The sequence below is a fragment of the Lolium perenne genome, chromosome 6 (assembly GCF_019359855.2).
Source record: "Lolium perenne isolate Kyuss_39 chromosome 6, Kyuss_2.0, whole genome shotgun sequence".
Classification (NCBI taxonomy): Eukaryota; Viridiplantae; Streptophyta; class Magnoliopsida; order Poales; family Poaceae; genus Lolium; species Lolium perenne.
In genome coordinates, this window is record NC_067249.2 from 41,452,640 (window position 1) to 41,524,728 (window position 72,089).

The 72,089-nt window shown below is 47.0% G+C and overlaps 3 protein-coding genes across 3 annotated transcripts; all 3 read left to right on the forward strand.

Moving 5' to 3' along the window:
• The first annotated feature begins 22,225 nt into the window (after positions 1–22,225).
• Positions 22,226–22,712, forward strand: LOC127309700 (protein indeterminate-domain 16-like). Its single transcript, XM_051340451.2, has one exon. The coding sequence runs from the start codon at positions 22,227–22,229 to the stop codon at positions 22,710–22,712; it is 486 nt and encodes a 161-aa protein (XP_051196411.1). The 5' UTR covers position 22,226.
• A 5,010-nt stretch (positions 22,713–27,722) lies between these two features.
• On the forward strand, positions 27,723–28,904 carry LOC127310559 (protein indeterminate-domain 16-like). The gene is made up of 2 exons (XM_051341221.2): positions 27,723–28,153; positions 28,248–28,904. The coding sequence occupies exons 1-2, from the start codon at positions 27,759–27,761 to the stop codon at positions 28,666–28,668; spliced, it is 816 nt and encodes a 271-aa protein (XP_051197181.1). The 5' UTR covers positions 27,723–27,758; the 3' UTR covers positions 28,669–28,904.
• Positions 28,905–68,850: 39,946 nt separating this feature from the next.
• LOC127309699 (ethylene-responsive transcription factor ERF110-like) lies at positions 68,851–69,924 on the forward strand. The gene is made up of 2 exons (XM_051340450.2): positions 68,851–69,569; positions 69,688–69,924. The coding sequence occupies exons 1-2, from the start codon at positions 69,009–69,011 to the stop codon at positions 69,796–69,798; spliced, it is 672 nt and encodes a 223-aa protein (XP_051196410.1). The 5' UTR covers positions 68,851–69,008; the 3' UTR covers positions 69,799–69,924.
• The last annotated feature ends 2,165 nt before the right edge of the window (positions 69,925–72,089 follow it).

The following is a 72,089-nucleotide window of genomic DNA, read 5'->3' on the forward strand; positions in this document are numbered from 1 at the left end:
CTTTATCTCTTATTAAGTTGCTTGTTGTGCGATAACCATGTTCACTGGGGACGCCATCAACTACTCTTTGTTGAATATCATGTGAGTTGCTATGCATGTTCGTCTTGTCTGAAGTAAGGGCGATCTACCACCTTATGGTTAGAGCGTGCATATTGTTAGAGAAGAACATTAGGCCGCTAACTAAAGCCATGATCCATGGTGGAAGTTTCAGTTTTGGACAATATCCTCAATCTCATATGAGAAAATTAATTGTTGTTACATGCTTATGCATAAAAGAGGAGTCCATTATCTGTTGTCTATGTTGTCCCGGTATGGATGTCTAAGTTGAGAATAATCAATAGCGAGAAATCCGATGCGAGCTTTCTCCTTAGACCTTTGTACAAAGTGACATAGAGGTACCCCTTTGTGACACTTGGTTAAAACATGTGCATTGCGATGATCCCGGTAGTCCAAGCTAATTAGGACAAGGTGCGGGCACTATTAGTACACTATGCATGAGGCTTGCAACTTATAAGATATAATTTACATGATACATATGCTTTATTACTACCGTTGACAAAATTGTTTCTTGTTTTCAAAATCAAAGCTCTAGCACAAATATAGCAATCGATGCTTTCCTCTTTGAAGGACCATTCTTTTACTTTTATTGTTGAGTCAGTTCACCTATTTCTCTCCACCTCAAGAAGCAAACACTTGTGTGAACTGTGCATTGATTCCTACATACTTGCATATTGCACTTATTATATTACTCTATGTTGACAATATCCATGAGATATACATGTTACGAGTTGAAAGCAACCGCTGAAACTTCATCTTCCTTTATGTTGCTTCAATACCTCTACTTTGAATTATTGCTTTATGAGTTAACTCTTATGCAAGACTTATTGATGCTTGTCTTTAAGTACTATTCATGAAAAGTCTTTGCTTTATGATTCAGTTGTTTACTCATGTCATTACCATTGTTTTGATCGCTGCATTCATTACATATGTTTACAAATAGTATGATCAAGGTTATGATGGCATGTCACTCCAGAAATTATCTTTGTTATCGTTTTACCTGCTCGGGACGAGCAGAACTAAGCTTGGGGATGCTGATACGTCTCCGACATATCGATAATTTCTTATGTTCCATGCCACATTATTGATGATATCTACATGTTATATGCACATTTTATGTCATATTTATGCATTTTCTGGAACTAACCTATTGACGAGATGCCGAAGGGCCATTTGTCATTTCTGCTGTTTTTGGTTTCAGAAATCCTAGTCACGCAATCTTCTCGGAATCGGACGAAATCAACGCCCAGCATCCTATTTTTCCACGAAGCTTCCAGAACACCCGAGAAGGATCAGAGGGGGGCCACAGGCCCACCAGACCATAGGCCTGCGCGGCCTAGGGGTGGCCCGCGTCCCCCTATAGTGTCGTCGCCCCGTTGACCTTCTGACGCCGCCTCTTCGCCTATTTAAGGGCCCTCGACCTAAAACCTCGAGACGGAAAAGCCACGGTACGAGAAACCTTCCAGAGCCGCCGCCATCGCGAAGCCAAGATCTGGGGGACAGGACTCTCTGTTCCGGCACGCCGCCGGGACGGGGAAGTGCCCCCGGAAGGCTTCTCCATCATCACCACCGCCATCTTCATCAACGCTGCTGTCTCCCATGAGGAGGGAGTAGTTCTCCATCGAGGCTCGGGGCTGTACCGGTAGCTATGTGGTTCATCTCTCTCCTATGTACTTCAATACAATAATCTCATGAGCTGCCTTACATGATTGAGATTCATATGATGATGCTTGTAATCTAGATGTCGTTATGCTAGTCAAGTGAATTTTACTTATGTGATCTCCGGAGACTCCTTGTCCCACGTGTGTAAAGGTGACAGTGTGTGCACCGTGTGGGTCTCTTAGGCTATATTTCACAGAATACTTATTCACTGTTATGAATGGCATAGTGAAGTGCTTATTTATATCTCTTTATGATTGCAATGTGTTTTGTATCACAATATATCTACATGCTACTCTAGTGATGTTATTAAACTAGTTTTATTCCTCCTGCACGGTGTAATGGTGACAGTGTGTGCATCCGTGTTAGTACTTGGCGTAGGCTATGATTATGATCTCTTGTAGATTATGAAGTTAACTATTGCTATGATGGTATTGATGTGATCTATTCCTCCTACATAGTGTGAAGGTGACAGTGTGCATGCTATTGTTATCACCAGAATTTGACCGAGTCAGAGGTGGGCCACGATTGAGAAAGACTTGAAGATATACATGGAAGGGAAAAACAAGAATTGGCCTTATACACGAAATTGGGCTGAATTGCCCATTGTATCTGTAATATAGTAGATCGTATCTTTAGATTAAAAGTTAGAGTTTTACTCGTGCACGGTTAGGTGCACGTCCGAATTAGAAAGTCCGCTGGACTATAAATATGTATCTAGGGTTTATGGAATAAACAACAACACAACGTTCACCCCAAAAACAAACCAATCTCGGCGCATCGCCAACTCCTTCGTCTCGAGGGTTTCAATCAGGTAAGCGACATGCTGCCTAGATCGCATCTTGCGATCTAGGCAGCACAAGCTCCACGTTGTTCATGCGTTGCCCGTACTGAAGCGTCTTTGATGGCGGGCAACGTAGTTATCATAGATGTGTTAGGGTTAGCATAGTTCTTCGTATAACATGCTTACGTAGTGCAACCCTTGCATGTCTAGCCGCCCTCACGCCTATCTCAGGTGTGGGGGCGGCACCCTGCTTGTTCTTCATCTAGTAGATCTGATCCGTTACGATTGCTCCTTGTTATGCAAGGATTAGTTTAATATCTGCAATAGTTAGGCCTTACAAAGGGGGGGAGGATCCAGTGGCATGTAGGGTGGCGTTCGCAAGTCCTAAACAGGATGTTCCGCGGATCAACATCATTGTTGGTTCTTTGGCCTTGTTTAGGATCGGCTTATGAGCACCGTGCGTGGCCGCGAGGCCCAACCTGGAGTAGGATGATCCGATTATGCGGTGAAAACCCTAAATCGTCGTAGATCTAATTAGCTTCATCTTGATCAAGCAGGATCACCAAGTATTCGTGCACCCCGTACGGATCATGGGTGGATCGGCTCTTTGAGCCGATTCACAGGATAACCTGAGAGCCGATCGAGGCTCGTATTTAATGTTTACGTGTATGCCATGCAGGAATTAAGCGAGGCATCCCCATCACCTTCCTGACCAGGTATAGGTCAGGTGGCACGCCTGCACTTCGCATCGCCGCGTGTGACCAGAAGAGCATTGCGGGCCGTCGCTCGGAGGGGTCTCAGCCAGCCGCAGCTCTAGGCTCTTCCCGGCTCTACCGTGTTGACAGGCCGCTGCCCGCCGGTGGGTTTTGGCGATCAACACATTCTGGTACGCCCGGTGGGACTATCATATACATCAACCACATCGCCATCTACATCTGAGATGGCGGCGGACGGCACGCCAGTCACCTACGAGGAGCTGCCTGACGAGCTCAAGAAGAGATATGACGAGATCAAGGTCACCCTCGAAGCCGACCTCATCGGCTCTTTTCAGAGAACCCGTTCCCATGGCATCAGATGGAAGGGATTCTCACCGCAAGGTGCACTCGATGGGATAGATCTCTCTGCCCCGTCGGAGGAACGCACCAGGGGCCTACGGCAGGAGATCAACTACTTGGTGGCTCACTCGCTACACCGCCACTCTGAAAACTTGGTCAACGTGTTGGAGCGTCTTGCTCTGCGCGTGATCCAGGAGATCATGAGCCACCAGTACTCGCCGTCAGGACCAGCTCTCGGGACGCATCAAGGAGAGTTGCCACTCCAGTCCCGTCCACCGCTGCCATATGCGTTGGCAGCACCAGCTGAAGTGCCGGCTACACCGGCATTCGTCGTCTACAAGATCGGTGGTGACCCTAGTGACTACCAGTTCTTGGCTGAGGCGCCTAAGGAGATCCCTCAAGGATACGCGTGCACGTATGTGCCAGATTGTGGCAACTGGGTACTCTCAAACCAGGCCACAACGTCAGGGACTCCGGCGCAGACAGGAGGGACGTCGCGACGTAGCTTGAGAAGCGACGTGGCTAACTAAGTACGCCACCCCGACGAAACTCCGAGCCCAGCTCCTGCAGCTTGGCTCGTAGCTGGAAAAGCAAACATGGCTGGCTAAGTACGCCACCCGGCGAATCTTCGTAGTGCATCTCCCGCAGCCAAGACGGCGGATCAGATCAGCACCATACTGAGAGACCAGTTCGGCATTATGCCGAAAAGGAGGGCAATCGGCTATTCCAAGCCGTACCCGACGAGTACGAGATGATCCCGCTGCCACCTAAATATCGGCTCCCTGACTTCTCCAAATTCAGTGGATCAGATGGCTCCAGCTCCATCGAGCACATCGGCCGATATTTGGCGCAACTAGGACCGGCTTCAGTGTCGGATCAGCTACGCGTGAGGCTCTTTTCACAGTCCCTCACGGGATCGGCTTTTGGATGGTATACCTCTTTGCCAAAGAACTCCATCCAGTCTTGGAAGCAATTGGAAGAACAGTTCCATATGCAATACCATTCGTAAGCTTCCGAGTCTAGCATTGCCGATCTAGCACAACTACGCCGTGCGCTGGGAAACGGTGATAGAGTACATCCAGCACTTCAGGAATCTTAGGAACCGATGTTATTCGGTTCGTATAACTGAAAAGGAAGCGATCGAGTTGGCGTAGCTGGCCTTGCAACACAGCTCAAGGACATGGCCTCCCAAGCAGATTATCCTCGCCGCGCACATGGTTCGTAAACTATCAAGCATATGAACAGCGCCACCTGCACCTGTACCAAGACAAGTTCAAGCGTGCGTAGTCATGGTCGATACAGAGGAAGGTGAAGTGCCTGCGGGAGACCAAGAAGTAGCGGTGGCTGAATGGACTCGGGGAGGAACCCCGTGTCCTGCAAATGGGTAAAGCCACTAGGGCCGCCCAGGATTTGATTTTGACGTGACCAAGACTGAACAAATCTTCGACCTCCTGCTCAAGGAGAAACAGCTTGACGATTCCTGAAGGTCTCAAGTTCCCTACGGCGCAAGAGCTAAACGGAAAGCCATACCGCAAGTTCCACAACTCGCTTTCCCATGCCACCAACGATCGCAGGGTGTGGCGTCAAGCACATCCAAGCGGCGATAGAGAAGGGGCGTTTAATTTTCAACCAAGACGCCATGAAGGTAGACACCCAGCCCTTCCCCGCCGTTAACATGGTAGAAGTCATCTACCCCGAGGGTTGCCACCAGGTCCCACGTTCGGCATCAACATGGTAGGACACAGGGAACCACTCAGCAAAGATGGAGATGAGGGCAGCTGCTCTCATAGCAAGGACACAGAGGAGGCCGCTCCACGCGATCGGCTCCATCATGATGGCAAGCGCTACGTCACGGAGGGCGAAGTGAAGAACATAAGATATCAACGACCTCTCTCTGATCACCTCCTCAACAAATATGTGAGACAGTATGACCAACGCCGACGGTCCAACTATGATGATGAAGGAGATCGTCTGGCTAGAGAAGCCAGAAGACATCGTCGGCAGGATCGCGATGAGGAGGAGCACGAGCGCCGTGCCACGGACACATCAAGGGAGCAAGATGACAACGCCGGACATCGGACTGCCCTTTCTTCGTACACCGCTGGGATTCAGGAATGAGCCGATTGCCCACAATCGGCAATTGCCCGTAATGCAACAAGAAGAAGAAGGAGGCAGCCAACGTGTCGGTGTTTGAGCGCTTAGGGCCTCTCCCACCACCAAGCAAACGTGCTGAGTCACTTCGTTGGGCAGATCTTGAGGATTCCGAAGACGAAGGACTAGAAGAAGAAGAAGACAGTGCCACCGTCCAAGGTGGTGCCCAGCGGACTCAGCCGTTCACAAAAGCGCAGGGTTCAACGTTTGCGCGGCCTGGAGGAAGCCGAAAGGTTATACCTGCATACGCTAAGGAAGGCACGGCCTGATCTGGCTGCGAAGGTTCAGCGAGCCCTGGATGAAGAGGGTCGTCCACGGAAAATGGAGTGGCGCCCCAAACAAAGGAGAGCCGATGATGAAACATCGGCTGGAACGAACATGGTGTTCATCCTCCCTTCAGAGTTCAGTGCCCCAGGGTTAGATGAGACATCCGTGGCACAACTTGACTGCGGCCCACGGCCGGTTATCTTTGAGAAGCCACGAGATAAGAGCTACAGGCATCTGAAGGCCCTATATTTGCGAGGATATATCGATGGGAGGCCTGTGAATAAGATGCTGGTGGACACCGGAGCGGCAGTTAACATCATGCCGTACTCTATGCTACGTCGGCTAGGACGCTCTAGCTCGGATCTAATCAAGACCAACGTAACATTGAGTGATTTCAACGGCCAAGCGTCTGAGGCACAAGGAGTTCTGAACGTGGATCTGACCGTAGGAAGGAAAACTATCCCTACAACGTTCTTCATCGTCGATAGCACGAGCAGTTATGCTTTGTCTTCTGGGAAGAGATTGGATCCACGCCAACTGCTGTATTCCCTCCACGATGCACCAATGCATAATACAAGGGATGGAGATGAGGTAGAGGTCGTCAAGCTGACGACTCAGCCGAAGTTTCAACGGCTGGCATGAACGCATGGGAAGCAGCAGGCCAAGAACCCCTCTCAGGCATCAACTTGGACGATTGCGAGCGTATTGATGTGACAAAGGGAAGGGTTAAGCTGGTTTTATCCACTGGCCTGACCATGTAGTCGAAGCAAAGCGACGTGCAACTTGGCGAGGCTGATCCTTGTGATCGGCCCCAAAGGTCTATGAAGGGACATTACGGAACCTTCAGTCAGCGCTCCAATTATTATGGAGGCCGATCCCAGCAATCGGCCAAAATTATCCTCACCACATGTTCTGCTTGTGTTCACCTTTGACCCTATCAAGAGCCGACGTGCGAATTACAGAGCCGATATCTGCCATTCTTTAACAGATTCGGCTCGGGGGGCACCTAAATACGGGAACAGATGCAGGGGTACATGAACAAGATGCAGGGGTACATGTGTGCAATGAATACTGGGGGCTGATAGGAGAAAATCGGCCAGTAAAAAAAAAATTTTACAGCCGATGCAAGGGCATCGACTTTAGAATTGAGACTTTAGAATTGAGAGGCAGCCGATGCGCAGCCATCGACTTTAGTGGATTTATGCAATTTTTATCGAGTCTCCACCAGATCCAGGCTAACGGTGGTACCTTCTGTTGCCTCGAGTGAGTAAAACAATGGAAACTTCTTCAGCTACTTCGAGCCGATCCGGGTTCCTGAACCTCTTTGTCAAGGATTTCCAATCTTTGGGGCTAGTTCAGCTGAAATGGAAGATTATCGGCTGTTGGAGGAAGAAAGAGGATCGGCTGTGGCGCATTCTCTCTGACATTCTCGCCCCGAGTAAGGCTCGGGGGGCAGCAGGCTCGAGTAAGACTCGGGGGGCAACAGGCCTAGTGGATACTCTGTTTAAAGAGCCGATGGGGATGCCATCGGCTGATTTTTCATTGCAGCCTCCTTCACAGATGATGAGTATTAAAAAGGACCATTGGTTTTGGTTGGAAGAATTCCAAGGTTTTCCTGAAGATTCTGCATTATCCGCCAGAATTAGAAAAAAATCATCAGTTGAAGAAGGAAGGGACGAATTTCGAAGGACCGATGCGTTGTTATCGGTTTATTACGCATTGGCAAAGGGGGCGAATCGGCAAGGTCAGTAGAAGAGGGAATCGGCTAAATTGAACTAAGAAGAAATCGGCAAAATCAAATTGGGGAAGAGATCTTCATTAATAGGCAAGATTTCTTACATGAAGAGCTGATTGCTCTCAAAAGGAAACACCAGGGGATACATTGCCCCATCTACTACTACTGGCCCTATTCTAGAGGTCCTATCTATGGGCCATCACTGCTCTCGTCGTCGCCGTCGTCGCCGCTATCGGCGCTGCTCCCGGCGGGCTCGTCGTCGCTCCAATGGCCGCCGACCGGGCCCTCGTTGTCTTCATCTTCTTCGTCAGCGTCGTCCTCGTCGCTGTCGAAGTCGCTAAGATTGCCCGGCCAAGGGCAGAACCGCTTGGCCGGCGGCTCGTCGGAGGAGCTCTCGTCGTCGTCCTCCTCCTCCTCTTCCTGCTCCTCCTCCTCCTCGGAAGAGGTGAAGTCGCAGGAGAAGCTGTCGTCATCGCTCTCCTCCTCCGTTTCCCCAACGGCGAGGAAGCGGAGGTCGCTCTCCCCGTCGGTCAGGGACTTGTCGTCCTCGGACCAGATGGAGAAGTCGTGGCTAGACTCCTCCCCGGCCGCAATGGCGCGGCGGGTGTTGGCCGCGTGGTTCTCCGCCGGGTTGTACTCCGGCGTCGGCTTGCGGGACGTGGAGGACTGGCTGGCAAGATCCGATGGGGCAGAGGAGGAGGAAGACATGGTGGCGCAGGAGGGCTCTTGGAGTGCTAATGCGAAGGGGATGCAGAGGAGAACTGTTCGTGGCGGTTAAATAAAAGGGGATATAGTGGAAATTCAATGCCACAGCAGTTTCCGAGGAAGTGGTGCCACGCGGAGAAGTTGAGAAGGCAAGGCATCATGATACTGCAACGGTTCTGCCACGACATGACCCGACGAAGGAAAACAGAGTGATTTTGGAATTACCAATTCCAAAACCAGGGGGGCATGTGTTATCACCAGAATTTGACCGAGTCAGAGGTGGGCCACGATTGAGAAAGACTTGAAGATATACATGGAAGGGAAAAACAAGAATTGGCCTTATACACGAAATTGGGCTGAATTGCCCATTGTATCTGTAATATAGTAGATCGTATCTTTAGATTAAAAGTTAGAGTTTTACTCGTGCACGGTTAGGTGCACGTCCGAATTAGAAAGTCCGCTGGACTATAAATATGTATCTAGGGTTTATGGAATAAACAACAACACAACGTTCACCCCAAAACAAACCAATCTCGGCGCATCGCCAACTCCTTCGTCTCGAGGGTTTCAATCGGGTAGCGACATGCTGCCTAGATCGCATCTTGCGATCTAGGCAGCACAAGCTCCACGTTGTTCATGCGTTGCCCGTACTGAAGCGTCTTTGATGGCGGGCAACGTAGTTATCATAGATGTGTTAGGGTTAGCATAGTTCTTCGTATAACATGCTTACGTAGTGCAACCCTTGCATGTCTAGCCGCCCTCACGCCTATCTCAGGTGTGGGGGCGGCACCCTGCTTGTTCTTCATCTAGTAGATCTGATCCGTTACGATTGCTCCTTGTTATGCAAGGATTAGTTTAATATCTGCAATAGTTAGGCCTTACAAAGGGGGGGAGGATCCAGTGGCATGTAGGGTGGCGTTCGCAAGTTCTAAACAGGATGTTCCGCGGATCAACATCATTGTTGGTTCTTTGGCCTTGTTTAGGATCGGCTTATGAGCACCGTGCGTGGCCGCGAGGCCCAACCTGGAGTAGGATGATCCGATTATGCGGTGAAAACCCTAAATCGTCGTAGATCTAATTAGCTTCATCTTGATCAAGCAGGATCACCAAGTATTCGTGCACCCCGTACGGATCATGGGTGGATCGGCTCTTTGAGCCGATTCACAGGATAACCTGAGAGCCGATCGAGGCTCGTATTTAATGTTTACGTGTATGCCATGCAGGAATTAAGCGAGGCATCCCCATCACCTTCCTGACCAGGTATAGGTCAGGTGGCACGCCCTTGCACTTCGCATCGCCGCGTGTGACCAGAAGAGCATTGCGGGCCGTCGCTCGGAGGGGTCTCAGCCAGCCGCAGCTCTAGGCTCTTCCCGGCTCTACCGTGTTGACAGGCCGCTGCCCGCCGGTGGGTTTTGGCGATCAACAGCTATGTTAGTACTTGGTTTAGTCGTGTTGATCTTTCATGCACTCTAAGATTATTTAAATATGAACATTGAATTGTGGAGCTTGTTAACTCCGGCATTGAGGGTTCGTGTAATCCTACGCAATGGTGTTCATCATCCAACAAGAGTGTAGAGTATGCATTTATCTATTCTGTTATGTGATTAATGTTGAGAGTGTCCACTAGTGAAAGTATGATCCCTAGGCCTTGTTCCTAAATACTGCTATCGCTGCTTGTTTACTGTTTTACTGCGTTACTGTTGCTGCGTTACTACTGCTTGTTTACTGTCCTGGGGCAAAGCACTTTTCTGGTGCCGTTGCTACTACTTATTCATACCACCTGTATTTCACTATCTCTTCGCCGAACTAGTGCACCTATTAGGTGTGTTGGGGACACAAGAGACTTCTTGCTTTGTGGTTGCAGGGTTGCATGAGAGGGATATCTTTGACCTCTTCCTCCCTGAGTTCGATAAACCTTGGGTGATCCACTTAAGGGAAACTTGCTGCTGTTCTACAAACCTCTGCTCTTGGAGGCCCAACACTGTCTACAGGAAAGGGAGGGGGGCGTAGACATCAAGCTATTTTCTGGCGCCGTTGCCGGGGAACAAAAAGCTACAATACAGGGATTTCCTCCCTCGTCAACCACGCGCCAGTTGTAGGCAGTCAAGCTATTTTCTGGCGCCGTTGCCGGGGAGGAAAGGTAAAAGGTACTCACACTCCGGATCTCGGCTACTAAGCTATTTTCCGGCGCATTGTAAGTACTCGAAGCTATTTCCTTTAGATCCTGCAATTGCATCTTTTTGTTTCTTGTTTACACTAGTTTGGCATAATGGACAACAATGAGCTTCTTATTCTATTTCCTGATTTAAGACATGGATGGTTTGATCCGAAAATTAAAAAACCCATGGAACATGTTAGCATGAATACTTTGAACACCATTGTTGCTAACGATATGGAAAATTCTAAGCTTGGGGAAGCTGGCTTTGATGAGCATGATCTTTTTAGTCCCCCAAGCATTGAGGATAAAATTTACTTTGATGATACTTTGCCTCCTATTTATGATGATTATAATGATAGTAGTCTTCTGGTACCACCTGTTATGGAGGATAAATTTGATTATGAATACAATATGCCTCCTATATTTGATGATAGCTACTTTGTTGAATTTGCTCCCACTATTACTAATAAAATTGATTATGCTTATGTGGAGAGTAATAATTTTATGCATGAGACTCATGATAAGAATGCTTTATGTGATAGTTATATTGTTGAGTTTGCTCATGACACTACTGAAAGTTATTATGAGAGAGGAAAATATGGTTGTAGAAATTTTCATGTTACTAAAACACCTCTCTATGTGCTGAAATTTTTGAAGCTATACTTGTTTTATCTTCCTGTGCTTGTTACTTTGCTCTTCATGAACTTGTTTATTTACAAGATTCATATGCATAGGAAGCATGTTAGGCTTAAATTTGTTTCATACTTGCTTCTTGATGCTCTCTTTTGCTTCAAATACTATTTCTTGCGAGTGCATCATTAAAACTGCTGAGCCCATCTTAATGGCTGTAAAGAAAGAACTTCTTGGGAGATAACCCATGTGTTTATTTTGCTACAGTACTTTATTTTATATTTGTGTCTTGGAAGTTGTTTACTACTGTAGCAACCTCTCCTTATCTTAGTTTTGTGTTTTGTTGTGCCAAGTGAAGCCTCTAATCGAAGGTTGATACTAGATTTGGATTTCTGCGCAGAAACAGATTTCTATCTGTCACGAATCTAGGCTTTTTTCTCTGTAGGTAACTCAGAAAAATATGCCAATTTACGTGCGTGTTCCTCAGATATGTACGCAACTTTCATTAGTTTTGAGTTTTCTAATCTGAGCAACGGAAGTATTCATTAAAAATTCGTCTTTACGGACTGTTCTGTTTTGACAGATTCTGTCTTTTATTTCGCATTGCTTCTTTCGCTGTGTTGGTGGATTTCTTTGTTCCATTACCTTTCAGTAGCTTTGAGCAATGTCCAGAAGTGTTAAGAATGATTGTGTCACCTCTGAGCATGTGAGTTTTTGATTATGTACTAACCCCTCTAATGAAGTTTATGAGAAGTTTGGTGTGAAGGAAGTTTTCAAGGGTCAAGAGAGGAGGATGATATACTATGATCAAGAAGAGTGAAAAGTCTAAGCTTGGGGATGCCCCGGTGGTTCACCCCTGCATATATCAAAAAGACTCAAGCATCTAAGCTTGGGGATGCCCAAGGCATCCCCTTCTTCATCGACAAATTATCAGGTTCCTCCCCTGAAACTATATTTTTATTCGGTCACATCTTATGTACTTTACTTGGAGCGTCTGTATGTTTCTTGTTTTTGTTTTTGTTTGAATAAATGCTTGTGTGGGAGAGAGACACGCTCCGCTGGTTTGTATGAACACATGTGTTCTTAGCTTTTAATTTTCATGGCGAAGGTTGAAACTGCTTCGTTAAATTTTTATATGGTTGGAATTGGAAAATGCTACATGTAGTAATTGGTAGAATGTCTTGAATAATTTGATACTTGGCAATTGTTGTGCTCATGTTTAAGCTTTTGCATCATATACTTTGCACCCATTAATGAAGAAATACATAGAGCATGCTAAAATTTGGTTTGCATATTTAGTCTCTCTAAGGTCTAGATAATTTCTAGTATTGAGTTTGAACAACAAGGAAGACGATGTAGAGTCTTATAATGTTTTCAATATGTCTTTTATGTAAGTTTTGCTGCACCACTTCATCCTTGTGTTTGTTTCAAATAGCCTTGCTAGCCTAAACCTTGTATTGAGAGGGAATACTTCTCATGCATCCAAAATACTTGAGCCAACCACTATGCCATTTGTGTCCACCATACCTACCTACTACATGGTATTTCTCCGTCATTCCAAAGTAAATTGCTTGAGTGCTACCTTTAAATTTCCATTCTTCACCTTTACAATATATAGCTCATGGGACAAATAGCTTAAAAACTATTGTGGTATTGAATATGTACTTATGCACTTTATCTCTTATTAAGTTGCTTGTTATGCGATAACCATGTTCACTGGGGACGCCATCAACTACTCTTTGTTGAATATCATGTGAGTTGCTATGCATGTTCGTCTTGTCTGAAGTAAGGGCGATCTACCACCTTATGGTTAGAGCGTGCATATTGTTAGAGAAGAACATTAGGCCGCTAACTAAAGCCATGATCCATGGTGGAAGTTTCAGTTTTGGACAATATCCTCAATCTCATATGAGAAAATTAATTGTTGTTACATGCTTATGCATAAAAGAGGAGTCCATTATCTGTTGTCTATGTTGTCCCGGTATGGATGTCTAAGTTGAGAATAATCAATAGCGAGAAATCCGATGCGAGCTTTCTCCTTAGACCTTTGTACAGGCGGCATAGAGGTACCCCTTTGTGACACTTGGTTAAAACATGTTCATTGCGATGATCCCGGTAGTCCAAGCTAATTAGGACAAGGTGCGGGCACTATTAGTACACTATGCATGAGGCTTGCAACTTATAAGATATAATTTACATGATACATATGCTTTATTACTACCGTTGACAAAATTGTTTCTTGTTTTCAAAATCAAAGCTCTAGCACAAATATAGCAATCGATGCTTTCCTCTTTGAAGGACCATTCTTTTACTTTTATTGTTGAGTCAGTTCACCTATTTCTCTCCACCTCAAGAAGCAAACACTTGTGTGAACTGTGCATTGATTCCTACATACTTGCATATTGCACTTATTATATTACTCTATGTTGACAATATCCATGAGATATACATGTTACGAGTTGAAAGCAACCGCTGAAACTTCATCTTCCTTTATGTTGCTTCAATACCTCTACTTTGAATTATTGCTTTATGAGTTAACTCTTATGCAAGACTTATTGATGCTTATCTTTAAGTACTATTCATGAAAAGTCTTTGCTTTATGATTCAGTTGTTTACTCATGTCATTACCATTGTTTTGATCGCTGCATTCATTACATATGTTTACAAATAGTATGATCAAGGTTATGATGGCATGTCACTCCAGAAATTATCTTTGTTATCGTTTTACCTGCTCGGGACGAGCAGAACTAAGCTTGGGGATGCTGATACGTCTCCGACATATCGATAATTTCTTATGTTCCATGCCACATTATTGATGATATCTACATGTTATATGCACATTTTATGTCATATTTATGCATTTTCTGGAACTAACCTATTGACGAGATGCCGAAGGGCCATTTGCTGTTTTCTGCTGTTTTTGGTTTCAGAAATCCTAGTAACGAAATATTCTCGGAATCGGACGAAATCAACGCCCAGCATCCTATTTTTCCACGAAGCTTCCAGAACACCCGAGAAGGATCAGAGGGGGGCCACAGGCCCACCAGACCATAGGCCTGCGCGGCCTAGGGGTGGCCCGCGCCCCCCTATAGTGTCGTCGCCCCGTTGACCTTCTGACGCCGCCTCTTCGCCTATTTAAGGGCCCTCGACCTAAAACCTCGAGACGGAAAAGCCACGGTACGAGAAACCTTCCAGAGCCGCCGCCATCGCGAAGCCAAGATCTGGGGGACAGGACTCTCTGTTCCGGCACGCCGCCGGGACGGGGAAGTGCCCCCGGAAGGCTTCTCCATCATCACCACCGCCATCTTCATCAACGCTGCTGTCTCCCATGAGGAGGGAGTAGTTCTCCATCGAGGCTCGGGGCTGTACCGGTAGCTATGTGGTTCATCTCTCTCCTATGTACTTCAATACAATAATCTCATGAGCTGCCTTACATGATTGAGATTCATATGATGATGCTTGTAATCTAGATGTCGTTATGCTAGTCAAGTGAATTTTACTTATGTGATCTCCGGAGACTCCTTGTCCCACGTGTGTAAAGGTGACAGTGTGTGCACCGTGTGGGTCTCTTAGGCTATATTTCACAGAATACTTATTCACTGTTATGAATGGCATAGTGAAGTGCTTATTTATATCTCTTTATGATTGCAATGTGTTTTGTATCACAATATATCTACATGCTACTCTAGTGATGTTATTAAAGTAGTTTTATTCCTCCTGCACGGTGTAATGGTGACAGTGTGTGCATCCGTGTTAGTACTTGGCGTAGGCTATGATTATGATCTCTTGTAGATTATGAAGTTAACTATTGCTATGATGGTATTGATGTGATCTATTCCTCCTACATAGTGTGAAGGTGACAGTGTGCATGCTATGTTAGTACTTGGTTTAGTCGTGTTGATCTTTCATGCACTCTAAGATTATTTAAATATGAACATTGAATTGTGGAGCTTGTTAACTCCGGCATTGAGGGTTCGTGTAATCCTACGCAATGGTGTTCATCATCCAACAAGAGTGTAGAGTATGCATTTATCTATTCTGTTATGTGATCAATGTTGAGAGTGTCCACTAGTGAAAGTATGATCCCTAGGCCTTGTTCCTAAATACTGCTATCGCTGCTTGTTTACTGTTTTACTGCGTTACTATTGCTGCGTTACTACTGCTTGTTTACTGTCCTGGGGCAAAGCACTTTTCTGGTGCCGTTGCTACTACTTATTCATACCACCTATATTTCACTATCTCTTCGCCGAACTAGTGCACCTATTAGGTGTGTTGGGGACACAAGAGACTTCTTGCTTTGTGGTTGCAGGGTTGCATGAGAGGGATATCTTTGACCTCTTCCTCCCTGAGTTCGATAAACCTTGGGTGATCCACTTAAGGGAAACTTGCTGCTGTTCTACAAACCTCTGCTCTTGGAGGCCCAACACTGTCTACAGGAAAAGGAGGGGGGCGTAGACATCAGCAGCCAAGGAGTCTCTCACGCGGCGGCGGCCCTTCCGCCTCCCGGGGCGGCGGCGTTCAGACGAGGATGGAGGGGCGGCGGCGGTCGGACGAGGATGGAGGGGCGGCGGCGGTCCTCCCGGGGACGATCCAGCTGCGGGTTGCGGCCTCCCCGCCTCCCATCGGCGGCATGCCGGCGGTGGTGGCTGGTGGAGGCGGGCAGCGCCTTTCCCTCCGCCTCTCGCCGGTGAGCGGCGATGATCTTGGGCTTCTCCCGCGGTACGAGGACGCCCGGGACAGCAGCCTTGGGTTCGACGGTGGAGGTGACCCTCTTCTTCGCTGGAGAGGATCGGCCTGCGGTTGGTGGTGGTGGGTCTTTTGATCTATCACCGCGTTCTGGCGGCGAGATGGAGGTGCTTGGAAGCCAGCGATGGTGTCGCCGGTGGAGGGTTGGAGTGGCCAGCCCAGGATGGTCGCCGACGTGGGGGTCCGACCTGAATAAAGGCGGCGGTCCTAGGGCCTCTCTTGCGTGAAGAGGAGGACCTACCGGAGGCCTGGACTCGTGATCTGGCCGGAGTGTTGAGTTCCGGAAGGCTCCGCCGGCGAATGTAACAGTGCTTTTGCCTCGAGTTTGCTGGATCGGAGGTATTCGATCGTGCGCACCCATGTTTTTATTCCGACCGATTGGTTCTGGAGGGAGCAGCGCAAAGCTCTTTTTCTGTGTTGACATCAAGTGACTATGGATCCATGATGAAAGTCGGAAGAAGAGAATTTCATGAAGGCCGGAGGGGAGGCCTAGCTAAGGGAGGTTCAAGTCTCTGCGCTGTTGAGGGACTTGCTTGGTGTTCCGGGCTTCACGGCAGCGGTATGAAAGTGGGGGCGACAACACACAGGTGAAGCGCAGAGTCCTACCTTTCAGGATGAAAACCCAAGGTCTGGCCTTAATTGGTTGTGCCTGGCAATGATCTTGGTGGAGGCATTGTTTTGAGAGCGGGGACCATCTTCAGGGTGAAAACCTAAGATCTTTGATCGGGCGACGACGGTGTTTGAGCACTGTTCCCTTCTTGGAGGCGTCGTTTTTGGAGAGTCTGTAATTCAGGTATTGTCTTGGCGGTGGATGTATTGCTGTTGTTAGGCCCGAAATACTGTAGCGGGACTTTTGTTTCTTAGTTTTCTTTCTTGTTTTTTGGCTGTGTGCATCCGTAGTGCCATTAGGGTAGTGCGTTGTTGCAGAGGCTGGGTGTAATTGGTATCTTCTTGATATTAATATATTCCCTTTATCGAAAAAAATATTCGAAATATATTTGAAATTCAAGTAGGGTTAATTCCAGTGCCAAGCAAACATCTCAAAAACATCTTGATGAAAATCGGGCATCTCCAACGCAGGTACTTGTGAGGGCATCTCCAGCGGCGCGACGCAAACGGACGCTGAGCGACCGTTTTCGTCCGCCGTGACCGGAAATGCGTCTGGGGCCTGTTCCAGCGGGGCGACGCAAAGTGATCGGGCCGTCCGCGGAGACGCAAACCTGGCCCAAATATGCGCCAGGTTTGCGTCTCGGCGGACGTCCGGAAACGTCCGCTCGTGTCTGGCGGACGTTTCGGCTGGCCCGCCTGGCAGCGACCCTGCGTCGATGCGTCTTCTCAAACGCGCCAGCGACTGCAAAGCTGCGTCGCTGCATCATTTCGGCTGGCCCGCCTGGCAGCGACCCTGCGTCGATGCGTCTTCTCGAACGCGCCAGCGAGTGCAAAGCTGCGTCGCTGCATCGCTTCGGGACAATGCGCCACTAATGGCGACGATGCCTCGGCTGCCGAGCGGCCGCCCACCTCCGCCAACCAGGTTAATGGCGACGCCATGCGTCCCGCGGCCACCGCATGCCTCCGGCCTATATAAAGGGGGCGCGCGTTCTTCTTCCTCATCCACTCCTCCAAAGAAACCCTAGCTAGCCGCCACAAAGCTCGACCGTAGCGCCGCCTAGGTGTTCCTGCGGCGCAGCCAAGCCCGCGAGGAAGTCCATGGCCGGTCCGGGTGGCCGGCGAGGCGGTCAAGGCCGCGGCCCTGGGCGCCCCCGTGGCCGGGGCAGGGGCCGCCGTGGTGGAGCAGCTACGGCCCCACGCTCGCCGTCGCCTGCGCCCTCCTCGTCCTCGCAGGAGGAGCGCTGCTTCGAGTTCCTCCTCCGCATCGACGATGACCCACTCGCCATCAAGCGGCTACCGGACAAGTTCGCCGAGTTCGTCGATGGCGTCGAGCCGGCGCACTTGCAGCTACGGGAGGCCAGCTGCAACTTCTGCCACTGGACCGTGGAGGTCCTGTTCGACGGGCAGGGCAAGATGTACCTGCACACGGGGTGGGACAAGTTCGCCCGTGACCTCGACCTCGAGCCCGGCTGCCAGCTCACCTTCCTCTACGAGGGGGACGACGAGATGATCGTTAAGGTGTTCGACGACACAGCCTGCCGCAGGCACTACCACACCGACGACTCCGGCTCCGATACCGATAGTTAGAACGTCGAGTGTTCTTTCTTTGCAGCGAATCTGGCTATAGGCCAGACGAAGCCAGTAGTGAAGGTCTCTGTCTGTTCTTCCTCGGTAGAACCAACAAGGGCACCGTCTCCTCCCGCTGGATTTTCCAGTTTGGGTGATTGGGTGTGCCCTCGAATGTTCTTCCTTGGCAGCGAACATACGGAAATCAACACAACTGGCTTCTATTTTTTAAAATTTTATATTTGTGTCAACCATGGTTCAAACTATGTGTTAGTTTGTGTAAACCATGTGCCTAACTATGTGTTAGTTTGTGTAAAATCATGTTTTAAAATGTTATATTTGAAACTATGTTTAAATGGAGAAGAGGGAAGAAATGAAAAAAAAATTAGATGCGTCGCCCCGCTGGAGCAGACGCAAACGGACGCGCGGACAAAAACGGTCATTTCTGCGTCCGCAGCGCGACGCAAACGGACGCTCGCGGACATCAAAATGCGTCGCGCCGCTGGAGATGCCCTGATGCCCGATTTTAATGGCGACCATCGGATCAACGACAGAGATTCTGCTGGTACAAACGGTGCTCCATGCATGCGTATGCCATGCTGGTACCGGCAGTGCAGCCGCAGGGCTTCTGCCTTCCGGTTCTGATCGATCCCCACAAACACACGATGCTTCTGGTTGGCGAGGACACAACAAAGACGACACATCATGGATTCATGGGCAGTGCAAAGTTACAGGAGATCGCTGATACCACAGACTACAAAGATACTACGGAGTACTCTACTACTTCCAAGTAAGTAGCCACTGCCGTAGCACGAAATGAGAAAGGGAAGACATGGCCAGACTCCGGAATTGACTCTGCAACGCTACCGCGAACCAGCAACGCAACAAACGCGCGCGCAGTAGCTTGCATCGTTTGACTTCCGCTAGCACGGGCCTCCATGCCAGCTGCTGCGGCGTCGGTGCCACGGGCAGTGGCTGAGGAGGAGGAGGAAGAAGACGGCGGAATGACGCGTCTGCTGACGTGCGTGACGACACAGATGAGGGTCGACGATGCAGCAGCGAGATGACGGGCGAAAACGAAGCCGTTGAAGTGGCTCACCAACGTATCCTTGCCTAACAGAAACCAGCACGCCACACGAGCACACGACGATCCGGTATCATACAACCGAACATGGATGAAAATGAAGATGAAATATTTTAAACTCTCCGCGAAAAAAGGAAACGAAATTTTGCAGTGCAAAAATGGATATTTTTTTATCGGAAATGAAAACGGAAACACGTGCACAAATAGTCAAGGTCTACACGAGCTATGACAGCGCCGGCCACGTCCAATGAGGTGTTTGAGTTCCCAGCCACATTTTGGCAAGGCAAAGTTTAACGAACATAAGCGGAAACATGTAACACGTTTGTTAATGGTGCCCTCACTGTGATCAAATCGATCCAACGCCGCAACGGAGGGTGCTTTCCAAGATGAACACACATACAACTCAGTGGCATCTCCTTCTTCCAGATCCTACGAGAGAGAGAGAGAGAGAGAGAGAGAGAGGTTAGCAGCATGACAGGGTGGTGGCTATGGTGCTGATTCTCGTGGGCAGAGCTTCGCTACGCCCCGTTCAGAAAAAAAAAGAAACTTCGCTACGCGGTGTGCAGCAGCTAGGGCTTCAGGTGCCCCCCTCCGCGCATCTCGCCCTATTTATATAGGGGATTGCCGACCAGGGGGTGCAACCTTGCCTCGTAAGTCTTCCGTGCGGTTCGGGTTGACTTGCCTTTGAAGGCATCCTTCGCTTTTTATATTTAAGGCTGGCCAAATGAGCCACAGGTGATGTGGTGCCTAGCTCATATAGGGCTAGGGCACTCCCTTTCGGGTCCATGTGGACCCTCTGGGGTGGGTAGGGCAACCATGAAACTCGTGGAACAATCTCAAATATATTTGGTATACTATGCTAGAATTTTCTATAAAACTTTCCAGAAAACCTAAAAATTGACTACTTGACATGAAACTTGATCTTGGGACCATTAGAGCAACTCTAACAAAGCCCGTAAATCCAGCCAAAACCGAACTTTTCCGGCGGATTTACGGGTTCGGGCCGAAACTGGCGCAGATCAGCGCACGAAAAAGTGGGCCGGCCCGAACTGAAAGTTCAGGGGCCCGAGAAACTCACCGCGCGGCCCCTATTAAAAGGGTTCGCGGAGGGGAGTTCGGTTAGGAAACCCTACTCCCCTCCCGCCGCTCCCCTCCCGCCGCCGTAGCCCGCCGCCGCCTCCGACGAGCAATCCCGGGCGCTCGGCCTCCGCTCCGCCGCTACGGCCACCACCCCTCCGTCCGAAATGACAAGGGCAAGACCCGTGGGTAGGGGCGGCGGCCGATCCAGCGCCGGAAGGGCAATTCGCCGTCCGCCGGGCGTACGGGCGGAGACGGAGCGCGGCAGGCGGGCGCGCTCCGATGGCGCATGGAAGCGGGCCGGCCGCAAGTGGCTGGCCGAAATGGCGGGCGCGCTCCGACGGCGCGCGGAGGCGGCTGCGGCGGTGGAGGCGGCTGGGGAAGCGGAGGAGCCCCTCGCTGACGGCGGGTGCAGCCCGCCGCTGCCGCCATTGCCCCCGAGCGGGGACGACGACGACGCAGACGGACCGCCGCTGCCGCCATTGCCCCCGAGCGGGGACGACGACGACGCAGACGGACCGCCGCTGCTCCGCGGAAGCGCCTCCGGCGCGGCCGCCATCGAGCTGGCGGCCCTCGTCGTCGCCTAGCAACCGGTGGCGTTGAAAAACCCTCCGCCGCCGCCCGGTGACAGTAAAGTCGCCGAGAATCTTAATTTTTAGTGTAAATAGGTCCGTAGTACGTAATTTAGGTGCAATGCGGTTGTATTTTGCCACTATTTAGTGTGAATTATGATCGAATCCAGCGTGATCGGCTGAAATCGACTTCAATCACGAAACTTGTTTTCCCGTGTCGTTTGATTTTCTCGAGTTCGGTTTGGGTTTACAGTTTCTGTTCTGCGCCGTGCCCAAATGCGCTCTCAAATCGTTTTTTGGGAGACTGAACTTCGTTTTTTCGGTTCGGACTAATACGGGCTCTGTTAGAGATGCTCTTAGGAACTTCTTGTGATGTACCGGAACCTATCTAAGATTCCAAACAAACTTCGAATTCACCATTTGATAATATCTCAGAGTGAGAGCTCATTTTGTTACTTCCTCCGATCCAAATTAGTTAACTTCACTTTGTCTAGATATGGACGTATCTAGATATACTTTTGCTGAGTAGATACATCTGTATCTACCATAAGGCTGGTGCCAACGCGGGCTGGAGGGCGGGCGGTACCGCCCGCGACGGGGCGAGAGGCGGGCGAGACGCTAGTGGCGGGCGGTGGTTCCACCGCCCGGCGGTAGGGGGCGGTACCGCCCGCCTATAGCCCGCGTTGGAGGCGAGAGCGGGGCGAGAGGGAGGCGATAGCGGTGCTAGTGGGGCGGTAGGGAGGCGGTAGGGAGGAGAGAGGAAGTGAGAGCTGGCACTATAGCCCGTGCACTGGCACTGTGGGGTGAGAGTGGGGTGAGAGCGAAGGTAAAAGCTGACGTGGCGAGGCTATAGTGGGATGATGCATTGGCACCAGCCTAATGTAGAGTCAATTAATTTAGAGTGGAGGGATAGACTTCACCTGCATCTCTAGTCATTTTGTGGAAGGGCATTGCCGAAACTTGGGTCATGACGCCGTACACGTACAAAGAGACAAATATGTGCATAGGTGTCGCTAGTACTGTACAGGACTTGCGAGAGACTCCCAAGTCCAGAAACAAGTCCAAGCTCTAGATGTTGCTACTCCGTACAGATTGTTAGTCCTCCCATCCACGTACTCGCATAATCTCGTTACTCCTCAGCACTTCCCATTCTGGTTGATCTCTGCTTTCCTCGGCGTCCAACGATATGGGCTCTTGAGCGCCGACCACCGTGCCGGCTGCGGACGAGGAGGCGCGGGGCTGCAGATCTCCACCCCCTCCTCCGCCTCTGCGAGGAAGACGAAGAACCGGCCAGCCGGGACACCAGGTAATCAATCGACGCCGTTACGTAACAAATACATTCGAGAAAAACCAGTGCGCATGATGACAGACATGGACGACGGTGCAGACCCGGAGGCGGAGGTGGTGTCGCTGTCGCCGCGGACTTTGCTGGACTCGTCCAGGTACGCGTGCGAGATCTGCGGCCAGATGTTCCGGCGGGAGCAGAATCTGGTGTTCCACCGTCGGGGCCACGACATGCCGTGGAAGCGGGATCCGGCGGCGGCGGCGGCGCCGCGGAAGAGGCGGGATGCGGCGGCGCCGCGGAAGAAGCGGCGAGATGAGGCGGCGGCGTCGCGGAAGAAGCGGGCGTTCGTGTGCCCGGAGCCCAGCTGCCTGCACCACCACCCCTCCCATGCCCTCGCCGACCACTGCGGCATCAAGAAGCACTTCCTCCGCAAGCATGGCGGCCACCGCCAGTGGGCCTGCGCCCGTTGCTCCAAGGCCTACGCCGTCCTCAACGACTACAAGGCCCACGTCAAGACCTGCGGCGGCCACTCCGCCTGCGGCCCCATCTTCACCCGGTACGCGCTCTCCTAGTGATGGGAGTTTCTGTATTGTTGCCCGCTGCTCCGTCACTAACTCCTGGCCGGGCGCGTCGAAACGCGGTGCAGGGTGGATAGTTTCGTGGAGCACGGGGACAGGTGCAGCGCCGCGGCGGCCGTGTCGTCGGCGCCGGTCCGCGAAGTTGCGGTGGCCGCCGCGTCCAGCCCGTCCAGGGAAAGCGTCATGGCCGGCGTAGCAGTGCGTAGCCCCGCCGCCCCCGTGTTCCACCGGTTCTTGGACCAGGGGCCGACGCCGCCGTCCGGCATCCGTGGCGGCGGGGCGCACAACCTGGAGCTGCAGCTCATGCCGCCGTCGTGCTACCCAGCCGCGACGCATTCGCCGGAGGCCCCCATCTCGCTGGCAGACGACGACGTGGCCACGGAGCTGCGGCTTTCCATAGGCTTCTGCACCGGCGACAACCGTGGAGGAGGCCACCGCTCTTCACGGAACACGTGGTCGAGGCGCGCCCAGAGACGGGGCGGTATGGGTACGGCGAGCTGCGCGACCCTCGATCGGCCTCATGCGGCAGCGCCAGCATGCTATGATGAACAATGTATAGTGAGTAGTGACTGCCGTCATGGTTAAACTCTGAGTAGCTATTTGTTTTCACCGGCACGGCAAACCGCGGCGTTTGACCGGCCGGCGGTAAGGTGAGGTGTAATTAGATGCCGCTAATGTGTTTTGAATCTTCTGGTCTATTTGCATGAAAACTAAGCACAGATAGATGGATAGTATCCTGTATGTTTGAGCAATCGGGCCTTTTCATTAAACAGACGAAAATTGATCAGTTTATAAGAAAAAACTAGCCGAAAACAATACAAACTTGACACCCGTGTCTGGCTTATAACGAGAATCAAGGAAAATCAAAATTAACATGGCACAATTTATAGAGGAAACTGGCGAAAACCGCACACGATCTAGCTCAACTAGATATGTCTGGATCGTCGGGGAATAACACTAGTGTGACAGCAACGACAACCACCATGAATGTTCGGTCACGTCCATAGAAAGGAAATCATTGCCGAAGGAGATAGCTAGGCCTTTCAAGCTTCGAGAGATGAGACATGCCGCAATAAGGAAGTCAGCGGCGCTCGTACACCGACGGAATCCGAAGACATCCACCCAACCAGCACCCAAGATATTGCCATGAGTGGCTCCAAGCATTCCGAAATATAACGCCTCTAAGGAGGTCCATAGACGCCACCGTCATCCAACAACACGACAAAGATGATTTGGTGTTTCAATCTGCAATGAGGGGCGGAGGGGTGTGAGGACTCCACAACAATGCCCCCAAAGAGGAAAAAAAAGACACCCTCCAGCACGGCCGTTGCTGACACCGGCCAAATTGGGCAAGACTTTCATCCGGAGACCCACACCGTCTCCATTAGATTGTCAAGAGAGCATCGCAAACCTCGGATGAGCACAAACTACCGACAAGAGGGGCCCATACCATGCTATTGAGACACACCCTACCACCCACGCAAATATATATATATATATTCAAATATCACAAATGTGAAATAAAAACATGTGCATCTCTATAAACCCTAAACCCTATATAAACCCATAACCCTAACTCCTAAACGCTCTACACCATAAACCTATATATATATATCACTACAAAAATGAGTCATGATTCAAAGGTCGTTTGTCATTGTTTTCTTGCAGCAATACATTGCTCCCAAAATTTTGGGAAGCGAGGCGAATATACTCAAACACATGGTGCCAATAACTGTGCAGGAGTTCTTCTAAAAGAATAGAAATACGTGTATATATGCCATGTTTATTTGGTATTGTTCATAGAGGTAGTATGTGCCACCACACTACCACAGTGTAAATGAAGATGCACATTTTTTGAACTAAAATAATAGGGCCATGGAAAACCAAATTTGTTACAGATATTGCATGAATCTTAATATTATAATTACTATGGGTACAAATAACATGGAAACTAACTCATACATAAATATAAGGTACGAAAGTTTTTGAATTGTCCTTCTCTGAAAACTTAGTATGTCGACCCGCGCGTTGCAGCAGGATCTTTTTGTAGAATTTAGGAACATATTGTAATAGATAGAATATATAATAAAATTTCATATTATCTGAGCCAATAATAAAGTACGTGGGAAAGAAAAATCTTTATAAGAATGTACATACCGGTATTTGTATCCTAGTTATTGTTGACAACATACCAACCATATGTTTTCTTGTAGTATTATCATACGATTACTGCTTTAATTGATGCAGAGATCAGGGATTTTTGCCGTTTCAAAAAATAAACCATATGATTACTGCTAACGCTTGGTAGGGATCCATTCTTCGAGTTGCTTGTGCTAGGCATGCCTTTGGTTTTGGCAAAGTTTCTTCGAAAAGAACTAATGGAATAACTATGCAACATATAGCTTCTACAGATCTGAGATAATGAGCCATGATTTTTTTACTAGAAGCTATATGCACCAACGCTAAAATTGCTACAACATAGTAAGAAATGGAAGTTGAGAGAACAAAAGTACCACCGGTGGGGGGGGGGGGGGGGACCAGGATGATGTGCTCACTGCCAAGAAGAACAAGGGAAAGTCGGATGGAAACAAGAAGGAAACAAAAAAGATTAAGAAGAAAGCCGATGCATCTAGTTGGAGGGACAAGATTGATGAGATGGTGAAATCGATGGAGCATTTGGTGAACAAGACTTTGGAGGCAAATGTGGTGATGAGATGGGGAAGAAAATCCAAATGGAGTAAGCGAGGTGAGAATTACTCTGAGAAGAAGATGCGAACACGACCAAGACTGCCTTGAAGGAGAGGTGACGAGAAGCATGCCACGGTGGAGCTCATTGTCAACGAGAACAAGACTATGATGATGGATCCATTCACCATGGATGCCTACACAAGAGAGTGGTGGGATTTGACGCAGATGGGGATCTTGCAAAGAAGGGAGGCTATGGCTCGTGCTACGGTGAGTGGTGGCGGAGGTGGTGCTACAACGAGTGTTGTCGGTGGTGGTGGTATTGATGACCCAGTGAGTACAGGTCATGCTTGATCTTGCATCGATCCGGACCATGGTGATCATTTTGGCTTGCCGAGTACTACGACGAGGTGTTCAGTGGCTGACTCCGTAGATTAACGATTATTTTGGACGTTAAAACTATCACATATTGTTGCATATTGTCGCTTTATTGTCAAAACATTGCAAAACTATGTATGTTGTTATTATCTTCTCCTTTTGCAGGGTCTGATACGTACGAAGCATTTTCAGCTGGCAAAATGTGTTTTATGTTCCCTACAACCACAACTTTGCGTGCTGCGGGATCTTCTAGAGTGGGTGTAAGCACTCGGCACCAATTGGGAAGAAAAAAAATATGGCACACCGGGTATAAATGTCATTTCCTCCACGTGGCCAAGTAATACTACCACAAGAGGGTCAACACCAGCTCGACCCGAAAACTCCTTTTTACCGTCAACGGTATGTGCCGCAGTGCCATCCACCACAAATTATTCTTTGAGATTGGGGAGGTGTCCAGTGGCTGACTCTGTAGATTAACGATTATTTTGGATGTTAAAACTATTGCATAATGTTGCATATTGTCTCTTTATTGTCAAAACATTGCAAAACTATGCACATATTGTTATTCTCTTCTCCTTTTGCAGGTATGTGTGAAGCATTTTCAGCTGAACAAACGTGTTTTCTGTTCCCTACGTCCACACCTTTGCGGGCTGCGGGATCTTCTAGAGTGGGTGTAAGCACTCGACACCAATTGGAAAGAAAAAACATCACACACTGGGTATAAATGTCATTTCATCGACATGGCCAAGTAATGCTACCACAAAAGGGCCAACACCAGCTCGATCCGAAAACTCATTTTTACCGTCAATGTTATGTGCCGGAGTGCCATCCACCACGGATTATGCTTTGAGATTGGCGAGACTGCTTATCCTCTTTATGACAAAACTGAAACATAATTGAAATAAATTTGAACTATGTTAGATTATTAGGAAATTTTCGAGTGAGTTTTATTACCGAAAACAACATAACAGATGCACTAGCATACTTAACCAGATACATCAGACTAAGCACATGCATTAGATCTGAACATGGAACAAGTAACAGTGCAAAGTAGGAGAGGAAAAACACGTACATCGTGTCCGGGAAGGTCGCACCAGTAGCAGCAGCACCACCATGGCCATCGTTGATGTCGCCCATGGTGAAGTTGGATTTGTCGAGGAAGCGGTTGAACCGGCGAAGTAGAACACGAACAACAACGAGCATTCACGCCGAGACGCTCCCCAAAAACCTTATCGCCGCCTCCCGGTGCAGGATCTCGACGAACGGGGTTTCGGAGGCCTGCTCTCCCGGACGGCTGTGCACGCAGTCGCCAGAATGGGGAAGACTAGAGAGCAGCGTACCAAAAGAAACTTTTTTTTTCGTGAGAGAGGCAGACTAGAGACTTCTTCGAGAGAGAGTCCAGATCTGTTCTGTCTCCTGGTATAGCCTGGGGGGGAGAGCCGACCCGACCGTGTTGCCACGCGTAGGAAGCCAGGGACATGCGGCGAGCGTGCACATGCACAGTCGACACATACCCAACTCAGTTGGTGCACTAAGCAAAAATATAGGCTTCCTGGAAGGTGTCTCGAACTCGAACTCGAGTCACGAAACGCTACGTGCGTGACGTGCCAGGGCGGGGCGGAGGAGGAAGAGTGCGCGAGAGCTCCTTCTCTTCTCACTCACTTCAAATGATTCGAAAGCAGCCCTTATATACCACTCCAACTCCGTTCCAACTAGCAATGTGGGACTAAACTTTGTACCCCAAGGTTATCCCCAAGCTGTTAACTATGATGGGTCTTGAGATTTCAGAAATTATATGTACATGAGCCTTACTGGATTGGCAGCTCATCTACATCCAACACAGTATAAAATGTTTGTTTCAAGTCTTCACAGTTATCCTCTTTACTAGTTCCGTCTACTCTCATAATCTCGTTACTCACTACTAGTACTCCCCATTCTGGCTGATATCATCACCCTGCTTTCCTTCGGCATCCAGCTATGGGCTCTTGCGCCCCGATCGCCTTGCCCGAGACGGAGGTCGTGTCGCTGTCGCCGCGGACGCTGCTGGAGCTGGAGCCGGTCCGGCGGGCGCGGCGGCAAAGCCTGCCGTGTAAGCTGCAGAAGAAAGATGCGGCGGCACGGCGGCCGCGGAAGAAGCAAGTGTTCGTGTGCCCCGAGCCCAGCTGCCCGCACCACCACCCCTCCCACGCCCTTGCCGGCCGCGCCGGCATCAGGAAGCACTTCCGCCGCAAGCACGGCGGCCACCGCCAGTGGGCCTGCGCCCGCTGCTCCAAGGCCTACGCCGTTTTCGCCGACAACGAGGCCCACGCCAAGACCTGCGGCACCCGCACCGGCGACACCTGCTGCCAACACTGCGGCCGCGTCTTCACCCGGTACGTGATGTCGCAGTGAACTGGTGACGTGAGCTTCTGTAGTGTTGCCCGGTGCACTCTGACTAACTGGTGGGCGCGTCGAAATGCGGTGCAGGGTGTATAGGTTCGTGGAGCACCAGGACACGTGCAGCGCCGGTCGCCCGCAGGCAGAAGTGGCAGACGGGTCGTCGGCGCCGGTCTGCGGAGTAGCTGCGGCCGCCGTGTCGTCGCCGTCGCAGCAGCAAGCGCCGACGGCGAGCTCGCCGCGCCGGTCCAGCCAGTCCGTGAACATCGCCACCAGCGCCGTTGCAGTGCGCAGCCCGGCCGCCCCCGTGTTCCACCGGTTCTTCCACGAGGGCCCGACGCCGCCGTCCGGGACCCTTGGCGGCGGGCCACTCAACCTCGAGCTGCAGCTCAGGCCGCCGTCGTGCTACGCGGCGGCGACCCGTTCACCGCAGGTTCCCATCTCGCGGCCACAACACGAGGTCGCTACGGAACTGCGGCTTTCCATGGGCGAGGCAGTAGGCCAGGAATAGCCTCGACCCTCCAGCCTCGGCATCGGCAGCATGCGGCGGCGCCAACACGCCGCCTGGCCGCCTGCCTTCCTTTTTGGTTTTACCGGCGACAGCGAGCCGGCCGGCGGCAGTGAGGTGCGGTGTAATTGGATGCCGGTGATGTGTTTTGAGTTTTCTAATCGAATTTTTTGTACTAAAGCTAAGCAGTGATATAGCTAGCTTACTCTGACATGCATGGAATATATCGTTTTGCTGATGTTGCTGGGGGAGACCGAGTTCGTGATCACATTTGTAAAGAGAAACTAATAAATTATTATACGGTAAATCTTCTACAGATTTTAGGTGTAGTATCTTAAGCCAGTGTGATTATATTATAACTAAATAGAAGAATGACTTTATCGAATTTTAATTGCAACTGAAAAAATTTCAGTCTACTGAGAACTAGCAATTCCTATACTAAGCAGATGCAACAATGTTCACATTGTTGTTGCTGTTTTTTTTTTTTTTTTTTTTTTTTTTTTTTGCATTACATCCTCCAATAGGGAATTGATTTGTCCGAATCAACTCGATGAAAACTGTGTGCCTGGTTTCATCAGATTGTTTCTTGTGCGGTTTCAAACCATCAAACCCATTAGGCCGTCGCCTATCTTTAGCTCTACCCCTGCGTCGACATGGCCACCAACGCTGTTGATACGTCGCTGCTCGCTGACCATCAATGGTATCAAGTACGTATCAACCTAGGGTTCTGCAAAATCAAGTTGTATATTGTACAACCCACGAATGACATGGACACACTGCTATGCGCACCCATGTCTAAAGCATCAACGGCCCTGCACCGATTGGTCGGGTCACACGGTCCGTGGCAAGTGCTACCGCCTTCGCGGAGTCTTTAGGGAGGTCGGCACATCAATGTCATGGGGGAAGGGGGTGTCTACCTTCTACACATGTGGCACCTAAGCCTTGATCGGGTTCCGGTGCCACATATCCCCGCATATGGCCGCGTGCGCAACAACATGATCCAGCGGTGCCGCGCGCTTCTCCCGTCGGACCTGCGCAATGACCCGCGTACCACCGTTCGCTGCCAACGCCACCTCGTACTTCCCTGTGAAGGAGGAGGAGGACACCGATGATGATGTGTCGGACCACCTTCCACCGCCACTACGAGAAGCGGAAGAGGACGAGGTGAAAGGACACAGATGCCGCCTAGAGGGGATGAGTAGGTGTTTTCAAACTTTTACGATCATAACTTGAACAAATGCGAAATAAAACTAGAGTTTAATTTGTCAAGCACAAAATGTATATAACTAGGATTTACATATGTGCACCAACAACTTATGCTAAGCAAGACAAGCAACTATGTGATAGCAAGATATATAACTTCAATCACGAAGGCTATCACAAATTAAAGTGCATAAGTAAAGATCTCAGGTATACGAATAACTGAGGCACGCGGAGACGACGATGTATCCCGAAGTTCACACACTTGCGAGTGCTACTCTCTGTTGGAGCGGTGTGGAGGCACAAAGGGTCCCCAAACGCCATGAAGGCCTCACCTTATTCTGCTCGAGCCTTCCCACCAAAAGGGAAGTCTTTGATTCACTATGAAACCTTGAAGGTGGTCACCAAACCTGCACAAAGCTTTGGGCAATCTCCACAACTTAATTGGAGGCTACCAAGAAACCGCCACGAAGACCTCACACTTGAGAAATCTCCACAACTTAATTGGATGTCCCAAGAACACCACTAAGATCACTATGCTGTCTAAGGTCTAAACACCCAAGAGAAACAAGCTCTAGGAACAAGCTCCGGAAATGAATATCTCACGAATTTTCACCTCTACCTATCACACGAAGAAGTCAAACCGATGCACCAAATGTATTGGCTAGAACACCACAAAGATGCTCAAATCCTCCTCTCTCAAATTCCAACACAGCTACAAAAGCTATTGGTGGAATAAGAGAGGAAGAACAAATAGAAGGAGGAACACCAAATTTCTCCAAAATCTAGATCTATTGGATTTCCCACACAAAGAGAGAGAGATTTGGTTTGTCAAGATGTAGATCTAGATCTCCTCTCTCTTTTTCTCAAATACGAGCAAGAATCATGGAGGGGTTAGAGGGAGAGGAAGCTTCTCAAAGTCAACAATGGAGTAGAGAGAGAGAGAGGGCGAAGCTACCAGCCCAAGGGGGAGAAGGGGACCTTTTATACCCCCCAAAATGAAATCTACCCGTTGGAATCATACCCAAAAACTGCCCACAGCCAGACCTTCGGGCCATGGCGGGTTGACTCTGGCTGGCTGGGCCGTGGTTGGACCAATTCCGGGCAGGTATACTGCGATGAGCGTTTAATTTGACCAAACAAAAAACTTCCATTAAAAACGTCATAACTTGAGCATCCGAACTCCAAATTTGATGAAATTGGGCTTGTTTTAAAGATAGCAACAAGCTCTAAAAGATCATGTAGAGAACCATCATAATCCAACAAAGGAAGGTAAAACTAACTTAAGAAATATTTAACCTATCTAAAAGAGACAAACCTGCAATCCTCCAATATTGAAAACACAAAAGTTGAGTTAGAAAACTCTGATTTAGGTGAAATCAATTTTGTTGAAAAGAGGATGACAAAATATAATCTACAATGAGATAAATCTTAAGAAAAAGTGGGGTAGATTTTTCTATTAATTTGTAGGTGAAACTTCTCAATACGAAGAACCGGGAAAACGCAACAAGTATTTCATTTGAAATCCATTTTTAATGAACTATCTTATCATGAAAATAATCACAAGCTCTAAAATAGCACATGGATAACATACATATAACAAACAAGAAATATGATGCAAGGATGCAAACGTTTGCGCAATCTCCAAACGATACGATCGACTTAGTCACTCGAGAGCCCTCTTGTAATACGACCATCTATCCTATACACCGGTCTCCCAACTACACCACAAGACCGGTAAGAAAAAATCCTATCAATAACAAACATTAACCTTGCACATTACATTTGAGATAGATGATGATGGTCTTGACCGCAACAAGATGGAATCATTTCATAATTGTGCTTGCTTCATGAAGTCTTGTGGATTGCTCCCTATAATCTTATTCGGCGCATCTTCACATATCCATGATCAGCATATGGATGGCAAGTTTCAAGCATATGGTCTCTTCGAGATGGCTTATATATTGAACTTGCGCAACATTTCTTCTTTCTTTATCTTGTTGATGACCTGAAGATACACATGAGAGCTCACTCAATCTTCTTCTTCAAGACATACTTGTCACTTTATCTTCTTCATTTGCGTCTTATTGCAACCTTGAACCCAATATATGATGCAATCATTGCCTATTAATAAATCCTACAATTTGAACTCAATGCAAACATTAGTCCATAGGGATTTTCATTAATTACCAAAACCACACATGGGGGCTCCATGCACTTTTAGGAGGCCCCGATGAGGTTTTTCTAATGAAGATTGGCATGATAGGATGACCAACAATATACAATGATTAAGTCTAAGTTTGTGCCATAATTTAGAGTCAATGTTATTTTTAGCTAGATCATGTTGTGGGACACGTAGGTTTTTATTTTATGTGTTTGGTTTGGCCCTGTCCAATCGACTAGTTTTCTGGTTGCTTATATAAAGAGGCTCGGCGGCTAGGGTTAGAGGTGTAGGATAACGTTGCATAAAAAACAAAAATTTTCCTAACGCGAACACGCAATCCAAGCCAAGATGCAATCTAGAAGACGGTAGCAACGAGGGGTTTATCGAGTCTCACCCTTGAAGAGATTCCAAAGCCTACAAGAGTAGGCTCTTGTTGCTGCGGTAGACGTTCACTTGCCACTTGCAAAAGCGTGTAGAAGATCTTGATCACGATCGCTTCCGGCGCCACGAACGGGCAGCACCTCCGTACTCGGTCACACGTTCGGTTGTTGATGAAGACGACGTCCACCTCCCCGTTCCAGCGGGCAGCGGAAGTAGTAGCTCCTCTTGAATCCGACAGCACGACGGCGTGGTGTCGGTGGTGGTGGAGAAGTCCGGCAGAGCTTTGCTAAGCGTGCGGGAACTATAGAGGAGAGAGGGGGCGGCTAGGGTTTGGGAGGGGGGCGCCGGCCATCTAGTGGTGCGGCCACCTTGTGGTGCTTGGGGTGGCCGGCCCCCTCCCTTGGCCCCTCATTATATAGGTGGATCCCCAAGTGTTGGTGTCCAAGTCTTCGAATAAGACCCGAACCAAAAACCTTCCATAAGAGGGGGAAACCTAGCCCAACTAGGACTCCCACCAAAGGTGGGGTTTCCACCTCCCATATGGGGGGGGTGGCCGGCCCCCTAAGGGGGAGTCCACTTGGGACTCCTCCCCCACTAGGGTTGGCCGGCCATGGAGGTGGAGTCCCATGTGGACTCCACCTTCCTTGGTGGTTTCTTCCGGACTTTTCTAGAACCTTCTAGAACCTTCCATAAAACCTTCCGCGACATTTTAATTCACATAAAATGACATCCTATATATGAATCTTATTCTCCGGACCATTCCGGAACTCCTCGTGATGTCCGGGATCTCATCCGGGACTCCGAACAAATATTCGAACTCCATTCCATATTCAAGTACTACCATTTCAACATCCAACTTTAAGTGTGTCACCCTACGGTTCGTGAACTATGCGGACATGGTTGAGTACTCACTCCGACCAATAACCAATAGCGGGATCTGGAGATCCATAATGGCTCCCACATATTCAACGATGACTTTAGTGATCGAATGAACCATTCACATATAATACCAATTCCCTTTGTCACGCGATATTTTACTTGTCCGAGGTTTGATCTTCGGTATCACTCTATACCTTGTTCAACCTCGTCTCCTGACAAGTACTCTTTTACTCGTACCGTGGTATGTGGTCTCTTATGAACTCATTCATATGCTTGCAAGACATTAGACGACATTCCACCGAGAGGGCCCAGAGTATATCTATCCGTCATCGGGATGGACAAATCCCACTGTTGATCCATATGCCTCAACTCATACTTTCCGGATACTTAATCCCACCTTTATAACCACCCATTTACGCGGTGGTGTTTGGTGTAATCAAAGTACCTTTCCGTATAAGTGATTTACATGATCTCATGGTCATAAGGACTAGGTAACTATGTATCGAAAGCTTATAGCAAAAAACTTAATGACGAGATCTTATGCTACGCTTAATTGGGTGTGTCCATTACATCATTCATATAATGATATAACCTTGTTATTAATAACATCCAATGTTCATGATTATGAAGCTAATCATCCATTAATCAACAAGCTAGTTAAGAGGCATACTAGGGACTTCTTTGTTTGTCTACATATCACACATGTACTAATGTTTCGGTTAATACAATTATAGCATGATATATAAACATTTATCATAAACATAAAGATATAAATAATAACCACTTTATTATTGCCTCTAGGGCATATCTCCTTCAGTCTCCCACTTGCACTAGAGTCAATAATCTAGTTTACATTTGTAAAGATATAACACCTTGGCCTTCTGGTGCTTTATCATGTTTTGCTCACGGGAGAGGTTTTAGTCAACGGATCTGACATGCTCAGAAACGTATGTATTTTGTAATTCATTTGCGTCTCAACGCATCACTCATTTCCAAATGAGTCGGCATTAAATATGTTTGATCTTCTGGTGGAACCTTAATTCCGCGGTCTGAAATATGTCACTAATATTGTCACACACAATATAGCTTCAAAGTTCTGACTCTGTCGGAACTACACCAAGTTCTCAAAGAACCTCTTGACTTTAACATCCTTTGTCATTGTCAAACAATGACATACTCTGCCTTCTTTTGTAGAATCCGTCATAATATTTAGAACTGTTCTAAATCTAGCATAGACAACTTCTAGCTCATTGTGCTACCTTTTAAACAACACTTAGTCTAATTTGAGATTGAAATTTTATTTTCATATGTGACAAAACAAATATCGGTGCAACATCTTACAGCGATTTGTTTGTCATTTCTCCATACAAAACTATATATATATATATTCTTGGTTCTTCTTAAGTACTTCAAGAATATTCTTACTGTTTTTCAATGATCATCACATGAATCATTCTGTTATATGCTCCTAACCTTTTAGAGCACAAGATATCTGATTTTGTACATATTATTCATGATCTAAAATCACTCATGTGTTTTTACTCATCGAGTGTCAGATACACTCAAGTCTTGTTAAACCTTCACATGGCAAGAACATTTTCTTAATATTTCTATATTGAACTATTTCAATATCCATTCTATGTACTTTGACTTGAACATATTATGTGTTTCAATCTATCTTCATAGATCTTGAAACAAAATTTGTTTCAGTCCATATCCTTTCATTGAAGTTAATTTTTCAATGAAACCTTTTAATCAAGTATATAATTACATTATTTATAACCAACTATATGTCTTCTACATAAGTATTATAAATGTGTCTTAGCGCTCCCACTTAATTTCTTGCAAATGCAAGCCTCTTCATCGTCTCTGATGAAATAAAAAACTCTTTGACTATTTCATCCGGTGAAGATTCAAACTCCGCGATACTCACTTCATCAAATTGAAGTTTGTATACCTATCTAGTATTCCACAGACTAGCAAAACTCTTGGTTGTATCTTGTATACACCTTTAATACATACTTCTAATAAGTAATGTATTTTGCCATCCTACTAGCATATCTCATAAAAGAAATATGTAGTGATTACTAGAATAATCCACATAGACTATAAACATTGCTACGGAAGATCTAATCTTATCGTAGTCAACTCTTTGAACTTTGTCATAAACAATTTTTCGACAAGTCGAGCTTCTTCAAGGATATTTCATCCAAGTTCATCAATTTTATAGATCCATTTACTTTCAAAAAGTATTTATCTATCTTGGATTTCATGGCATATAGCCATTTTAACGGAGTCAGGGCCCATCATAACTTCTTTGTTTGTAGTTGGTTTATCATTGTTCAAAATCAATCCTTTGTTCACAAATCATTTATTTGATCACAAAGTAAACCATACCTACAAGGTTCAATATGTACTTCGATCTCCATGGCTAAAACACTTTGTAGTCATGAGAGCCATGATCGTTGTGGCCGCTTCCGGAACCAATTTCCGATGCTGTGCTACTCTGATCATTATGCTCAGGTTCATAAACCTTATCAAGTTCTATTGTCCTCCCACTCAAATACTTCGCTAGAAACAATTTCTTGGAAATAAGAAACATTGACAAACACTTTTGTCTTTGTCTCGTGGGAAGAATTCCCAATCAAATATCTGGGATAACCAACAAAGACATTTATCCGATTTTGGTTGTAAACTTATTTACTTATGCTATGCATACCAAAATTTAAGAAAAGACTATCAGGTTTCATACCCATGCCATAACTCGTATGGTGTCATTTCAACGGATCATGATGATGCTCTATTCAGTGTAAAAGCGGTAGTCTCTAAAGCATAATCCACAAAAATATAATGGCATCCATATTTTATCTCATCATTGATCCAACAAGGTTTGGATACATCTCTCGGATACTCCATCATCATTATGATACTCCAAGAAACGTGAGTTGTAGAACAATTTCATAACTCTCTTAGATGTTCGCTAAAACTCGTAATTCAAATATTTTCCACTGTGATCCAATCATAGATATTTGACTTTTCTATTACGATGATTTCCACTTCATGCTGAATTTTATTTGAATCCATTCAAATGTTTCAAACTTCTTCCTTATTGAATATATCCACATATATATACTCAATTCATTGTTGAAAGTTTTCATGAAGTAGAAGAATCTCCCGCACACAACTATGCCCAGTGAACCACATACATCATCATGTATTTTTTTTCACTAAGTTAGTTGCCCGTTCAACTTTTTGGCCTATGAACGGTATTTTAATCATTCTCTTTAGAAAAGATTTGCAAGCGCCAAATGATTCAAAATATCAAATGACTCCAAAAATCCATTTGCATGGAGTTTCTTCATGCGTTCCTTTCTAACATGACCTAAATGGCGGTTCCACAAATAAGTGGAATTCAAATCATTTGCCTTATGGCATTTTTAGCGTCAGTGTTATGTATGTGTGTTTCACCATTAAGATTTATAATAACTTATCCATTTTACATGGAGTAATGTCATAATTTAAACAACTCATTGTTTTCATTTGACCAGAGCAAAATAACAATTATTAAGTTCTTTATTATAAATTCTAAGGGCTAGATAGAATGCCAACGACGAACATAATAACACTTTATTTTGTTCCAGATGTGTATTCCTATCATATTCCTTGTCAGTCACTTAGGCCATTGTATTCTTGTATTGTGTTGTTTTGTATGACACTTCATACCAACCAATATAGTACTAATACCCAAGAATTTCATAGTGTGACCTAACTAGGAATACAACCATAACATGTATATCATTTATATACACCTGAGCTAGACTTTCTAGTCTTTTCTTTCTTTCTGCCAAAATATCTTTTGCAGTTTCTCTTTTAGCTTTCCTCATTATTCAGAAAAACACTTCAACATCAATAACTTCTAGGTTTGTTGGTCAAATACCAATAACCTTGAGGTTCTTACTTTAAGTTGATCATCATATGACAAGTGTTTCAGATTTCACTATTAGTAATTTTGTAATATGATGAACAATTTCACTCATAATTTTATCCATTATATCATGACGACTTTCCGAGACCATGTCTGTACATGCTAGGCTCGTAAAGTTTTAACCATGGTATTCGCATGTGCAAATCTGGCTTGCACCCGTTGTATGCACACGTAGAATCTATCACACCCGATCATCACGTGATGCTTCGAAACGACGAGTCTTAGCAACGGTGCATACTAAGGATGATAATTTCATGGATATGCGAATATTATTAGTGCCCCAATAGTTGGAGGATTGTGACGCCTGGTGTCTTCAACCTTCATACATTCCCATAAAACTTATGAGTTTATGTAGTCTCACCAAATTTATATTCTATCATCTTGCAATAAGGTCTTAGATATCACATATATCTCATACCTTGATTATTTCTGAAAACTAAATTTTCAGCTCCTTACTTTTCAAACAAATTTGAACTTCAAGTTTCACGGAGACAAGATAACTTTATGTACTAATTGAAACCATAGCTCTTTGAATCAACAATGTGAGGTTTACTAAAAGTTTGCAATAGGACTTAATCAATTCTTGATTCTTTAACAATACGGTACCAATCCGTAAAGTTTCTTGTCAGATTTTAACAGTATTTCTATCTCAATAACAAGACTAGCGCATAGTAGAAAACGGATGCCAATACTACAAAATTAATTCAAAATACTACTCAGACTATGTTTATGATAATTAGTTCATGTTCTAATCTAATTACTAATGAACTCCCACTTAATACAACATCCCTCATAGTTGTTAAGTGCTACACGATCCACATCCACTACACCAAAACCGATCATCACGTGAGATGATGTAGCTTCAATGGTGAACATCAACATGTTGATCATATCATCCATATGACTCGTGTTCAACCTTTCGGTTTCCGTTGTCCCGAGGCCATGTCTGTACATGCTAGGCTCGTCAAGCAAACCCAAGTATTCCGCGTGTGCAACATGGCTTACACCCGTTGTATGTGAACGTTGAATCTATCACATCCGATCATCACGAGATGCTTCGAAACGACGAACTGTTACAACGGTGCATACAAGGGGAGAACACTTTATTATCTTGATATTAATGTGAGGGATCATCTTATAATGCTACCGTCGCGATCTAAGCAAAATAAGATGCATAAAAGAATTAACATCACATGCAGTTCATATGTGATATGATATGGCCCTTTTGTCTTTGCGCCTTTGATTTTCATCTCCAAAGCACGGACATGATCTCCATCATTTTCGGGCATGATCTCCATCATCGTCGGCGTAGCGTCAAGGTTCATGGCGCCGTCTTCATGATTGTCCTCCATGTAGCAACTATTACAACTACTTTGAAATACTACTCAACATGAAATTTAAAGACAACCATAAGGCTCCTGCCGGTTGCCACAATACAATAATGATCATCTCATACATATTCATCATCACATTATGGCCATATCACATCACCAAACCCTGCAAAAACAAGTTAGACGTCTCTAATTTGGTTTGCATATTTTACGTGGTTTAGGGTTTTCGAGAGAGATCTAATCTACCTACGAACATGAACCACAACGGTGATACTAATGTTGTCAATAGAAGAGTAAATTGAATCTTCACTATAGTAGGAGAGACAGACACCCGCAAAGCCTCTTATGCAATACAAGTTGCATGTCGAACGAGGAACAAGTCTCATGAACGCGGTCATGTAAAGTTAGTCCGAGCCGCTTCATCCCACTATGCCACAAAGATGCAAAGTACTCAAACTAAAGATAACAAGAGCATCAACGCCCACAAAACCATTGTGTTCTACTCGTGCAACCATCTATGCATAGACACGGCTCTGATACCACTGTAGGATAACGTTGCATAGAAAACAAAAATTTTCCTACCGCGAACACGCAATCCAAGCCAAGATGCAATCTAGAAGACGGTAGCAACGAGGGGTTTATCGAGTCTCACCCTTGAAGAGATTCCAAAGCCTACAAGAGTAGGCTCTTGTTGCTGCGGTAGACGTTCACTTGCCGCTTGCAAAAGCGCGTAGAAGATCTTGATCACGATCGCTTCCGGCGCCACGAACGGGCAGCACCTCCGTACTCGGTCACACGTTCGGTTGTTGATGAAGACGACGTCCACCTCCCCGTTCCAGCGGGCAGCGGAAGTAGTAGCTCCTCTTGAATCCGACAGCACGACGGCGTGGTGTCGGTGGTGGTGGAGAAGTCCGGCGGAGCTTTGCTAAGCGTGCGGGAACTATAGAGGAGAGAGGGGGCGGCTAGGGTTTGGGAGGGGGGCGCCGGCCATCTAGTGGTGCGGCCACCTTGTGGTGCTTGGGGTGGCCGGCCCCCTCCCTTGGCCCCTCATTATATAGGTGGATCCCCAAGTGTTGGTGTCCAAGTCTTCGAATAAGACCCGAACCAAAAACCTTCCATAAGAGGGGGAAACCTAGCCCAACTAGGACTCCCACCAAAGGTGGGGTTTCCACCTCCCATATGGGGGGGTGGCCGGCCCCCTAAGGGGGAGTCCACTTGGGACTCCTCCCCCACTAGGGTTGGCCGGCCATGGAGGTGGAGTCCCATGTGGACTCCACCTTCCTTGGTGGTTTCTTCCGGACTTTTCTAGAACCTTCTAGAACCTTCCATAAAACCTTCCGCGACATTTTAATTCACATAAAATGACATCCTATATATGAATCTTATTCTCCGGACCATTCCGGAACTCCTCGTGATGTCCGGGATCTCATCCGGGACTCCGAACAAATATTCGAACTCCATTCCATATTCAAGTACTACCATTTCAACATCCAACTTTAAGTGTGTCACCCTACGGTTCGTGAACTATGCGGACATGGTTGAGTACTCACTCCGACCAATAACCAATAGCGGGATCTGGAGATCCATAATGGCTCCCACATATTCAACGATGACTTTAGTGATCGAATGAACCATTCACATATAATACCAATTCCCTTTGTCACGCGATATTTTACTTGTCCGAGGTTTGATCTTCGGTATCACTCTATACCTTGTTCAACCTCGTCTCCTGACAAGTACTCTTTTACTCGTACCGTGGTATGTGGTCTCTTATGAACTCATTCATATGCTTGCAAGACATTAGACGACATTCCACCGAGAGGGCCCAGAGTATATCTATCCGTCATCGGGATGGACAAATCCCACTGTTGATCCATATGCCTCAACTCATACTTTCCGGATACTTAATCCCACCTTTATAACCACCCATTTACGCAGTGGTGTTTGGTGTAATCAAAGTACTTTTCCGGTATAAGTGATTTACATGATCTCATGGTCATAAGGACTAGGTAACTATGTATCGAAAGCTTATAGCAAAAAACTTAATGACGAGATCTTATGCTACGCTTAATTGGGTGTGTCCATTACATCATTCATATAATGATATAACCTTGTTATTAATAACATCCAATGTTCATGATTATGAAGCTAATCATCCATTAATCAACAAGCTAGTTAAGAGGCATACTAGGGACTTCTTTGTTTGTCTACATATCACACATGTACTAATGTTTCGGTTAATACAATTATAGCATGATATATAAACATTTATCATAAACATAAAGATATAAATAATAACCACTTTATTATTGCCTCTAGGGCATATCTCCTTCAAGAGGAGGCTGAAAATTATGTAGAACATTGTGTTCCAACGTGTGTACCATCCCTCCAGGGTTGGCATATTGTGACGATGTCTCCGATGTTCGTCTAGTTATCCAATATATTGTGTATTGCGTGAAGCTTCTTGCTATTCAAGTATAGTCTTGCTTTGGCATGAGGCTTGTTGTTATTAAGTGAGTTTCTTGTTGGTAACATCTATTTGGTGTAAGGTTCATCTACATCGACGGGTTGCTCGTAGGATTGATGTTCCCCATCTTCAGGTTGCATGTATCGCTCACGTGATGAGAGATCATATTTGTTACTACGAATCAGGAGGTGCATCGTGAAAGATCAGGCCAACCAGTCTTCATCAGGCCCTCCATGCTTGCCGAGGCGCTACGACTCTCCGCTCTTGAGGCGGTGGCGCAAGTGGCCGATGAAGAGGCCGACCGGGAGGTGTTCCTTAATATGACGAGGGTGCAGGAAGAGGTTGAGCGCTCGCATGCGGCAACATGAGTGGCGGCCCAGCAGACGCAATAGGAGCTGTCGGCGACTCTACATGCATTTTTTGTTGATTCATTGTATGTGTTCACATTCTAAATTTTTTGGGAGTTTCTAGAATGGTTTTGTGTCAAATTTATTTCCGGTTCTATTTTTCTCAAGATAAAATAAATCCAGAAAACCATGTGGGAACACAAGCTAGAGACTAGCTCATTTTTCTCTTTTGAAAATGCTAAAGATTAAACTAAGATTATTTTCCTTGTGGGAACCTTATGTTGGAATACTGTTTGACATTGATACATCAATCTCCATTCTGAAATTAATGCTTTGAAGACAGTAGGTTCGTTATGAGTTTCGGGGAAGGGTGGCACCCATTTTGCATCAGAATTAACATGTACAGTTTGGTCGGCTTCTAATTTTTTCTCAAGCCTAGGTCTGTATTTTTCTAAACCATGACGTGTCTTGCTTCTCTCTTCCCCCGCCTCCTAGGAGCAGGAAGAGGTTGAGCGCTCGCATGCGGCAACATGAGTGGCGGCCCAGCGGACACAATAGGAGCTGTCGGCGACTGTACATGCATTTTTTGTTGATTCATTGTATGTGTTCACATTCTAAATTTTTTGGGAGTTTCTAGAATGGTTTTGTGTCAAATTTATTTCCGGTTCTATTTTTCTCAAGATAAAATAAATCCAGAAAACCATGTGGGAACACAAGCTAGAGACTAGCTCATTTTTCTCTTTTGAAAATGCTAAAGATTAAACTGAGATTATTTTCCTTGTGGGAACCTTATGTTGGAATACTGTTTGACATTGATACATCAATCTCCATTCTGAAATTAATGCTTTGAAGACAGTAGGTTCGTTATGAGTTTCGGGGAAGGGTGGCACCCATTTTGCATCAGAATTAACATGTACATTTTGGTCGGCTTCTAATTTTTTCTCAAGCCTAGGTCTGTATTTTTCTAAACCATGACGTGTCTTGCTTCTCTCTTCCGCCCCCCCCCCCCCCCCCTCCCCATGTTTCAGGTAACAATGCTCTAGAGAAAAAGGTTCTTTACATGCTACAGGGTGCACGAATTATATACTCCATGTGAGGTAACTAGTGCTGCCATTAGATACATCCAAAAGATATTAACTGCCGTTTGCTCTGTAGTGAAGCACGAACATTCTGCTTGTAAGCAATTAAAGAAGCATTATTGTGTGTCAACTAAGATCATACTCATTATGTCCATATTTTCATGGTGTCCATGTTTTGCATGATTTGAGTTTGATCATCAATTTGTAAAATAAATAATAAGAGAGAATAGCCAGAATACCATTACTCAAAACCGAACTTGCCAAAATAGCACTGGAAAAATCCAACTTGCCAAAATACGACTGCCGTTTAGGTTTTTGAAACCAATGTCCAGCAGAAATCAACATGGAAAATGAATGCAGTGCCTGTCCGGCTAGGGCTCATCAAAGAAGACACGTTTTTTCATGGAAACTGGGAAGAACACAAGGGGACACGAGCTACGACCACGTTAGTACAGGGCTACAGGGAAAGGGAGCGATACTACAGAGATACCAGTGTGCAAAATCTGAAGCGGGGAGAGAAGACGCAGTGGTGCCTTTCCGATCTCCGCTGTCGTTGCACGAAATGAGAAAGGGCGAGCATTGCCAGACTCGGATTGACCGTGGCAAACTGCCACGAACGAGCAACGGAACAAACGATCGAGCTCACATGCACCGGATGCTGCGGCTGTTTCACGTAGTTTGACCTGTCGGTCGTGTTATTCCATGTGATACGGTCAAAGCGGTTGGAAATCTAGAAAGGCTATGAACTTACTCTAGCAGATCCCTTAGGCCTTGTTTGGCAGCCGTGTTTTTTAGTTGATACACTTGTATTATACCAGACCAATCAGTTACACGAAAATACACCTTATAGCCGTTTGGCAGCCCAGATTCTAGGCGTGTATACCTAGGTAAACCCGTGGAAACACGTCGGGTTGACTCGTTTTTCAGACACGAGGTGGGGCTCGCGTTTTTTACACTCAGCTATTCTTGGGCTGGAGAAGGGTATCGGGTGTACACCCAAAACTCGCTCGATAATACACTAACAAACACAGGAACTCACTCCGACCAACCGAGGCCTTAAAGGTGGCAAAAAACAAATGGAAAGTGCTACGAATCCTGTGAGGGATTTTATTTCCCAACCTCATGCTTCCCGTACTGACACGTGTCATTTTTGCTGCCGGGTAGCAAAAAATAACTCGTTTTTTGCTTCAGTGTAGCAAAATTTGGTTCGCCCACGAAAATAAAAGAAAAAGGTTGAGCTCGTCGGAGACCTCGCCGAAGACCCCGTAGCAAAAAAATCATGATATTGTAGCAAAACCGATCTTGTTGGAGACATCGACCTAGACCTCACCGGAGATTCCGCTGGAGACCTCTCCGGAGACTTCGCCAGAGGCCTCGTAGCAAAAAAGTTGTGCTATTGTAGCAAAATCCATCTCGTCAGAGACATCGCTACAACTTGTTGGAAACCTCGCCGGGGACTTGGTAGCAAAAATTATATGCTACAGTAGCAAAAATGCGCATAGATTGTAGCAAAAAAAAAAGAAGATATTGTACCGTTGAGGAAGAATTCTCAGTAGATGCACATCTCACTGGCATGTTTGCAGCTACGAACATAAGCATTCAAAAAATATCAATGTAGCATCAAGAAAATTCACGAGAACAAGTATTCACAACAAACGTCTTGAATCGTAGTAGCATCACGTTCTCACATTCACAGTAGAAGATTTATCATTGCATAGCATTTTATAAACACCAATGCAGCACTACACAAAATCACGAAAAAGTATGTGTGTATTCTGGCACTGATTTCGCCGGAGTAGCTACACCAGCAACGATTTCGGCTTGCCGGAGCCCAGTCGGCGCCAGATCAAAGAAGCACAAACTCATCTCGGTGATATCCCTCTGTTTCCCTTTAGTTCATTAGGTGGAGTACCTTGATTCGTCACTCGAGGCCCAACCATGGCCGTCCATGCCAGCACGCGAAGGAGGGGTGGGGGCATGGCAGAGACGGAAGAACCGAGCCGTTGTACGATGAGGGCGGGGTTGGGGTGGCCTCCATCTCCGGCCTGCAGCACGTAGGGAGAGCACATCCATCGCCAGATCCCCTCTGCTCAGCACGACGGGAGGGCGCCGGCTGCAGGGGACGGCGATGAGCAGCAGCGCCGCTGAACCAGGAGCAGCAGCGATGGGGGAGGTGGAGGGCGGTGGGCGCTCGGTCCGGCAGCAGGCGGTTAACAAGGTCGACGACATCTGGCCAGAGGAAGGCGCACCACGCGTAGCCATCGTTGGAAATCAGGGGAGGAGAGAGAAAGAGGAAGAGGTGCAGTTAGATGTGGCGACGTGGCAGTTTTTCCATCGACGGATCGCGACAATCGAACGACGCGCAAGCAGGTGGTTCGGAACAACGCAGCCCCCGGCTGCTCCTAATCATTTTCCAAAACAAATCCTCTAAAATTGGTCAAGCCTGTAAGATAAGTAGATAACCGACTTCTGCAATTTTGGTCGAAAAATGTGTCCAGATCCCGTAAACTGGACTAACCCGTAATACTTTTTATAAGGCAATGAGAAGCCACACCCGAGAACATCAAATTGTCAGTATCTGAGGTGAACTAAGGAAAATCCGGTCAAAGTTGCCGTTGGGAAGTTTCAGCTCTCCCCCGCATTCCCTTCCACCGGTAGACTCGCCAAAGTCCGACCAAATTCCAGCCACTTTGGTTGGCTTGTTTGAGTCACTAAACTTAGCAACTTTTAGTGTAGGATGGGTCCAAAATAGCTAAGACACGTATGTTTATTTTTTTTCGAATGTTACGTATGTTTATTTGGCTATTTCAGTTAGGTCACGGCATGCAAGATGCGTGAACTAAGCGATGTTAGGGCATGTAAAAATATTTTCAGACCGTGTAGGTAAAAGAATAACCTAGGTCACGCAATTTGGATGGCTGGACTCAACATGAAACTAGCCAAATTAAATGGCACGTTATGTAATTATGTTTAGGGAAACAAAATATATAGTTTGACCAAGAGAGGCTATAGGAGGTTTAAAGTTTTCTAGAAGATCCCAAGTGGTTAAAGGTTTGCTAAAGGGTCATTTGGATCAAAGAAGTCCCTGGTTCTCATAGGCCTGCAGCCACCCCCTGACGTGCCAATCCATCAAGGTTTGTACTCCTATTCATGTTTAAGCACTGTCCGTAGCTTCGGCCATGGCCACAGAACCCTACTAGTCTACCACAACCCTAGGCTATACAGGAAGCAGGCAGAAGGCGGTAGCGGCTTTGTCATTCCCTGCCCAGAAACTCTGCGTGCTCGTGCTCGTGTTCTTGCTCTTGCTCCGACCAACCAAAGCGAATGCAGACAGAAGTGCAACATGCAGGAGAAAGCATGCGGTACAGCAAAGAGATGGTCAGCTGCTACGAAGCCCTCTGTCCTGCCCAGTACTCCACTTGCACAGATTTGGTTTTGTTCTGCCTGCAATATATTGTTTCGATAAAGCTGCGTGCAATATATAAAATGTCGTAACTTTAGCTCCAAAACATATAGCCACGTACGGGTGTAGACACCCAGAAAAAGGTGTACCCCATCGAGGCGGATAGACCTTGCAAAGCTTGCAGCTGAAACGAAAAGATCTTCCATCCATTCTCACAAGCAAAGAAAAATGATGAAAAGCTACTAGCTAGTGTGTGAAGATAAACAATAAGATGATGAGGGATGTCCAATCGATCTCGATCCGTCGATTTGTTCAGTCAAATGGGCAAATCAAACGCAGAGGCCATCATTGCGGCTACCATCTTCAGCTCCATCGGATCAATCGATTTGACAATGTACTGTGAAATCAGAAGTTGGCTGAGCTTCTTCCACGGTTGCATCTCTTGCCAGTACTCCTTGTACGCACGAGTACCGCTACAACAAATACAAAAAAAGGCCTAACACTACACTAATCTTTTCGTGTATGATGCAACGTCACTAGGGAAAGCCTCATCAGTGGCGCACGAAAAAGTGATTCTGTGGCGCATGGGCGGTGCGCCACAGAAACTTCGCCACAAAAATAAGGTTTCTGTGGCGCACCGGACCATGCGCCACATAATTAATGTGTTCTGTGGCGCATATGGACCAGCTGTGCCACAGAAATAGGTGCGCCACTAAATTCTATTTTGGTGCGCCACAGAACAATGTACAGGCATACTCGATTTTGTGCTCCCTGGTGTATTATACAGGTTTTATACATGTTTTGTACACAGTATGCAGGTATAATATAGACAGATAGACAGATATAATATGGACACATATAACATAGCAACATTATACATCATCATCACAGTACTTAGAGCCCGATCGAGATACATATATAGTGGCAAGTGTCAAATGTTTTGCTTACAACTCTTAATTCATACAAATTTCACAATTTCGAGATACAAAGTAGTCTTCATTCGGTTCCTCCTTTGCTCCCTCCTCTCTACCCACCAGGCTCGCTTGCATCGGGGTCTTCATCCGGTTCCTACTATGATTAAAATGGAAGAAAGTGAGACCAACAAGTCCGATGCACAAGAGAAATGGAATAAATGCCTCATACATTGTTGGTCAACACAAGTCTTAACATTTAGGGATGGCGTAAGTGAGACCAAGTCCGATGTACAAGAGATTGATATTTGTGCTATCTTACCAGGCACACTTACGCCACCCCCAAGTGTACGGTGACCAAACATTTTAATCATCGGCATTTTGAAAATACCAAAGCAAATGAAATGACAAAATGGAATAAGTGCCTCATACATTGTTGGTCAACACAAATATTAACATTCCGGGATGGCGTAAGCGAGACCAAGTCCGATGCACAAGAGATTGATATTTGTGCTATCTTACCAGGCTCACTTACGCCACCCCAGAGTGTACGGGGACCAAACATTTTAATCATCGGCATTTTGGAAATACCAAAGCAAATGGAATGACAAAATGAAATAAGTGCCTCATACATTGTTGGTCAACACAAATACTATGGTCAGAAACCATAGTTGCAGTATACGCCGCAGTATACTTTGCAGAAGGGCCCCCTTTCCCCGGCCGCCGTTCCGTGAACGGGTCCTTGACGAGGACAACAACGCTGATCTGCCTCTCCGGCGCAGAACCACGGCAGTCCCAGCCGCCTCCCTTGTGGCCGTGTGTCCCGCGTCCTGCATTGTTCGCCTTCTTGCCCGGTGAACCAATAGACTGATCGTTGGAATAAGGAAACCGATGACGGCCGGTCGCAAGATTAGATTGCGATCGGCCGTCATCGGCTTCCTTATTCCAACGATCAGTCTATTATTCACCGGGCAAGAAGGCGAGGAGTGACGGGCGCAGGAGACACGGCCACAAGAGAGGCGGCTGGGACTGGCGTGGTTCTGCGCCGGAGAGGCAGGTCGGCGTTGTTGTCTCGTCAAAGACTCGTTCACGGAACGGCGGCCGGGGAAAGGGGGGCCCGTCTACAAAGTATATTGTGACGTATAGGTGACCAAACATTCTAATCATCGGCACTAAAATAGAAGAAAGAGCCAAGTGGTATCTCAACTAGATATCATATGCCTCATACTTTGTTGGTCGAAAGAAATATTAACATTCAGGGATGGGGTCAGCGAGGCCAGGTAGGATGCACAAGAGATTGATATTTGTGCCATCGCACCAGGCTCAGTGGCCCCACCCCAGAGTGTACAAGTGACCAAACAATTTAATCATCGACACTAAAATGGAAGAAAGGCCAATGCAATTAAGAAGTAGCTAGTATGAACTAAATGGAATGCCTCATACTTTGTTGGTCGAAACAAATATTAACATCCAGGGATGGAGTAAGTGAGGCCAGGTAGGATGCACAAGATATTGATATTTGTGCCATCACACCAGGCTCACTTGCTCCACCCCCGAGTGTACGAGTGATCGACCAACCATCTAATCATCGGCAAGTACAAAAACACCACCAAACCAGCAACCATGGTGACATAAGTCAAGATGCATGGAGCAGATGCTCCAAAGGGATTATTCATCACTTGGTATATAGACCAAGTGATGCTGGCAAAAGAGAGGCCAGTCAAGAACCAGTAAATCCAGTAAGTGATAGATATGCCTAAACAAGCAACAACACATATCATATCCCAGCTAACCAGATGAGACAAGTCTTGGTAGCCAACTTAATCACCTAGCACCACCTAGCCTTTTAAAACCATCAGAAACAGTCCTTTTTCTTCAAAGGATACCACAGTGGCATTCATTTACATGATCCCCTACTGTGGATATCTCTATTTTCATCAAAGCCAACAAGAAATAGAAATTTATCATTACTCAGTTGAGTTCAAAACACATTTTAGTATCTGTTCTTATCCAAGTTTTTGCCTCAGCCTTTGCATCATTGGCTGAGCCAAGACATCAAGCATCTGGCCAGGGAGCATTCTTTCTTTTTATTGAACTATATGAACTATATGCACATGATTCAGTAAGCATCCCCACTAATCAGAGCATTATAAGCATAGTAGCATACCATAAGCTCACAAGAATCCATCAAGTAAATCTTCACAAGGATACCACAGTAGCATAGTAGCATACCATAAGCTCACAAGAATCCATCATTTTCTTCACAAGGATACCACAGTAGCATACCATAGTAGCATTTCATGCATTTAAATGAACCAGTAGCATCAAAACCAACCAAATGTCCAACTAGCAAGCAATACCAAGTGAGCAAGTCTTCATTACCTTGTACAGGTTCAGACATGGATTTATTTCCAACAAAGGATGGAAATCAAATTAACACCATTGAATTAAATTGAATCATTACCATCACATGGTTCATCAATAACAAGTGGCAGTAAACCTCCACAAAGGAATCATTATTGCATAAGCAGTTCATCCAATTATCTGGCAACAACAATCATACCAGGATGCTATGGAAGCATCAAGGCACATCACTAAAACCCTCCAGCATTACAGAGACATAGCAATAGCATAGGACATTAAGTAAAAGGCATGAGCAATGAGCCAGTAAGTAAATCACTAGCACATGAGATCATTTGACCATTTAGAGCATGCACACACAAGCAATAGCAACAATATTTCACCATGACAATGACAGCAACAATGACAGCAAGCTAGGATAGATAGATAGATTGCATCCAGTAGCACATCAACATCAACAGCAGCCAGTAGCACAGCAACAACAACAGCAGCACAACTAGAGCAGCACACGAGCATTTCGTCGAGCACCTTGTGCTTGCGCGGGAGAGGAATTAAGAGGGAGGGGAGGGGAGGGTAGAGAGATCACCGACGACAGGGGTGGAGGAGGAGGTTGAAGATGACGGCAGGGGTGGAGGAGGAGGACGCGGCGGCTCCTCCACCTTGACGCGACGGCGGCCACTCCTCGCGGCGGCCCCTCCTCGCCGTAGCGGCAGCTTGTGCTGCAGGTGGCGGGGATGGGAGGAGCGTGGTGGCATGCGGCCTTCGCGGAGGAAGGCGGCGGCGACGGCGACGGCGACGACCATGGCGGCGCGCGGCGGTACAGATCGGAGGAGAAGGGAGAGGGGAGAGGCGGTACGGATCAGAGGAGAGGTGAACAGGCGTGGGCGGGGGGGGGGGGGGGGGGCACGGGATGATATAAGTTCCCTTAGTTCTGTGGCGCACCAGAACAAGTGCGCCACAGAATCAACTACTTCTATGGCGCACCGAAGCAAGTGCGCCATAGAAAGAGTTATTTCTGTGGCGCAGCACGCCATGTGCGCCACAGAAATACCTACACTAATAATTGGTGGTGACAGGTTGTGGGGCCCACCAAGTTTTTGTGGCGCACGGTTTGCTGGTGCGCCACAGAATTAAGCTATTTCTATGGCGCAGCTTGCCTGGTGCGCCACAAAACAATTTTCTGTGGCGCATTTTTAACGGTGCGCCACAGAACTAAGCTCCACCTATAAGGGTTTTCCTACTAGTGCGTGCGTAAAATTTCCAAAATATATTTCCATGAGATCACGATGATTTTGTGCTATTTTCACACTCAGATAGATAGTGGGACAAGACTGACGATGATTCTTGTACGTACGTTGCATGGATGAAAATAGCGGTCCATGAGATCAGGATGTTGGAGCTGTTTGGTTTTCTTATTTTCAAAATTTCAGAATTATTCGAAAGTCAGATGGCATTAATTTGTACATATGCCACACCAAACTTCTTGTAATAATTTCAGTCTTACTTGGAAATTTTACTACCTCTAGTAATCATAAATTGTTCGTGTTTATGTAGTAATCAATAAAACCTCAAAGTATTCATAAATTGTTGAAGGTGGTCCTTGTTTAGTCTCATTTGAGGGCATTGCACTTTCTACCACCTTCCCTACAAGCTTTTGCAAGGATGACCACTTCTACAACTCTTTTTCTCCAGTTTGCACCCTTATTTCTACGTTGAACATTCCACAACTTGTTCGCTAATACAACGCTTAGCTCAGCCGACAGCAAAACTGACAATGGTATCCTATAAATAAGTACACTAGATTTATGCACAAAAATCATAAACTTAGAAAAACATGTATCCATCCAAAAATTGATTTTATGTGTGTTTGTGTGTGTGCATGCACTCTAGGGTGTAATTGAGCTTTTTATATGAAACATCGGTATTTACTCTGATAATTATTTGTGTCAGACTAAATGAATCATAGGAAAATAATTGTCCATCTAGAAATTGTGATTTTTTTAATGCTTTCCAGATAGTAATGGACTATATTTTGAACTAACAATTACAAAATGTGCCAAAAAACAATATGTAATAAACTATAGATAATGAAGTCTGTTCAAGAGTTGGACCTGGGATAATGTTGGGTGTTTAAATATATATTGATATATAAGAAAATACATGGATTAACTGAGCTAGTTATGAGTTAATGAGAAATTAATGAAATGTGCATCAGATTAGACATAGAAGTGGAAAGTTATTGAAATGGTGATGCTTGCAAAAGCTTGTAGTGAAAGTGGTGGATAGTGATGTTTTGTCGGTCTCATAGTTTCTATTTTTACGATTCAACTTTAGTGTCAAAGTTGGAATCTGCTTAAAACTTTTGTCAATATTTTCAGAACTTTTAGAATTCACGCCAGAGCGAGAAGTGTGACCATGGAAAACCATTGGAAAAGAAAAACAAAACTACGTTCGGTGTTTTCTCATTCAAACGTATCCCATTCCACAATGACAAGAATTGTGAAACGAAGGGACAAAACCATTTGGAAAAAAATTACGACGGGTGTTTGCTCATTCAGAAGTATCTCCGTTTAACGATGACATGAATTATGAAACAGAAGGAGAAAATTGTGCTAGTGTTACTTTCACCATTTCCTGTGATACCGGGAAGACAATGGACAGGGGTGGTTGCACAATTGTCCTTCCGGGCCCTGATGCCGTCCCTCCATTGCTCCGTGCCCGGCTTCGGCGGCGGCGGGACGCCAATGCCATTCACGGCCATCTTCCAGCCCCCGCTGCTTGGCAGCCGCATGTCCGGCAGGACTGTATAGCCGACGTGGTACAACGCCTATGCCTCCGACACGGTTAGGCTGCCGCGACCGAAGCCGTTCGCCGCGGCGATCTTACGGGAGGACGAGGTCGACATTTTTGGAGCGGCGAGGAGAAGATCTGCGAGGGGGGAGGCGGCGACGAGAAGGTTTGGGAGCTGTGAGAAATTGGGACGAACTGCATGGCGTCTTAATGTACAGCGGCGGCAGCGGGGTGGTTGCACGCAATAACGCCGGCGCGGACAGCCACGCGGCCATGCACGACGAGACGCGTCTCTACGTCGCCTGGGAAAACAGGGACGCCATTAACATCGCTAGACCAAAGGTACGCGACGGGGTTTTAGCCTTTCGAGCCGCTGACGCGTCGGGCCCACGTCGGTTCGCCTCGCTTTTCGTTGTGTCCGGCGTGTTCGGAGCGTCCCCTGTGGGATGGGGATGGGCTTGGGGCACCGAACACCGTATCGGGCCGCGCCGGACAAAAATGGACTTTGGGGGACGCGGCTGGAACAGTTTTTTGGTCCGGTACGCACCAAATTGCTTTGGGGATGCTTTGGGAACAGGGGTGGAGATGCTCTTACAATTCTTGGTTTATGGTTCAAGGTGACTAGCATGCAGGGAGGCAGCAAGACATTTGTGCATGCATGCCCCATTTAATGGCGACCAGGAGATCAAACAGACATGGGCGACAGAGATTCCTCTGGTACAAACGGAGATGCATGCATGCGTATGCAATGCTGGTGCAGGTGCAGGGCTTTGTGGTTCCGATCCCCACAAACCACCATGCTCCAGGGTAAAGAAAATACAGGAGACGACACAGCAAAGACGACACGAGCTAAAGGAACACATGATGGACAGTGCATGATTACAGGAGATCGCTGTTACCACAGACTACGAAGATACGGAGGATGCAAATTCCCAAGTAGAGAAAGGTAGAGTCGTAGAGAGCGGATGCTGTAGCGGTGGAGTAGAGCGTCTAGAGCCCCTGCGGTATCCCATACTCCGGAGTTGACTGTGGCGCGCTTCCATGAACGAGCAACGCAACAAACGCGCGCGGCGGCTTGGATCGTTTTACTTCCTTCCGCTAGCCTCGACGACGCACGGGAGTATACTTCATGAAGGATTTAAGGGTATAGATATTACATTGTAGATGTTATAATATTTCTCTAGTAACAAAATTGGTCAAACTTTATAAACTTTTACTTTAAACAAATCCTGGATGCAAAGTACTCTCATCGTCTCATGAAATTTATCTGAGATTTATCAAAATTTAAATATCTCTAAATGCTATTTACTATCTAGATACATCAAATTTAGACAAATCTCACACAACCTACGTGGAACCGATAGAATAATTATAAATGGCGGGAGTACCCCGTTTGATGAATGGGTCTTATACTCCGGTGCATTTAGTACGAAATATTATTTTTTGAAACAAAAGTTAAATACTTTTAGGAAAAAGTAGTCCGGAGGTGCTAGTACCTTAATTTTTTCCAATTGGGTACCCTCTTCTCTAAGTTCATTAATTCTCACCTTCATGCTGTCGGCTGGAGAGCATTTATTTGTTGTCCGAATTTAGCTTACACATTAATTGCATGTTCCACTGCATTTTCTATTTACTTCACATCGTTTTATTAGTCTTATGCGTAGGCCTAGGTTTTCAGCTTGACAAACTTAATATTAGGTACAAAATTTATATCACTAGAAACTTCAAATCATATATTTTAAATGTTATAATTTTTATGCTATATAGTTTATATTAAATAATTAAAATTGATGACCTAGCTACACGCGTATGACCTATAAACCAATACGGAGGGAGTATGCCAAGTGTCACTGTCAGCTTGGTAGTTGCCGTAGTGGCTACCTCCTACTACTACCATACATTGTACTGCATTTTAAAATAAGTGCCACAAATTTGTATAGGTTCGCACATATCTAACCACTTAGAGGCATCTAGATACATGCGAATATAGAAAATTCTACTTTAGAAAATAGTGAGTAACTACTGATATAATTATCATACATCGCATGTATTGTGTGGTAGGTCTAGGGAATTACACGATGCGACTATGTCATGGCCTTGGTTTTTTCGAGAATACACATGGTGTGATAACCCTAATTTTTTTATTTACTAATTAATTTAAGTTAAATGATAATTGGCTACTAATTATCTTGTTTAGTAAATATCTAGTGTTCAAAATTGGAGGCAAGTATCAACATGCAAGAATTAAATTAGTACTTAACTTATCTGTGTACATGTACTAGTACTACCAATGTATGCATCGATGTAGATGCTTTGTATGTGCATGTACGGATGCTTTTGACCACGTATGATACTAGCTCTAGCAACGTGAGGTCTTTTGCTAAGAAGATGCTACGTGTCTTTCTTCTAGAGGAGGATAGGAGAAGTTGTCACTGGTAGAAAAACAGGCTTCCGGTGAGCCCCATAAGTCGCGAAGCTATAGGAACCACGACTAATGGGACCTTTAGTCGCGGCGAACCGCGACCAAAGGCCTGGGCCCAGGGCGCTCGGTGGCCAGCCGGTGCACGTGGGGGGCTTTAGTCGCGGTTGGCCAGGCCAACCGCGACTAAAGGTGCCCGAAGGCCTTTAGTCGCGGTTGGCCAGGCCAACCGGGACTAAAGCCCCTCCCCTATATATACCCATCCAGCAGCCAATACTTAGCCATTTGGAGCCATTCTCTTCACAAACTTCACAAGTGGGTGTTAGGTTTGCTTTTGGTTCCTCTTATGCACATAAGGTGTTTGATGAAATGCCCCAAGAGCATGAAACAAACATGATATGAAGTGTTGGAGCCACACTTGAGCTTTCTCATTTATTTTTTCCTCCTCGATCGCGGTTAGCAACTTGAACCTTTGATGTGTCGTTGATAAAATATGCATGTGTGTGTAGTTCATTGTTTAATTTATATTGTTTGTAGCTAGTTAGTTTAACAAATGCATGATGGGCGGACTGCAAGAAGAAAAGAGAGCCCGAGCCCAAGCAAGTATTTTCTGACAAGGAAAAGAGCTGGGCTAAGTCATTTTTGAACACACCGTCCCAAGCCGCGAAGAATCTGCCTGACGACTATTTACGTGAACTTCGTAGGCAAGCACTCGCGTTCAAGAGGAACCAAGAGTTGGCGGAGAAGAAAGCCTTGGAGGAGGCCGAGAAAAAATTAGAAAGGGGGAAAGAAGTTGCCCAGCTCGGGGAACAAAGTAAACAATCGATCGCCCCGCTCATAGTGCAAGCCGCCGGTCCGGATGCCCCCGATATCATAGCAGCTGCGGCAGCACATGGATTGACTGTAACGAGTGCCAGAGAACAAGCGGCCGACTTAGGTATCACTCTTCGTGCACTGTTAGGCCTTGATGAGGCGCCAATGAAGGACGTAGTATTTACATATGTGAAGAATGGCCCTCTCGTCGAGCCTGCGCAGGAAGAGGATCTACCTCGACAAATGAAAGGTCTGCTAAATTGGTACAAGGGTTACATAAAACTTAAAAACGCCAAAGACTATATTTATGCGGAAGTTAGATATGAGCATCACTTCAAACATTACTATATAACAATTCATCGGAGTGAATTGTTCCAGCTGTTCAATCTGCGCGAGCTCGACAAATCTATCATCAGTTGCTACGTTCTGTAAGTGATTTATTAATTTCTACCCCATCTCGTTCATTGCCTGCACTATATATATATATATATATATATATATATATATATATATATATTGTCCTAACTATCTTGTTGTGTACGCTATTATGCAGAATGAAGAAGCGGGAAATGCGAATAAGGAACATCCATGATGTTGGGTTCATTGACCCACAAATCGTTAATTCATATGTGTTAGAACACCACCCCGCCGACGTGGAGGATGACCTGTGGCGGTTTTTTAGAAAACAGGAACTCAAAAGTGATATTCTATTTCCTTACCATTTTGGGTGAGTGTTTCTGTCTTGAGCACATTCTCTTTTGTTTACTCCATGCATGGTATGTGGCTAATCGATGAGTTATGCATGACTGTGCATGTATCGTGTCCGCAGGTTCCACTGGATTCTTATGGTAATTCAATTTCACACCTCCACAGTTCTCGTCCACGACTCTCTGAATATGGATCCGGCGCTTTGGGCCGACATGAGAAAAATGATGCAAAAGTAATTATTTTCATTCATTTGCGCTCTATATCGATCGGCCTATTTCGTTCATCATTTCCTAATATCAAGTAACTAATTAATAACTCTCTTGTTCATTTAATTTTCTTTGCCTCGTAGGGTTTGGAGACGGTTCGTAGATAAAAAGGTCGGTGAATTTAAAAAAGAGCTACAATTTAAAATGGCAGTGCGGACGACTGGGGATATTCAGCCACCGGGGACCAATCTATGTGGATACTATGTTTGTGAGAGGATCCGGAGATACTGCAATGAGCGGGACCAGAAGTGTGAGAACAACATCATGAGGAATAACCTCCGAAAGACGCTTAGTTCAGAAGCTCGCTTCCGACCACTTCAAGAGGAACTAGCTGGATGGTTGGCGAGGGAAGTCATCGATCCTAGAGGAGAACACCATTACGATGACGTAGAACTTCATATGCACTAAATTATGGATGGAAACTTGTTCAAAATTGTATATGGTCATCCGATATTGAATATATATTGTATATTCCTCTTGAATTCTTTTTAGTTCTAATTTCAAATTTGTTTGAAATTGTACATTCATATGCATGTATGTAGTGCCGTAGAATATGTGAAACTCCTTCAAAATTAAAACCCAAAAGAAATAAAACAATACAAATTAAAAAGAAACCAGATTTAGGGGGAGGGGGGGCTAAACCCTAAGCCCTGCGGAGGCCTTTAGTCGCGGTTGGCCAGAAGAACCGCGACTAAAGGTCCTCCGCCCTGGCGCTCGCCTGCGGCCCACGTGGATGGGCCTTTAGTCGCGGTTCGTAAGCAACCGCGACTAAAGGGGGGGCCTTTAGTCGCGCTACTTTGGTCGCGGTTGCGCAACCGCGACTAATGGCAGTTGCGAACCGCGACCAAAGGCCCTTTTTCCACCAGTGTGTCAAAACAAAAGTAGCTGAGTCGGCACAGCATATGCGTGGAGTCGTTGCATGTTAGCCGGATTAAAAGATGAGTTGCCTTTGTTCACCCGGACGTCGGCGGTCGGCCAGATATTTCTGGTCAGCTCAAGCGGCGGGATATTTTATACAGCATCGATGATCTGCTCCTATAAATACCCCTGACACTGCTACAATTCACGCGCACACACTACTCAATCGACCAGATTAGAGGACATGCAAGAAGCAAACTCTGAGAGACTACGCAGTGAGAGAAGTACATGCCGACGCGGTGGAAAAATAGATAGATGGTAGATGCTGTCTAGATTTGTAGGAGAGCTGACCGTATATTCAGAAGTATAGGAAGACGATCGATGCGGTTCATTGGTCGGCATGGAATACTGCTGGCAGTTCATTACCATGTCCTTACCTAGGCAAGTAGATGCTTTTCAAATTCCTTGATCTTGCAAGTAGTTACTCCGCTCATTTGTTTCTCCTTTGATCGGTACGCAAGTAGACCCTCTTCCTGATCTTTGACTCCTGCAAGTAGCTCCGTTGCTACTTCTAGATTTTATATTGTTGATATTCCATTGAGATGCTGCTACTTGCACCATACTCTTTATTGTTGCTTGATCTCAATGTTGTTGAATTGATCCGTTGATCCTACTTATTATTGCTGCACCATAATCCTTGGCCATGTTTGATCATTGTGTTGTTGGAGAGAGACGGGTAGTCATCTCCGACTTCCAGAGTCGTATTATTTGTGGGAGCTCATGTGGAGCCTTGAGGTTATTGACGTCAAGATAGTGATTTGTATCACTTACCTGCGAATATCCTAATCTTGTTGTATTGGTATCACGACGGCAAACATATTGTACCGGTCACAGTTCAGGTATGGGACTGTCTGTGTTCTCCGCTGGGGACGGCCTCTGTTCGGGAACGTGTCGGTGATGGATCCGTAGGAGCGATCGACATCAGTAGGTCAGAGCGTCCGGGTCTTAGCGGGTAAAAGGGCACTGCTTGGCTAGCGTCGGTGGAGCTAGTCAAGACTGTCGATGTCGGAGTACCCCTCTGCAGAGCGTATAAGTGTGGATATTCACCCCTGTGACTCCCGGGTTGGGAAAACTTGCTTTCATGTGTGATGCCAATCATTTCCGTGTCCATTTCTGTTAACTTATCTTCCGTTGTTACTCTATTCCTTTATTCAATTCTGTGAACTCATGCTCGCTAAATATCTCGTTGACATTTCTTTGACTTCCGCTAATTCCTTGATCATCTCTTGTTTCCTTGTTGCACTACTTGCTGAGTATGCCCTCATACTCACCCTTGCCATTTCCATTATTTTGCAGAAATAGGTTTTGGTGAGCTTAATGGAGAAGCGTAGGAGTAGTACACGGGCTGGGAAAATAAATAAAGAAGTTTTCTTGTAAAATTACCTGTGTACTTGAGAAATGAATGAAGTGTTGTTTTAGCCTTATATATATGTTTTATTTTGAGCCTTACATGTTTATAATCGGAAGGTTATAAATATGTGGCGTTGTCACGACTAGGCCCGGTCTCGGGGCGTGACACATGGGGAGGTGTATTAATCATATAGAAGAAGGCCAAAACGAGCTGTACAACGCTTAGAAGGATACAACTCCACTACACGATACAACATAAGGAAAACAACACGCCATCTACAAACCCGATGCTAAATGACTCATCTTACCCAACATTCTAACATGAATGGTGAGAAGAGGAGCACATGGATTCAGGACTTGAATGCAACCAAACCAATGTAGCTTCCTCTCATCATGTGCCTCAAGGAGTCGGCAAGAAGGAGGTAGGATCCTAATGGACTTAGGGGAGACGTCGGTGAAGATGCATCGCCATGCCGTACATTGCACTAAAAAAGAAGAAGCCCAAGGCTGCGATCAACACTGGTAGTTAGTGCCTCATTTCCCTAGTCTCCACTTTCTGCATGAGCCTCTCCCCTTATGGACAAGACAACCTCTTCAAGAAGATAATGAAAACGTGGTGCCACCGCCGAGTGGTCCAGTCGACGAACCTAGGGTTTCCCCTGGCATCTCATGGGAGAGGACGCGCAGTGAAGACCATAAACATGCCTTCAAGAAGGAAACGACGCATGCATGCGTTGTCGTGCTAAGCTACAGCCTCGACCGAGCAGGGCCTTAGTCCCACCAATCGCCATGACCGCAAGGCTGTTGAAGCTGCAATGGAGATGGAGGGCGAAGACAAGAGGCACTAGCTTAAGCCACCACTACCGAGAGGAGAGGAACGCCGACGTAGGAGAAGGGCACCAACCACCATCCTCACCACCAAGACTATCGACGTCAAGGCCGCCGTCGCCGGCACCACCTCGGTGTCAGGCAACCGTAGCGGCCAAGAGCTAGCACTGCACTTTCCTCATGCCGAGGCCAGATACGTAGGCCTGCCTAAGCCTATATGAGTCCAAGCTGGCCTCGATCTCATGACCGCGCCTCTACCGCGAGGAGGCTGAGTTATCACCATCGCCATCGATACGTGCTCACCGCCGGGACACGTGTCATTGCGCCCGCGCGGCCGGCGCCCGCGGTGGCGTGGCGTGGCGCGGCCGGCCCTGGCCTCGCGCGGCGTTGGCGAGGCGCGGCCAGCCCGTGCCCGCGGGGAGTTCCGGCGACGCGCGCGAGCTGGGCAGGCCATGGCGCGGGTGGCGGGAGAAGTCCATGGCGCGGAGGAGGCCGCCGTGCTCCACGACCCGCGGAAGGCGAAGAGGCTGACCCACGCCACGCTCCAGGACCTAGCCATCAAGCAGCCACACGCGCAGATGCCGTCCGCGCGGTCGCCCTCCCTCGGCGAGTTCGAGCTCCTGTCAAATGCGGCGAGGCATGGGGCGGCGCTAGGGGCGCGGGGCGAGGCGGCGACCAGGCGAGGGCGGCCAGGACGGCCAGGACGTCGTGGCGGGCGGCGCGGGCGTGGCTTGGCCGTGTCGGGCAGGGCGGCGCGGCCGTGGCTCGGCCATGGCGGGCTCGTCGGCATCCAGTCCGGCGGCACGACATCCATTTTGGCTCCGGCGACTTCCAGCGGGGATAAAAAAAGGAGGCGGTGGCGTTGAGGATCTCCAGGCGAGGGCGACGGCGAAACCTGGCCGAGCAAGCTCAACTCCGGTGGGCAGCCATGGATACTTCCATGGCAAAAAGCAAATAGAGAAGGTAGAGGAGAGAGAAGTTGTTGGGCCCTTTTTTTTGTCACTGACAAATGGGCCATGAACGGACATGTGCGGATGAAAAAGCACGCCCGCGCTTGTCCGGCTCGCCCCAAAAGCCACGCAAATTTGGTCCGACTTTGGGTCGTTCCGGACGCGGCAGCTGTCCGTTATTAGTTTAGGTCCACGCGTTGGGAGCTGGTTTTACCCAAACGGACCAATCTGACGCCCGTTTTTGGGTTTGGGTGCCCGCGTTGGAGATGCCCTAAGGGCATCTCCAGCGGGCCGACGCATTTCGGACGTCCGAAATGTCCGTTTGTGTCGGCCCGCGGACGCGTTGTGGCCCATGGCGACCGTTTGCGTCTGGGGTACATTTTTTTATCCGGGGATAGCGTCAAGCTCGCTAATGGCGTTTTTCGTCCCGTCGAGGACTGCCGCCGACGATTAAATGTTCCCGCGCGACGATGATCGTTCCCGCGCGTGCCCAATACGTTGGCATGTTTCGCCAGCATTTCGCGCGCGCGGGGAACGCCCTGCGCACCAACGCCGTTTCCCGCCCCGCCGTGGTTATATATGGTGGACACCGACGGGGGCGACGGGCACACCTCAAGCTAACCCTACCATCCATCCATGGCCGACCACATGAGTTGGGAGCACGTTGTTCACATGTGCCGCCAGCTCCACCCGGAGGAGGAGGAGGAGGAGGAGGAGGTAGACGCCGCCGGCGTTGAGTCCTAGCAGCTGGACCTGGAGGCGGAGGCGGAGGCGGCAGAGCGCGCGGAAGGGCGCCTCGCGGCGACCAGGGCGGAGGTCGCCAATGCCATGGCCAAGCTCGCCGACGCCAGGGCTGAGATCGCGGAGGCGCGGGCGGCCATCGCGGCCCCTCCGGCCGACCCCGTCATCCACGACATCGCGGACGACGACCCCCCCCCCCCCCCGTGCCCAGGCGCTTCGACTGCGCCGGCGACCAGCGGGTTTTGCTCGCGTCCTTCGAGTCCCTGGCTGGGGAACTTGGGTGGCGGAGGAGGAAGCCCGCAGCTATGCGATGGCCATGGCTCGGGGGTTAATGTGCTCCGACCTGAACTCGCTCCAGCGTAGGGGGCCTTCTCCCGCGCGGGTCGAGCAGGAGAACCGGGAGCTGGAGGTCGCCATCGCCGCCAGGGACGAAGCGGTGGCGGCGGCTAGGGACAGGGCCCGCTTCATCGCCGATGTGGCGGCGATCCAGGCGGCGGTCCAGGCGAACGAGGACGCGGCGGCGGTCCAGGCGGCGGCGGAGGAGGAGGAGGAGGCCCGGGCGGCGGCGGAGGAGGAGGAGGTCCGGGCGGCGGCTACCAAGGTGGCCATTGCCCAGGCGACGGCCCTGTGGGAAAGCTCCCTGGCTGAGGCCCTCGAACGCCGCAGGCGGCAAGACGAGATGTCCGTTCACCGGCGTGCGCGAAGCGCTCCCGCTTTGACGACGGCGCCGGCCCTTCCGACGGCCAGTAGTAGGGCGCACGACTGCGAGTAACCGAGGCCGGTGTAGGCCGCGCGACGGCGAGTAGGTACGACCGTTGTAGTTTTAGGTTAACTCGACTAACCATCTCTGTAAAGATGGTCCTTTTGGCCAATCAATTGTAATGAAAATATCTTTTGCTTACCTACTCACTGCCGACCGGGCCCGGATGTACCCAAGGCGGACAGATTCAGCGACCGCCGAGCGTCCGCGGAGACGCAAACCTGGCGCATATTTGGGCCAGGTTTGCGTCTCCGCGGACGGCCCGGTCACTTTGCGTCGCCTCGCTGGAGCAGGCCCCAGACGCATTTCTGGTCACGGCGGACGAAAACGGTCGCTCACGCCGCTGGAGATGCCCTTACACCGCTTCACGACCAGTCCATCAACGTTTCTACTCATTCTCATGCTTAACAAATTACCGTTCGGTAGCTTGGTCCATAGCCCACGCACGCACCCTACTCGATCAGATACCTGAACCCTAGGCCATATAGGAGGCAGGAGGCAGGAGGCAGGAGGCAGGAGGCGGCAGCGGCTGCAGAGTTGTGCATATGTCATTTCATGCAGCGCCCGCGACCAATGGAAGTCCAGATCGGCCTACAGTACCCGGAAACTCTGCAGGCTGCGTGCTCCTGCTCTGATCGACTAACCAAAGCGTCGCAGACAGCAGTGCATGGATTGCAGGAGAAAGGGATACAGTATAATTCTTTCTGTATTAACCGACAAAGAGACCAACAGGACGGCCAGCTAAAGTGAAAATGCATGCGGCACCGTGCAACAGGCCAGCACAGGTTTGGCTTTGTTTGCGTAGAAGAAAACGGCCTAGTTTTAGCTATATGCACGTTTCAAAATGGCCACGGGCTAGCTAGTCTGAAGATAAACTATGTACGGCAGACCATGAGGGTTGAGCGGTACGGTGTCCAATCCATCTCGATCCGTCAATTGGTTCGGTCAAACAGGCAAATCAAACGCGCGCAGAGGCCATCACTGCGGCTACGATCTTCAGCTCCGTCGCATCACTCGAGCAATGGGAGATTAGCTGAAGCTTGCTCCACTCCTCGATCTATCTCAGCATGCTCTACGCGTGAGTACTAGTAGGAGTACAACAAAAGCAAAAAAAAAAAAACCTAGCACTAGACTATTTTAGACTTCTGGTGCTATTTTCCATAATTCATTTTCTTTGCTCCGTCTCCTAAATCATGTCGCGGATTTATCTAAATTTGATTCTAGATACATCTAGATTTAGACAAATTTGTGCCAGCATTTTTAGAACGGAGGAAGTATTACATCATTCGTAGTCACGCCCTCCATATCCCTCTAAAAAGTCTACTCGGGCTATTGGGGGCAGGACTGTAGGAGACAAAAAAAAAAACCTGAAATCTTATGGGCGGGTGTGTGCCAGACGGATGTCCTGGGCACATGCACTAGGCGACAGGAGGTTGCGGTCCGGCTGGTAGGCTAGCTCATGTCAGCTTTCGTTTTTTAAAAAACTATAACTTTTGAACCGTGCGGTGAAATTATAATTTGTTTTCACTTCTAAAATCCCCACGACGAGAGCTTCGAAACTAGACCACATTTTCATATGTTTCGACGAATTTTTTTTCAAGCAACTTTGTTACGCAACAGAGCAATTTTATTATGCAACAAAACAACTTTAGTGTGCGACATAGCAACTTTGGTGTGCAACGAACATATACACTTTTTGGTACACGAAGGCACAACTTTTGTGCCCGAAAATAATTTTGGTGTCCATTGAAGAAATTTCAATGCGTGACGAAGCAAATTAAGTGCCCTGCACAACAACATTGGTGCCTGGCGACACAATTCTCGAACCGAGCAACTTTGGTGCCTGACCGAGCAAATTTAGTTTCCTGTAGAGCAACTTTGGTACTCGACAGAGCAAATTTGATTTGTGATGGCCCAACTTTGGGGTCCAGCGAAGCAACTTTAGTACCCACCGAATAAATTTTGATGGATGGCTGAGCAACTTTGGCGTCTAGCGATGCAACTTTCGTTGTGAATGTAGATTTACGTTGTGCAGTAAAGTTGCTTCGCCCCACACTAAAGTTGCATAATCTTGCATTATAATTGCTTTGTCGCATGTAAAAGTTGCTTTAAAAAAACTACATCAAAATACATAGAAATGAGATCTAGTTTTGAAGAGCTCGTCGCAAGAAATTCAAAAGTGAAAGCGGATCCTAATTTCGACATCTGGTGTAAAAGTTATATGATTTTAAGCATTTGAAAAGAAAAATTAATGTGCATGATGTCATTGTAGTGCATGTGCTACAATCAGTGAATGTCTAGCTATAAATGGTATGTGTTCACACTGACAAAGGTAGCATGTTCCTTTTTTAGTCGCCCGCTCATATGCACTAATAGGCATGCGGCCGCCCGCTAGACTAATCCAAAAAAAAAACTACACGCAGTCGAGCTCTCTAAAGACCGCTTGTGTTAAGCCCATCCGGAAAAACTTTGTGACACTCCGTAAAAAAAAGTGTGACACCCATAAACCAACCCCAGCCCACATGGGGCCTCCTAGGAGCGTTAGACACAAGCCGAAGCACTCATGGCGTAGGATACCGACAAGCGAGGTACCAATACCTAGCTACCCAACCTATTTCCCCGCTACCTTACCTCATGGCGTCGCCTAGCTATGTATATACACGCCACAACATACACAACACCTAGAGACCCGTGTCCCCGGTCACACACACACGCACACGGCACACGGAGACGGGCCAATCACATGTACTCCAATGATTGTCTAATTTGTATTAGCGAGGAAGTTAACTGTGTAATCTGTCTGTTAAGATCATTTAGTCCTGCCATCCTTTCTATGCACATTTATGTATCTCATGACTGTGATATGGGTAAGCCAGTAGGTACCCTCAGCACCTGATCGATTCCCCAGTGAATTGTGATAATGTGTCGAACACACGTCCCGTTCGAATTACCAAAAGCATACTCCCTCCGTCAAGAAAATACCAACATCTACAATGTGCCGAAATACCAACTGTATTCTAAATTTAGTTAAAGTCAAACTTGTTAAACCTTTATCATTTAGCAAAATACACCAACATCTATAATATTCAACAAATATTGTTAGAATCATTATAAAATGTATTTTTCTATATGTTGGGGCCAAACTTCAGAGAGTTTGATTTAGAGCAAACTAAGAAGTCAGAATGCAGGATAATATTGGACAGAAGGAGTAGCAACAAGTCTCAGTAGGGTATCTCAAAACATGTTTCCAGGGAAGTAACAAAATACTTGAATTTCTTTCCGTGAGAATGCAGGATAATTTCGGACAGAGGGAGTAACAAATACCATGCTTCCAGGGGAAAATAGTCGTCTGGTCTGCTGGCCAAGTGGCCAGTACACAACAAAGATGGCACGAGCTAAGCAACACATTACATTGGAAAGTACACGGTTACATGAGATTGATACTCTTACATATATATTATTACTCTCTCCGTGTCACAAAAGATATCTCCACTTTATTTTAATTGGGACATATATATCTAAAGATGATTTAGCGTATAGATGTATCCTAATTTAGATAAAATTGAAACATCTTTTACGATACGGAGGGAGTACTAGTACTCATCCCAAAAAAAGCGAAATGTTTCAATATACAAGCTGAAATGTATGAATCACATAATATTGTAAGATTCATATAAGAGTAAATTCCATGTTTTACTCCTTATTTTATCATTTCTGACAATAAATACCCAATTTAACAACAAATTCTTCTAGCTATCCCATTTAGTGAAGTTTGTGTCAGAATTTACCCCTTTTAAGATTTGGGAGCATTTTGTCGACTGAGACGTAGCCGTTAGTCTACGTAGCATGCCACATTAGAGACGTATTTTATTCCTTGTCTTTTCCTCAATGCACACGTCTAGAAACCTCTCGATACTTCCTTAATGTAAATGTGTTTAGTGGTACTTGTAGAAGCTCTGATTTTATTTATGTAATTGAGTGAACTTGGCACATAACTTTGGCTTCTGCAATGGGAATGCCAACACCGATGGCGTGTGAGGTGCGGTGTCACGTTACATTTGTGCCTCTGCACACGACATGAGCTCTTCCATGAGCGGGCACAAACATACTCGATACTGGCAACTACTCCCAACACAACACCAGCGCGCAGATCGACCTCTCGTCCAGCTGCCGTTGCAGCAACAACGTTGTATTCAGCAAATATTGCTCCTGCGATGCGCCTGGCAAGGATAATCTTACAATCCATGCCGGTCATGTTTATGGCAAGAAGCTACATGGAAAATGTCATGTGCATGCAGGTTGCGATGGCATGTTATACTCAAGATGATGGTGTGTCGCTTTGAGAAGCTCCCTGTGTTGTGGATGAGGAGCGAGTGGTGAACATCAGGATAAACTACATATCTGATGTCTTCTATTCAGTTTTTTTTTTAAGTAGACATCTCTTTCACGAACAATACTTTGACCAAATTGTCATATTGTCCATACTTTTTATTAGGATTTACCCATTTTCAATTTTGCAATTTCAGTTCCATTTTTTCAATCATGGTTTTTAATTTCGTTTTCTTGATTTTTTTACTACCTCTGATCTAAATTAGTTGCCGCCATTCTAGAATGATGTATAGTAGGCAACATTTTGCCTAAATCTACAACAACTTGTTTGGACCATGGAGAGTTAATGTTTTAATTTACTTGTCATGTGGATGTGGCGACCAGGCCATGTTTGATCAAGTAGGTGACTGGTTTTAGTCGTTGCGTCTAAAAATATCAAACCAGGCATTGTTTATGCTGCAAAAGAAAAAAAACATTGCAAGCGTTCTGCATGGTGCCGAGTAGAGTTTTTTTTTATCAACTCAAATCATTACAAAGTTCGTCCCAGATAGAGCCCGGGATAACACTAACTGAAATATTACAAACTGCAGACTCGGAGGTCCGAGCCAAAGTTTTCTTGTTTTAGGCTGGTGCCATTGCGGGCGGGAGTGGGGGCGTTATCGCCCGGCGCGGGGCGGGAGAGAGGCGGGAGTGGGGCGAGACGAGAGAGGGAGGCGGCGGCGCGGGCGCCCGGCGGTATCGCCCCCTCCCGCCCGGCTACCGCCTGCGTTGGGGGCGAGAGGGAGGCGAGAGCGAGGCGAGAGGCGGGCGGCGCGGGGCGACAGCGAGGCGAGAGACGGGCGAGAGGCGGGCGGGAGAGGGGCGAGAGGGCGTAACGGCTAGCTGACGTGGCGTGTTCTGATTCGTCCACGTCAGCTAGCCGTTGGGGTATCCTTTGCTGGTTCAAAAAACCCCCAAAAAAAAGCCAAAAAAACCCTAAAATTTCATCCCCACCCCCTATAAATACCCCCATATGGTTTCACTCACTCCACACCCATTTCATCTCCTTCACTCTCTCAAATCTTCTCCACCATGTCCGGTTGGACTCCACCAGATTTGTCCTCGTTCACGGATCTATTGGGGGCCGACGGGTCACCAATACACCTAGATGATGTCTCTCCGACACATCGTCGCACCAATGTCGGTTCTGAGCCGCTTCCCCGAGTTTTATACTCCTCCGGCACACCATATGGTTCATACCCTCCACCTCCGGCGCCATATGGTTCATACCCTCCGCCTCCGTATTCATACCCCCAACCACCTCGCCACATGCTCCACCTACAGGTAGTGGGAGTGGCACTGTACCTCCTTACCCGCCATATGGTTCATACCCTGCGCCTCCGTATCCATACGCGCCATATGGTCCATACCCCCCACCACCTCCTGAAGCCAGTGCTCCAAGCTTGGAGTTCGATGCCGCGGAAACAATCGTACCACCGCGTCAACCGCGTCCAAAGAGGCTTGACTGGACAGTAGCGGAAGAGGAAAAACTGGTACTTTACTTACCCATCACATATTTATTTCGGGGTTGGTTATTGCTTGGATTTGTCACTAACAATATCTATTTCGGGGTAGGTTAATGCTTGGCTTTTTAACTCCAAAGACTTTGTTGCCGGTAATTGCAAGACCAGCACTAGTTTTTGGGGTCAGATAGCTGCAACCTTCAACTCTACCTCGGATCCTGCCCGTCATCGGACCTCGAAGCAGCTGAAGGATCATTGGAACGCCTACAACAAGGAGGTGTCCCTGTTCAATGCATTCCACATCCAAGAATCAGCGTTACTTCAGAGTGGAGCAGACGATGATATGGTCATGAAGGCGGCAATGGAGAGGTACGCGAATGACAAAAGAGTGACTCAGCTGCTCAGACGGCACCACTGGTGGCAAGCTGTTCGCAATGAAGCGAAGTGGAAAGGACAACATGGTCCTGGTAGTGGAACCGACTCCACTTCCAAGAGAAGCCGTCTAGGACTTTCTGGTGAGTACAGCTCTAGCGACGCGACAGGCGACACGGAGGAAGAGCGTCCAACGGGCCGCGATAGGGCCAAGGCCGCGGCACGTAAGGGTAGGAGGAAGGGGAAGGAAACCTCATCAAGCAGTGAGGTAGGAAGTAAATCCTTCACGATGAGGAACATGATGAAGAATTTAGTGAAGGCTAAGCTATTCAAGCAATGGAACAAAATGTAAGACCGATCAACCGCCGACATGAACGAAGCAGAAAAGCGCAAACATGCGAAGGCCATCAAGATGGTGGAAAAAGAGCTTAGTCTGGAAGATGATGACGACGAGGAGGAGGAGCAGGAAGAAGAGGAAGAGGAGTAGAATTTTTATTTATTATGTAATTTTTAATATTTATTATGCAATTTTATTAATTATTATGTAATCGGTAACATTTTAAGTTGAATAAAATAATTTTCTTGCATTATTTTGAATGTCAAAAAAAAAATCGAGTGAAATAACTTAATGTGAAAAAGAAATGGTGATGTGGAGGAGAGAGAAATGAGAGATGGCACTATAGCCCGTGCATTGGCACCCTGGGGTGAGAGTGAGGGAAAAAGCTGACGTGGCGGGTGAGAGTGGGGTGATGCATTGGCACCAGCCTTTAGAGTGCCGAGTAGAGTTACTGTATCCACGGAAATCTTGCATTGCAACCCTCCTTGTGCACAATCTCAAAACAAAAAACAACGTCTTTGTGCACAGATCACGAAGACGGTAGACGGCAGCAGATGGAGCACCGCACCCCAGTAGGAAAGGAACATTGTCTCTCCCCAGCTAGCTGCAGTCTGCAGAGGCTCCTCCACATCGTCTACTGACTCACTCCATCCTCCTCCCTGAGCTCGCCCAAGATTTCCCTCAATCCTGCCTCTTCTTGACCAGTCCAGTCCAGTCCAGCAACGGTGGAGTGCCCCCAAGAGAGCGCCGGCATGAGTGTGACCCCTGTCGCGCACGTTGAAATTCAGGAATGGAGGAGGAAGAAGACGCCTTGGTCGTCTAGGCCGCAGTCGAATGCCCAAACCGAGTTCCGCGGCGTGTACCGGCTACCGAGCGGCTCGTACGCGGCGTCGATCTGGGTTCCTTCTGACCGGACCCAGGTGTGGCTCGGCACCTTCGCCAAAGTGGAAGACGCCGCCAGGGTGTACGCCTTCGCCAAAGCATACGGCGCCGCCGCCGCCGTCAAGCTGCCCGGCGCGGGGAAGAACAAGAACAGGTCCAAGTTTCGCGGCGTGCGGCGGAGAAGCAACGGGAGGTACGGGGCGGCGATCAGGGAGTCCAAGGGGCCGGCCCTGACATGGCTCGGCACTTTCGGCACCGCCGAGGAGGCCGCCAGGGCGTACGACGCCGCCGCCGTCAAGCTGCACGGCGCGAGCGCTGTCACCAACTTCAGTTTGGACAGCGTCGTCATCCCAGGTACGCAACAGCAGGATCTCTCGATGGCGGAGGGGCAGCAGGTCGACGAGTTGCTCAAGGACATGGACTCCAGCGATGTGAGTTGCTACATCTGCAGCTGAGCTGCCCGTTCCCTGTTCTTTGCATGCCTTGTGTACTCTGTAATAATTACATTCAGTTTTAGTGATTTAGTTGTGCCATTTATGCGTTTGTCAGGTTCAGGACAATGAGGCGCTGATTGAAGCAGCTACAATTCTTCACCAGATTGCGCTGGCTGGCCACGGAAATGGTGCGAGAGCTGGGATGTTGAGCATTCCTCACCCTTAGGCTGATTGTCCTTTTTGACTTGGTAGAAGAATGTTGCGGCAGCCCTCCTGTTGTAATAGTTCTAGATTATTTTGGTACATTGTCCTTTTTATCTTTATTATGTATTAAGAAATTCTGAGAGTCTAAGATTGGTCTGGTGAAGAGAAATTAAGTAATTAAAGTAGGAATGTCCTCATCCCACCCCATCTCCTCTTGAGATAAATTTTCTCAAGTATAGGGAAGAAAAAATTATCGAACTTTGCTTGTCCACGAGCTGATTGGCTTGGACCCTGTTCAATGACTGGCGCGTGGCATCGGAAATCTCAAAGCACGGTCGCTAGTTATTCCAAATCATGCTCCATAAACTTAATGTCGTTGTCGTTCGCATACTGTAAGATTGTAAGACTACCCACAATGGGAGTATCATAGGTAGTATCATGCATTCCATGCATGCAAAATGCTGATGTGGCAGTGCAACTAAGGATGAGATAGTGTGTACTAGTATCATAGATAGATACCGTATCATAGCACATACTACTAGAAAAATAATATCAAGTAAATCTTGTACACATATTTGCATTGAGATTCTACAAAACAATTAATATATGGAGACTATAATACTACTATATGATACCATGCATTGTGGAGATAGTAACATGTAGTAGTATCATACGCATGATACTTCTATATGATACTATGCATTGTGACTAGTCTAAGTCAGAAATAGCCACACTTCCTCTAGACACACATATAATGCTCAATACACTTGCGCCAAATAGGACGGAATCCTTTCATTTGTCTTGTTATAGAAGAAAGGATCAATTTACTTCATCATATTCTTTCTGAAAGTCAATTTTAAAAATCACACCATTTAGGCTTTAGCTTTTCGCGATGCAATTCGTCGACTGTTTTCAGGCAAGATGGCTACTCCAGCAAAAATGTTTCTACCTTGCATGAATGCTGATTTAGGAAGTCATACTACATTATCAATAACACTATTCGAAAGATTATTTGCAAGCTTTGTGAAAAATTAAGATTTGCTAGGCAAAATGGCATATATTGTTTTTTGCTAAAAGCGTTATCTCCCCAAAGTCCGGTTTAAATAGTTATAGATCACCGTTGTGAAAATCAAGAAACAACCGAAACAAATATTTTTATTACATCCCAAATTTTTTGATAGAACCATGCCAGAAACCAATCTGGGCATGGAAATTTGTTATGTTCCATTTGAAAGATTACTTCGTTAACTTCGTCATTCATACATGAAGTTGTCAAGATTGCATTCTCTTCCTCTAAAACTTGAGGAATATCACCAATATGAAATTCATCCAGTAAGAGTGCACTCTTGAGCTCCAAAAAGGTTCTTATAATAGTCAATGACAATTTTTTTCAAAGGATACTTCCCTTGTATTTTTACATGCATCTTAGTCAAGTAGAATAATGTGTTCATTTCTATATTGCAAGGAAATGTCTCACATTATTATCCTGTTCCAAGATGAACTAGGCTTGAGACCTTTGATACCATTTAATTTCTTCCTCACATAAAGGTTTCACTCTGTGCTCATCTGATTGGTTCTTAACCTCATTATCATGTCCAGATGGCACTCTGCTTTTATCTATCTTATGAAATTAATCAATTATATAAGATAACATTTTCCTTGCTTTCTTGTAAATCCCCACTGGTACTGTTGGCAGCCCATCCACGAAGGAGTTGATGCAATCTACGAATTTTATGATTCCAACATTGGATCTGCATGGTTCTATTATTAGATGAGCCATGAATCATAATAAGAGCTCTTACATGTACCAGTACTCTATATTGTAGCACGTCTGCTACAATGGAATCGGAAATGAGACAAGACCAGAGGCATTTTATGTGGTGTCTCCTTCCTGGCGACACGGGGGAGAAACCCTAGCGCTGCCAGGGGCTACACCAGCGCGTCCCTCTCCGCCGCTTTTGCTGGCCCATGGTCGTGGTGTCGGTCCTTTCTCCCAGAGAAGTCGAGGGGACTCGGGCATTCGCATCAGAGACTGGATCACGGGCGGTGCCATGGAGACGAGGAGTAGGCATCAGCCGCTTTGGGCGGCGCCGGAGTTTGGCCCAAAAGTTGCTTGCTCCTGCAGCCGTTGCGCTAGGCGCACATGTGGTTAGCGGAGTGCAATACCGAGGTCCTAGATGGAATAATGGCATCAACACTAGTGTTCTTTGTCCCGCCAAGTGGCTGATCTGCGTGATGTTGGTCCTCTTCGATCGAGCTGCCAATGATTTATGGACTTCTACTCATGATATCTTCACGGATTGGCGTAAGGAG

Bases quoted from the DNA above. Each gene is read 5' to 3' on its own strand.
- LOC127309699 (XM_051340450.2), top strand. From the start codon at position 69,009: ATGAGTGTGACCCCTGTCGCGCACGTTGAAATTCAGGAATGGAGGAGG. The intron at 69,570-69,687 runs GTGAGTTGCTAC...TGCGTTTGTCAG, and splicing joins AGGACATGGACTCCAGCGAT to GTTCAGGACAATGAGGCGCT.
- LOC127310559 (XM_051341221.2), top strand. From the start codon at position 27,759: ATGGGCTCTTGCGCCCCGATCGCCTTGCCCGAGACGGAGGTCGTGTCG. The intron at 28,154-28,247 runs GTACGTGATGTC...AATGCGGTGCAG, and splicing joins TGCGGCCGCGTCTTCACCCG to GGTGTATAGGTTCGTGGAGC.
- LOC127309700 (XM_051340451.2), top strand. From the start codon at position 22,227: ATGGACGACGGTGCAGACCCGGAGGCGGAGGTGGTGTCGCTGTCGCCG.